Source organism: Mesocricetus auratus, unplaced genomic scaffold (assembly GCF_017639785.1).
Source record: "Mesocricetus auratus isolate SY011 unplaced genomic scaffold, BCM_Maur_2.0 Super-Scaffold_100006, whole genome shotgun sequence".
NCBI classification, from domain to species: domain Eukaryota; kingdom Metazoa; phylum Chordata; class Mammalia; order Rodentia; family Cricetidae; genus Mesocricetus; species Mesocricetus auratus.
Genome location: NW_024429190.1, coordinates 86889508 through 86961596, shown reverse-complemented (window position 1 = coordinate 86961596; position 72089 = coordinate 86889508). Strand labels below are relative to the sequence as shown.

General features: G+C 41.7%; 1 long non-coding RNA gene and 1 pseudogene across 1 annotated transcript; both read left to right on the top strand.

The window, feature by feature from the left end:
• The first annotated feature begins 148 nt into the window (after positions 1-148).
• On the top strand, positions 149-8094 carry LOC110342932. The gene is made up of 4 exons (XR_005877877.1): positions 149-193; positions 593-718; positions 1352-1633; positions 4310-8094. It is a non-coding gene; the product is annotated as an uncharacterized LOC110342932 (long non-coding RNA).
• A 39266-nt stretch (positions 8095-47360) lies between these two features.
• On the top strand, positions 47361-49658 carry LOC121140717 (annotated as a pseudogene).
• The last annotated feature ends 22431 nt before the right edge of the window (positions 49659-72089 follow it).

Sequence of the window (72089 nt, the reverse complement as noted above, 5' to 3'; positions counted from 1 at the left end):
GTACACCCAAAATAAAAAGTTTCTCCTAAGCTCCTTGATGGGGAAGTCCTGTGTATATGTCAATAAAGCACTGTTGGCCAATAGGGAAGCAAGATAGGTGGGACTAGGAGTTGAGGAGGATTCTGGGAAAGAGAGACACAGGCAGACACGCCATGTAGCCACCAGAGGAGGAAGAGGTCCGGACCTTTCTCTGGTAAGAGAAATACTTAGATTAACAATTATGGGGTAAATACTTAAGTCAGAGATAGCCAGTAAGAAACCAAACAAACGGCCAAGAGCTTCATAATTAATACAGTGTCCTGTGTGTTATTTGGGGATGGCAACTGTGGCAGGGCCCAGGCAGCTGGCGGGGGCAAAAAACCAAAGGGGCTGGCAAGGAAGGCTCCGCTCTACAGCTCCTTAGCTTAACCTCTGCCCCTAGTTCATATCTGTGCCAGCAGATTTCTAGTCAGCACTAGCCCTTGGGGGAACCAGACTTGTTGAAGACTGGTGTGAACTGGATATTTCCGATGACTTTCCTACATGCCCAAGCCTCTGTCTTGAACCAGCACTCCAGGCTGATCCAATGTGTCCTGCACTTCTCTGGCCTCAGGTGATCCTACAGAACCCAGGCAGCAATCGAAACAGATGCCTCCAAGCCTGGCCTCCTCTCACCCCTCAGGCTTTTTGACCAGCCTTCCAGGCCTCTTGGGCCCTGAAAATAGTGGCAGAACTTCATGTAAGTATCAGTTACAGAAGAGATGCTGTTGCCTTTCATCACCAACAAATGGATAGAATGTCAAATCCAAATGAAATGCCACTTCCCAAAATAGTGACACCCATTTCCCTCCACCAAAGGAGCCATTCTCCATCACTGTCAGAGGGACAAATGTCTATCTCTCTGTGTTATGTCTATTAGTATACCAAATTGTATGCTTGTTGCGGGATATTTTTTTGTACTCTGTGAAGATGTGTCTCTGTTTTACCTCATCTGCCTAGCACATCTTAATAAAGAGCTGAATGGTCAATAGCTAGGCAGGAGAGGATAGGTAGGACTTCTGTATAGAGATAGGAACTCTGGGAAGGAATTCCAGAGGAAGGGCATTCACCGGCAAGATGCAGAGGAAGTTGGATAGTACTGGGGAAAAGTAATTAATAAAAAGTTTCCATGTCATTATTTGGGATCTGGCAGTACAAAGAAAGTCTGACTACACTTGCTGACCTCCAGATCTCTCAGTATCACAACTGGCTCTTCTCAGCAGTTTTCACTCAGCCCCCTATCCTAAACTTCTCCAGCTCTTTCTCTGCCTCTCTTGCTTCCTCACTCTGCTGGCCATGCTCAGTCTCCTACTTTCTCTCTGCGCTCTTACAGATGCCTCTGGCTGTGATCTTTCTCCTCAACACACCGTGAAGCAGGCATGTCTTCAGTTTTTACATCTACTGTCAAAAACCAGTTGCTGAACATGGCTGTTAACTTATGTGTCAATTTGACTGGGCCAGAGTGCCAAGACACTTTGTGAAGCATTATCCTGGGTGTCCCTGCATGAGATTAACATTTGCAAAACAGGACGGAACAAAGCAGATTGCTCTTTGATGTGAATAGGCCCTATATAATAAGCTGTGATCTGAGAAGGACAGAAAGTTGGACCCGCCTGTGAGTAAGGTCAATGCCTTTGAGCTGGGACATCTGTTCCTTTTTAATATTTAGTGTGTGTGTGTGTGTGTGTGTGTGTGTGTGTGTGTGTGTATCTGTGCACATTAGTGCAGTTGCCACAGAAGCCAGGGGAGGGCATGTGGTCCACTGGTGTTTGTAAGCAATATGATATAGGTGCTGGGAAATAAACTTGGGTCCTCTGCAAGAACACTAACGTCCTCTTAACTGCTGGGAAATCTTTTCAATCCACACAGGTTAATTTAATTAATATATATATATATATATATATATAGTGTGTGTGTGTGTGTGTGTGTGTGTGTATTGAAGTCTGTCTTAGTTAGGGTTTTTATTGCTGTGAAGAGACACCATGACCACGGCAACTCTTACAAAGAAAGCATTTAACTGGCACAGCTCACTTACAGTTTCAGAGGCTTAGTTCATTATCATCATGACTGGGAGCAGGAAGACATGGTGCTGGAGCTGAACAAACTACATCTTAATAGGTAACAAGAAGTTGACTGACAGTCACATGAGGAAAGCTTGAGAAAAGACCTCAAAGCCCGCCCTCACAGTGACACACTTCCTGCAAGACTGCACCTACTCCAACAAGACCACACCTCCTAATAGTGCCACTCCCTTTGGGGGCCACTTCCTTTCAAACCACCACAAGGTCAGAGGACAATATGTGGAGGTCCGTTTTCTTCTGCCACCTCGTGGTTCCCAGAGATTGAAGGGACATCAGTTATTTCCCTAGGACTCAGGATTATCAACCTTCAGAGTAGAACTACATCATTGGGACCTCACCTCATGAGTCCTCAGAGACGTCTCAAACTCTATAGTTATAAAAACAAGTCTTTATCTCTCTCTCTCTCTCTCTCTCTCTCTCACACACACACACACACACACATACACACACACACACACCTGCTTCCATTTAACAAATAATATAGCGTGGGTAACACTGATTTAAGTGTAGCTGTTTAAATTTACAGCAAATGCCACTTGAAGTATTTAGCTAGTGAGCATTGTTTTTACATTAGACTCTGCTAAACAGTATTTTTTTAAAGATCGAGTAGTATTTCCCAGAAAACAGTTAAATTATACTTCTTAATTGAAGCTTTAGGAGCTATGACCCTATTAACTGTAGATTTATTTTGCAGCAAGTACTTAGAATAATCATCCCTACAAATTACAATTTGCATTCATTTCTTAACTTGCAGAAATGCAGCTACCCCAATAGAATTAATCAACAAAAGTTAAGTCTTAAATTATGCCTTAGAGTAGCCAGGCAGTAGTGCCACACACCTTTAATCCCAGCACTCGGGAGGCAGAAGCAGGTGGATCTCTGTGAGTTCAAGGCCAGCCTGGTCTACAGAGCAAGTTCCAGGATAGGCTCCTAAGCTACATAGAGAAACTCTGTCTTGAAACACCAAAAATTATGACCGATAATAAATACTTCAGGATGACATATAAGGTAGACATCAAGTTCATTATCAGGAATGGACATTTAAGGTGGTCTCTCCACTATTGCTTAGGTTGCCAGTTGGTGTCATCCTTTTAGATCACTAGAGGTCTCACTGGTGCCAGATCTCTTTTCCAACTTATGACTCCTTCTATTATGGTATTTCTCATCCTGTTCTCCCCCTATTCTACTCCCCACTCAACCTTCCTGTTCCCCCATGACCTACTCTCTCCTCCTCTTCTACCCCTGTTTTCTTCCCAGCTCCTACCTCCCCCCCCACCTCCCGCCGTGTTCCCAATCTGTTCAGGAGATCTTGCCTTATTCCTCTAGAACCTTCATCCAGTGACTGATGGAAGCAGAGGCAAACACCCACAGTTAAACATTGAACTGAACCCATGGAACCCAGTGACAGAGAGAGAGAGGAGCAATGAGCAAATTGGCAAAGAATGGGCTGGCAAAACCAGCAGAGACAGCTGATCTGAACAAGGGGAAGCTCTTGGACCCCAGACCAATAGCTGGGAGGCCAGCAAGGGAATGATTTAGATCCCCTGAGTGTGAGTCAGTGAAGGAGGCTTGGGCAACCTATGAGACCCTCTATTTATCCCTGGCATACAAACGGACTTTATGTGTCCATAACAAAAAAAGGGATGCTCTCTCAGCCTGGACTCTTAGGGGAGTGCCTAGACTCTGCCCTGAGCGAAATGACAGACTCTGGATATCCCCTATGTGGAAGGAACTGGGGATAGGGTTGGAGGCTGGGGGGATGGTGAGGGGGCGTGGGAGGTGGGGAGGGAGAGGGAACTGGGATTGGCATGTGAAGCAAGCTATTTAAAATTAAACTAATAAAAATAAATAAATACTTCAGATTCATGAACAATTGGGAGGTACAACCCAGCTCATGATCACTCTAAATTATATAGAGAGCCAATTTATCTTCCATCAAAACTCCCATGATACCTGAATATCTTGATCAGGTAGCATCTGTGCATCCTTACCATTTTGGTGTTTGTTTGATTCATGATGGCTGATTGACACATGTGGTTGGATGGGTAGGGTTGTGTGCTGTGAGTTTTCATGTGTTCATCTGTCCACTGTATCATATATGGAAGAGAGGATACTTCCCTGGACTCTAAGTCCATAATACTAAACCATGGGGCTAAACCTTGTTCTGTCTCATTTTTCCTTGGTAAAGCCCACTGTTCTTCCGCCCATAGTCACCTGTCTTCCTGCCTGTGGAACGGAAGCAACACCTTGGACTCCTCCACTTCCTTCTGCTTCCCTGCACAGGTGCTCCAGTTGGTTACTGTCCAACTCATCTATACTGCTGTTGCCGTGTTTTCTCTCCATCATTTTATGGATGTCTAACATCTAGACAGACTGAGGCAAAGATTGCCAGCCAAGATGTCCTTGTCAGAGGTTCTTCTGTCAGCATTTTGGACACTTCCAGGGATTGAAATTGCCTACCATTTCACTCTGAACTCTTTGAAGATGGGATTTCCCATTATCATGCAACGGCCAATGTTTCATTCTTTGTTCCTGTGACTTATCTGCCGAATATGCTCTCCTACTACCTCAGGATGGCCCTTCACCTGGAGTCTCCTGTTATGACTATAGGCTAATTGTCTCTTACTTTGCCTTTTTACTGTAGTCAGTGGGGTCTTGCCAGGACAGCCTTCTATAGACTGTGCCAGAAAAGGCCATGAAAAAAAGAATTACTAATATCTATTATATTTGTGCAGTCAAATGGTCAATGCATGGCTTCTATTTACACCAGACTCTTATTCCTGAAAAGCTAGTAGGAAGTGCCCATGGTGTAGTTGTATGTCAATAGAATTTCTAATGTCACCATTTAACCTATTATTGAATTCAGTGTTGACAGTGACTCCATCTAAATGAATTGTGTATTAGTCTGATAAACTGTTGAAATAAAATCTTGGTGTTATGTTTTAAGTTAGTTCCTAAGTATGTAGACATGGTAGAGAGTAGACAGAAAGTATTTTGCTTTGAAAGTCAATCCAGTAAATATCATCCCCATCCTTGCTTTCTCCTGTTTTCCTCTGTCTCTGTCTCTGTCTCTCCCTCTCTCCTCTCTTCTCCTTTCTTTTTTGAGCAAAGCAATATGACTATAAAAGAATTTGAAGACCACAGGTATTTTTTTTAAATCAGATCTCAAATACAATTTTGAGAAACTTTCCTTTCTAGTGTCACACACTGTACCATTGATAGCAGAGCTGGGTCCAGGTCCCACCCACTCATTGATAATGTACTGCAGACAAATTTCAAATTAGATTAACTTACAGGTCTCTACTGTTTTGCTACACAGAAATGGGTGTGTAATATAACAAAGACACACGTTGCAATGCATTCTAGGTCTGCTGAAGATCCATGCACCTGTGCTAGAACACAAGCACAAATGAATGCAAAGGTGGTGGTGGTGGGGGGCAATCTCATTGCTTGCCAAAACCATCAAGGAAGGTTTCCATGCAGGATGGAAACAAAAATCTGTACCTAATGTCCTGCAGTGAAATTCACTCGGCTAAGTCAATATTTATATTTAAAAATGGAAAATTAAATCACTGTTTTGATTTATTTTCAAGAAGCAAATTAATAACTCACATCATCCCCAACAAAAGACAAGTGACTCGGTGTACTTGTGCCTCTGTCCACCTGCTTACATAAAGGATCATCCACACATGGTCCCACTGCTGCCTGCCCATTAGCACATCATCGCTACATTAAGAGCCTCTCTAAAACCAATCTTTCTAATGCTGGTAGGCAACTTTGACCTTCACTTTCTTGCAGTGTGAATAACATTGCATCGTATCTACACAGAACAATGCAATCATCTTTTCTATTTGCAGCACTAAGACAGTCAACAGTATTTGATACAATCAGCATGTGTCTTGATAGGGAAGGCACATGGTGACAAGCCTAACTGAATGTAGTTATTCGGCTGTCATGAAATGCACCTTATGGTGATAAACTTCCCCCATAAAATTGGAAGACTATCACATAAACATGTTTCACGAAGAAATACACTAACAGAATTCACTGCCGGGTGATTGTTGGAAAACAGTGTTGTATTTATTGTGCCATGGTGTTCACAGTGTGTGTCAGTGTTCCAATGCTCATTACATTTTACAATGAAGTAATTACCGGGTGGTGATTTCTTTATTCTGGCCAACAATTTTATCTAATTAGTGAACAATAAATTGAAACAATTAGATTAAGGAAATTTGGATGGACATAGCAGGCAGACTGACTTTCCAGTTATAGACTCATTGGGGATGTTTATATATTTTTTATCTTCATGGTAAATTGCATTTTCCTACCCCAGCTGTTTTACCTGTCATCTCTCTCTCTCTCTCTCTCTCTCTCTCTCTCTCTCTCTCTGTCTGTCTTTCTCTCTCTCTGTCTCTCTCTCTCTCTCTCTCTCTCTCTCTCTCACACACACACACACACACACACTCTTCCCACTGCCACAATGTTTTTATTAAGTACTAAAATAATGACTGTGTTAATGGAGTTGCTGAAGGATCTATGGCACATTGCTGAGGTTAGGATATAATTGTCTAGTGAAACACTTATATAGCCCCTAAACTGAAAATATAAAACTTACTTCAAGACATCTGCCCTTAAGTTTTATGATCACCCAGGGAATGCTGCACATATCCTGGTGCCTACTCTCTGGCTAGAAGGATGAAGGAGGACCCTCTGGGAATCTGTATGAAAAGTCCAGCCTCTTTGCTTTGCTGAAGGAGGGCTTGAGGATAGGACCAGTCTGAGTTTTCTGTCACAGTTGCAATCACACATCTGGATATTGTCCTTTGTGTTTCAATGAATTTATACGTTAAGAGATAGCTTTTCAGCCCCAGGTACAATCATGACAGATTATACCTTTTAAAGACAGCAATTTCAGGAGAGACTGAAATCTGAGGGGCTGAGGAAACCAACCCAGCCGTTCTAGCATACCTAGCATGTGTTAACTTGTTTTGTAAACTGACAAGGCAGGTTTCAAAACAAAGTCATTGTGAGGAACATGAAGGACACAAATTATACTAAAAGCCAGTATATCACCATAATGAATACGTGTGAATTCAGCACACAGCCTTAAAACACGAAAAGAGTCAGTGACTGCCACTTGGAGGTAATGAACCATGATCACCTGAGTGACTCAGGATATAGACAGATCATGGAGACTTAAAAAAAAACACCTCGTGGTGACCTTTGGTAGGACCTTCTTTGTCTAATATGACATTTTAAGACTCCCATATCATTGTGACAGTGCAGGCTATATGTGTCATGGAGCTCAGGTAAGGTCACTGTGCAGGAGGCACACTTGCCTATGGATATGCATTCCTACTCTTCCATCTATCTGTTCAGCCACAATTCAGTGGCATTTAAGTGTTAAAGGAGAAAAGGGTTAAACTTAATATTGAGTACATGATTATGGTTTAGTCTTACTATACCACACAAATGTATTATTTATATGCATATGATAGAAGTTTCTGGAAGCATTAAGGAGAGCATGTCCCTGGCTTTTCTAAAAGTCTGGTCTGGGTCTTAATGCTTCCTTATACCCCAGTATCTTGCTTATTAGTACATGGGCAACAGATAGGTAAATCAATGATGGCTATTTGTGTGTATAATTTTTTCCTGTCATCGTACTTCAACTGATGAACATTCATACAATGTGTTAGGCATTAGGCTTATGTTTTACACGTTATTTGTTAATCTCTACAACAAATAAAGGTATGTCATATATATATATATACTGGTATCTTAACATATGAGAAATATTAAATAAGTAATTGAGACTTCTATGAGATATGGATGATGAATCTAGGATGATTCTAGTAGAATCTCCATTCTTGACCAGGGGAACCCTGGCTCTCTTTGTAATCATAACTGTTTCCCTGACTTTGCAAATTGAAAATTATTGTTTAAATTATTCTTCAATGATTTTGTGCATGTATACAGTAAATCATGTTTGCACCCACTCCATCCTTTCTCATTACTACCTCTTGTCATTGCCTTCTCCTCTTTATATATAATTTCCCACTTTCATGTCTTCTCTCACATTTTTTAGTGAAAATTGCTCTTAAACTTTGTCAACTGTCCACTGAGTAGGACTGTGAGCTGGTACTATACCAGGCTGAGTATATCCATTCTACTAGGGTCTGGGTATAGGTAAGGGGGCAGCAGAGAGTCCATGCCTCCATTTGGCTTGTGTTCAAAGACAAGAAACAATAATTAATAGTACAAATACAAACATACACCTGCTTCTATGAGACAGCCTTCGTTCTTGTGAATGAACTACTGAGAGCAAGGAATAAGAGTAGGCTGGGCCTGGAGGGTACAGAACATCCAGGGTGCTTCTGCAGTCAGGGTGTTGGGCAGTCTTTTGTGAAGCAGTTAAGGAGGCTGTCATTGGAAAAAGAACTAGGAGGAAACACAAGGGCAGGGCCATAATAGGGAACATTCCTGATTGCTCAAGAGCCACAGCGCTAATTGAATCTGAGCTACAGGGCGGGTGAGAGAAGGTGAAGCAACAGGAAGGGCAAACAAGAGAGTGTCAGTGACACAGGTCTGGGCTTCCTTTAAAAATGATGAAATGAAGTCTGGCATGTTTACTATGGTGTTGGCATGAGTATGAGAGGGCATCAGTTGATATTATATACAGATAAGGGGTCATAGCTTTTCTCATCAAAATTACTGTTACAGACTACATGCATGTGTGCTGTCTTCTTCATGAAGCAATCTCGTCCCCTACTGTACATTCAGAAGGGGTGTTCCGGAGAAGAAATTAGGTCGCGAGGATGGAGACCTCAAGAATGGCATCAGTGACCTCATTACAGGATGCCCGTGAGCTCTCCAGCCTGCCTTCCAGCAAGCAAGGACACTGAAAAGCCATCTACGAACTAAGAAGAAAGCCCCCATCAGAAAACACCTACTGACGCTTTGGACTCTCAATATCCAGCAAGAAATGTGACGAGTTCACGAGCCACCTAGTCTGTGGTAGTTTTGTTCCCATAACCTAAACTGATCAGGACAAAAGTTGGTATGCAAGGAAGCATACGATTTGAAAATATACCGAAGTGTGGATAGAAGCTGGGAGAATTTTCACAAACAAGGTCTTGTAGCAGTTCTTCCTTTATGGTTCTGAAGCAGGGACCATGGGAGCCCAGTGTGGACTCTCCCAGAGAAAGCCACTGCTGTGGAGCTGCCCAGGGACACGGGGCAGTAGAGACAGAAGCAACCAATCAAGTACTTACAGTTGTCATAGCAAATGTGCTTAAAGTCTGACATTAGAGAAGGTTGCTTGGGGCTGCTCTGTATCCATTTAACAGATAAGGAGGAACTATATACATTTGGAAGTGCCAATTCCACCTGCTGATGGTGGAGGATCCCTGTGTGTCCTATGGGAAGGGGTAGAAAGTACCTGGGGATTGAACTAACTTAGGATGAGCTGCTTGGGGTCTGAGTACTGTCTAGTACACTAGAAAATGAAACTGCTAAAAAGAACACAAAGTATCACAAAAATCTCTGCCCACAGTGCACATAAAGGAACATTTTTGTGCATCCATATGGCTCGGTCTACTAGGGCCAACTGCTAATAGAGTAGAAAACACTGCGGTCGTCAAGTGAAATTTGGAGGAAAAAGACAGGCTCATCTGTCGATGCGTCAGCATCACAGGTGCCCCCTCCATTCTCTGACACATTTTAGCCCAAGAACTGTTTCCTGACAGAAACTTACTACAAGGGCCTGTCAACCTAAGGAGGCAGAGTCCTCAAGCTTACAACTACAGCTTCACTTGAGAAATCCAAGACAAATCTCAATCAAAATCCCAAATTAGTTTTGTTAGTTGGTGACCTTAAGTAAATTGTGTAATGTGTTGAGTTCTCAAATTGCATGTATAAAAGGGAGATCATGGTGCCTAGTGGCCCGAGGCTTAACTCAAATTAGTGTCCAGAGCACCAGGCATATCACTATATAACTGACAATGAATGCTATTTTCTTTGGGATGCAAACTTGCCAGTATAAGAGTGGATGGTGGCAGGTGGACACTGAGTTTTAGAACTTTTATGTGAATGTGTCCTAGAGTCATAGGACCAGGGATCACACATCTGTCCTTAATTTCCTCTCTCCTCAGACAGTTCGGATTCACTCTCCTATCCTTGAAATGCCTAGAACTAACGGCTTTCAAAGATCAGAGATTTAGCTATTAAGACTAGAAAGGTTCTTTCTAAAGCCCCGCTGAAATGAAGAAGCTTTTTTGGAAGGCAGACTGCTGTCACTGGCTTAGGAACTGGCTTTCACCCTTATCACAAAGTGTCATGTTTCAGTTATGCTATACTGAGAATTTCTATAAATGATTCAGTCATCTCCAAGAGATCACTTCTTTACTATCTGGTGGGGTAGAAAGCACTTGAGTGACCTGGAAATCTCCCCAGGAAGTGCTCCCGTACATCTACATGATCTCTCAGTGTCTGGTCATCCCAAGTCATTGTTATATTCATACAGGAGCATCCTGGGAAGAGCTCAAACCATCTTGGTTTTTATTTACTTGGGCTGGAAGCAAAGCAGAGCCCAAGGTTCACAGACATTAAATTATGTATATAAATAGAAGACAGGTTCCCCAGAACAAGGTTTGAGGTGGAATTCAGGGCACTTCCCCTGTGAAAGGACAGGAAGAAAGCAAAAAATGCAGAGTGTGGACCTGCAATGCATTCCCAACAGAGACCTGCATTTACATTGGGTTGGCAGAGCGGGGCTCTGGAGGCGAAATGTCTGATTAGAGTCATCTGATTTGGTGCCAGGTCAGGCTTCTTCTCTAGCCAGTCATTGGCTGGAACATCCCTTGATGACGTACCAGGCTTTGAATGAGATGTCTTGTGAATGATGTTGTACTTAACGCAGTCTTCTAGGACTGTCCCTGGCAACTGGGAATAGACTCACTCTATCCTAAGGGAAGACTACACAACATACTGCAGTGGCTCCCACATGAAGTGGCTTATCCAAAATGACAAAATTTTGAGGAAACTCAAGATTCCTGACTCAAGAATCTCTCTTTCCTATTTAGCCTCTTGCCCATTGCTTATATTGTATTCTGTCCCACAATAAATATCCCATAGTCTTTCTTGTACCATCCTCCTTTGGAGCAATTCTTCAGAACATGAGAGATGAGGGTCCCCTGAATGTTATGTAAGGGTTTGTATTGATTGTTAAATAACCAGCTATTCTGTGCAAGACCAAACAGCCCCAATAAATAATAGGACTCAATGTTAAAGTCTTTGTCTCAGCTCTGCAGCATGAGGGAAAGACTGAGGGGAGGCAGTGTGGTGGTTTGAAAGAAAATGACCCCAAAAGTGAGTGGCACTATTAGGAGGTGTGGCTTTGTTAAAGTGGGTGTATTCTTTTGGAGGAAGTGTGTCTCTGTGTAGGTGAGCTTTGAAGTCTCATATATACTGAAGCTATACCCAGTGCCTCAGTTCACATCATGTTGTCTTTGGATCAAGAAGCAGAACTTTCCAGCACCACGTCTGTCTGCATGCTGCCTTGCTTCCCATCATGATGATAATGGACTGAACCTCTGAACTGTAAGGGAGCCACTACAATTAAATGCTTTCCTTTATAAGAGTTGCCATGGTCCTGGTGTCTCTTCAAAGCAATGCAAACTCTGACTAAAACAGGCAGTGAAAAGAAAATTTAGTCACACAGCATACAGGGTAATGAACTTAATTCCCCAAATTATCAATCTCAGATCCCTAGATCCCAGCATGTTTCTTTTGATGTCATTTAGTGATAATTTCAGGGTAAATGCACAGTATATTGACTAAGAAGTAATTAATGTATCTGACTTGCAAATAGCAACTTTTGGATTTTTCTTTTCTTTGAAGTATGACCAAAGTCAAACCATTCTTGAAATAGTGCCCATGGGGATAAGATGCTTGCTGCCACTGGAAGTTCTGCAGGCTTCTGATGGCAGAAGGAACCTTTTTCCTAGCTGTAGTTCACAACAGCCATTCTTCAAAAACAGTTACGCTGTCTACTTGTGATGGCCACTGACCATGCTGTGTCCATGTTCCTTTTTATCACTGTCTACTCTATCATAGCTCCTCGGATTCCTTCCCACTTCAGATGTGGGGTACTTAGGGCCCCCTCACTGCAGGTAGTCTGAGGAGGCTGTACTATTTCAGCTGGCCTCCCTGAATTCTGTTTATACGTCTGTAAATGTTTTCTTAAAGTCTCCTCAATGTACTGAGTGACTCTGCCAGATGCTGCCATTCAATCACCAACCTCTGTCTACTTGGGACCTGGTACAGCTTTGCCCAGAGAAGCATCTCAGAAAGAAATAATCTTTTCATTCTGATATCATGGGCAGACATTCACATTCAAAATGCCCAGAGCAAATAGTCATCTTCCCTTGTCTTATCCCTTGTCCACTATCCCTTCCCACATCCTTCTCTCCTTAAGCAAAGTTATCATCCGTGGGGGGAGCTTTCAGCTTATCCTGGGTACTGGGATGGAGGATGGCTTCCAGAAAGCATGACAAATGCAGAAGAATGTCAAGATGTGACAGTCTCAATGGACCGAGATTTCAAAAACCTTCTGCAAGGGAGACTTTGAAGTGCCTTATTCAAAGGCGGTCAGAGCCTTTATCGTACCAGGAGGACATTCCACACAGGCTGGTAATTAGTGCACAGATAGGCCGTCACTCCTTATGCAGAATAGGGTACCCTGGATGGAATGTGCCCTGAGCCAGATGTGATTGCACAAAAGCCTCAGCCTCATTCCTGGAATTTATAACAACATCAACTGTAGTTTTATGAGATATGCCATCATTTTTAAAAAGGTTTGGACCCTTATAGAGCTATTCAAATAACCGTTGAGTCATTTGAGCTGAAATAGGAGTGGGATCAAAGTGGCAGTTCATAAATTAGAGGTGCTGCTGCTTTAAGGAGAGGGCAGGAATTCTGCAAGCAGCCCAGAGCTCTTGTTTCCTAATAGTTGTGCCCAGAGTCATAGAGAAGCAAGGTGGGAAACAGGCAGGATTTGACCTTCAATTTGACTTTAGAAATTAATTAAAAGCTGAAAGGCACCCAGAAAATACTTGTGTACATCCATCCATCCATCCATCCATACATACATCCATACACAACCCCACCCCTCCCACACGCGCGCGCGCGCGCGCACACACACACACACACACACACACACACACACACACACACACACACACAGAGAGAGATTTATTCTATTCTTTTATTCATTAAACTTTCCTTTTTGACTGAACCTATTTGCAGGAGTTGAGCATGAGGAACTAACAAGGTGGTCCACTAAAGAATGTCTATGGAAACATGGAAACATGGTGCAGCATGCTGAGTTCTCCAGGGAGAACATGTGGGGGGCATGGATCAGAAAGGAAGAGGTCCCAACTAGCACTGGACAGTGCAGCTTGGCCCAAGTCAGGGAAGACTATCAGGGATGTGTTACAGTGACATCCTATAGGACCAGATATCCTGTCACTGGTGGGCAGAGTGTAGGAGCATGATCCCAGCAAAGGGAGAGATAATTTTGCCATGTGAGGAAGCAGAACAATTCAGAGAACTTTGTAGGTTTAGGGTGAGGTTTTCTTGGGAGCTATGACAGGAAGTGATATTTGGTTCTGGTGTGTGGAAAACATTATTATTAAGTCTGAACTTGTTCTCAAAGTCAGAGGGCCTTAATCTTTGCAGGATTTTCTTTCAACTGAAGTGTCGAAAACTCTTATTATTTGGTCATAAAATTTGGCGTTTTTTCAAATAACTTGGTGAAATGAAGACATTTATATTTGTAGAAGAAATTTGGGACCATAGTGCTTTGGTTTAGATATGAAACGTCCTCCAAATGGCCACTGTGCTGAAAGTACCATCTGGGAATGCCATGAGGCAGGCAATTGGATCCTGCATGCGCCAGCTTCATCAATGGATCACTCTGCTGATGAATTAATATCTGAAGGAGTAATAAGTGGTAGGATTGGAGGAAGTAAGATACTGGGAGCAGGGAATGCCTGTGAAGTGTGTGTCTTGTCCTAGGAAACTTCTTACTCTTTCTGCATCCTTAACTATCCTAAGGCAGGCAGCTGCTGCCTTGCTAAGGCCTAAAGAAATTTGGCCAGCCAAATACAGACTGAAATCTGTGAAACATTAAACCAAAATGAGCTTTTCCTCCTTTAAGTTACTTTTCTCTTTTTATGACAGCAACTCTCTCTCTCTCTCTCTCTCTCTCTCTCTCTCTCTCTCTCTCTCTCTATCTCTCTCTCTTTGAGAACTTCTGAAAGTAAGAGAAAGTTTAGGGAGTTGGGAACCATTTAACTGAGAGGCTCTTAACTAGGATATATACATGGATAGCCACTAGATCTTTCTATTTTCCCCTTCCTTTCTTCTGGTTTCCTCTTCCTTACTGAGATCAAGAGAGAGGTCTCCTGCTGAAATGACCCATTGTGACAGCGGATGTGTGACCCTTTCTAGCTGGTATCAGTGTGAAATTTATAGCTGATAAGGACCACCAAGTAGACAACATAATTGGCTAGATCAACAAAATCAATGAGAGTACGCCATGAGACACTAAAATCACTTCACTGTGATTCAAAAGTGTCTGAGAGAGAGAGAGAGAGAACAGCTTCTACCATGGGAGCAGGATTCAAAAGAAAATGAGTAGAGCTATGCTGAGCAACCTCCAAAGTTCTTGATATTAGAGGAGAAAGCAGAAAGCACATTAAAATATAACTGCTTAATGTATGTGTATTTTGTAATTCAAATGTTGTGTGTGTGTGTGTGTGTGTGTGTGTCTGTGCGCGCGCCCACAGGGGATTTCCCTGCATGCATGAATATACACTACGTGTATACTTTGTGCCCAGGGAGGTCAGAAGAGGGCATCAGATCCTCTGGAACTGGATTTACAGATAGCTGTGAGCTGCCATGTGGGTGCTGGGAACTAAACCCAGGTCCTCTAAAAGAGCAGTCAGCAATATTAACCTCTGAACCAGCTCTCCAGCCCCCTCCCCTTTAGTTTTTCATAAAAGGGCATTTATTTGTTAGGCACAAATGGTTTCTGGTGTTTATTTCAAAGGGGGATTTTTGAATGTAATGATTAAGGTCAGTTATATTTTTAGTTTAAAAACTGTATCTTGGTTATAAAAAGGTACATTTTATAACTCACATGCCTGGATGGGATAGGGATCAAGAAATTTGTAATTGGACTTAATAATTTTGGAAGATATTGCAATGGTGTTGAATCTGGTGAACATACAGTATTTTGGTTTTCGTTTAGATTCCACGAACGCAATGCTTCCCATTTGCTTCTCTGTAATGTTGTATTTGTTGTTGTCGTAAATCAGTTTCCCTTGCTCAATACCTTACTTACCTCATGAAGCACAATGGGCATCGGGCAGTCAAATGACACAGATATGTGTCTGTCTATCTGTGGCCTCACAATATTTTGATATCCAGTACAAAAAAACTAGTGACCTACAAAAGCAAGGAACATAATGTACAATCAAAATCATGCTTTTTGAATATGAAAAAAATAAAAAGGGAAAACAAAATGTCCTTTAGAGACATAGAAAAAGAAACCTGGATAATTTTGTTTTAATAAGAGGGAAAACCACTGTAAAGAGCAAGCAAGATGTTTGTGAGCCTTTTTCATCAGAGTGAGGTGAGTGGATGGATGTAGACCTGAGAATGTAGGAACCAGGGTTAGCATTTGGGTACCATTTCATCACTCTAAAGATGATGGGTCAGGACACAGGTCAGGGCCTGGCAGCTACAGCCCAGTGCCAATCCAGCCTACTTCCTGTTTGTGGAGTCACAGACAGCCACTCTTTCAGCACCATACTGTTCACGATGGCTTTCGTGTTACAGTGGTGAAACTGAGTAGTTGCAATGGAGCGTGTGTAGAACGTGGATCCCCTTTGCCAACGACTCAAGCTACCTTACTCTCCTCCAGACAGTTTTCCACTCACAGCTCAAGATCCTCACAGCACCTCTGTCTCCCAGCCATGGAGAAGTAGAAGAGAGAGAAAGAGGGCTTGTACTTCCTCCAAACAATCAGACAGTTGAACATTCACCTCCACCCAGACAATACAAACCTTGACTATATCTGAGCATGAGGCTGAAAAAAAATATTCCTATCTGGGAATGAAACCACTGAATAACAAAAGAATGATCACAGGAGACTGATGGTCTGTAAGTTTCTTTCAGGGTCACACTGTGCTGATCTCAAATTGTCATAGCAGAATATCACAATCAGGGTAGTTTAAAAATGAGAATTTATTTTCTTATATTTAAGGAGCCTTGGAAGTACAAGACCAAGGTGTCAGACTAAATGGTTCCTCATGAGGCGTCTATTCCTGGCTTCTCACTGTGTCCTCTGCAGAACAATGTTGCCTTGCTGCAGTGAGATGAATTCCATCAGATCAGGGCTTGCCCCTTTAACTCCATTTAATCTCAGTTATTTACTAATTCCAATGCAAGCACATTGGCTGTAGGATTTCAACATGTAAATTTGGGAAGTATAATCAAGTCCTGGTATTTTCTGATATGAAACTGGGAGCTTTAGAGAAGCCGTGAGCTCACCAAAATACAAGGAAGGGCTTGAGGCTCTGACCCACAAATCTGATTCTGGAAAAATTAGAACGTCTTGCCAAGACAGAGGGAAACAATAAAGGTTACACTGATAACTCCATAGCAGAATTGCTGGCTTTGACATCAGCGAGTCTGGGTTTCAGTCCCCAGTGGCACTTTAGCAAGTTATTGGACCAATTTCACCCCAGCCTTTTCATCTATAAGATGGGGTGGGAATGGTTTTGACGATTAATGAGGTAATGTAACCAAGGCACTTAGCAAAGAATCAGACACATGCTAAGCACACAATTAAGGTAGCTCTTGCTATCTTTATTCACTGAAGAATTATAGCTCCAGTTGAAGGAGCAAGCCCATAAGCCCAGAGCCCCATAGTTCACAGCTATCTTAAAGTGTAGTTTTCATTGCCTAGTAGCCCCACATCTCATATCAGTCAAATAATGATAATAAAGGTAAACACTATGACTGTCACATTCCCCTGAGAGTCAGGACACTGTGTGGAATAGATAGACACAGGTGAATGATTCTTAGGCAGGGATCCCAGACTAATATTTCTCAACTCTTTTCCCCAATTAGTATCCCCTTAAAAAACTTTTACACTTTTAAATAATTTCTTACCCTTGATATTTTAACATCCCAGATATGCTAAATGTCTGACTATGTGTAGTATGGATACCCATGTCATATTCTAAAGGGGCAACTTAGTTCTCATAGACACTACCCAGGTTGGACTACACAGCCTAAGGAAATGCCCAAGGTTCATCTTACCAAGTGACCAACAGCATAGCTCATTTGTTTGTTTTTGTTTTTTTGCAAGGGGTTGCTTCACTGTTTATATAAGAAAAATGGGTATGGTGAATTTACTAGACAATATATAAATTAAAAAGAAAATTGTTACCTTTGAAATAAAAGTGATAAAACTGATTATATACTATTGCTTAAAAGATTATCTTAAACTAATACATACTGCATTTGTTTATCTTGTGTGGAGGTGGGTGGGCATGTGTTGTTGAGTGGACATGTGTTGTTGACATGAGAGTGAAGGCAGAGGACAACTTGCAGGAGTCAGTGGGTCCTAAGGATTGAGCTCAGTTCACAAGCCTTGGCAACGAGCACCTTCACCCACGGAACTGCCTCAGGGGCATTTAGTATCTTCCTAGATTGCAGCATCATTGGCTTTCATGGACTCGATTTCAATGCAGTGTGCATACTCAGTGCTGATGAGTTGGTGAGTGTGAATGTTAACCCTAAGAAGGAAAGACAGGTGGAATCAGTCTCTGTGAGTCTTTCCTGAGTTGTGCAGGAGCTGACTGACACCAGACCCACTTTCCTTTGCTCAGAGCATCCTCTCCCTTTCTGAAAGAGTGGTCAGACCAAAGCTTTTCCTGCCACAGCGGTCTTGGCGCAGCTTCTAACTGGTGGTTGAGCATCGTGTGAGCTCTGAATTCCTAATTGTTTAAAATACAAAGCTGTTAATAGGAGAAAGATGTGTTTTGCTTATTCTTTTCTTCATTTATTTAAAACGTATGAAGAACTGTCCACATTTAGATTCTTTAAGAAAAACCACTCTCAAGAAACATTTTACACTCTAGGAAAAGGTATGTTTAACATTAATAGACTCTTGTGCTTTAAAGGTAAGTTCCTCTTCTCAGTTCATCTGAAAATTCCAATTCTTTTCCCTTTTTAGCATTTTTACTTTACAGAACACACTCTACAAACCCAATTATAACCGCTTGGAAACTAATTGCACCACAGGGAGACAAGAACAAGAATGAGTTGTATATATCTGTTCTATGTTTTGTTATGTTTTTGTGGCTATCGTGGGAAGACTATAAAAGCTTCAAGCCTGATTTTGGTGAGTAAATTCCCTACAAGCTTTCTCTTCAAGAAATGGCCACTATTATGGACAGAAGGGGAGTATTTCTTCAATATGTCCATTTGATTTTATTTTCTGTAGCAACCACCTTAGTAACCCACACTAACATGTTAGAAATATGAAACTGCCTTCAGTTCACTGCCCTGTAAAAGATGAGTGGTAAAAAATAAAATAAATAAATAAATCTAGGAATGTCTGAGTAAGTAATTTTATTTTTTATGATTCAAGCTCCAAAAGGTCTTGAACCGTCAGATTTATCGTCTTTCCGATTTTATGACTTTTAGTTGTATTTATTCTTAGATGTTTACCATCAGCGGAGCCAGTGCGTGCTGGAGTCTGTGGGCTTTCCGATTGCTAAATCATCTTTTAAGCTTCAGTTGTAGCTTCTATTTAGCATCAATCCCCGGAGACATGCCATTAACATGAATCACGTTTGAAAGTGTGTGGTGCAATATGAAGCCTTGTTGAGTCCATCACTCACGGTGATGGAAAGAAATGATGACCTTCTTGGAAGTATCAATAGGGAGGAAAGAGCCAAGGACTCGACTGCAGTCAGAGGCTTCTGATTGAGGTGTTCCCATTGACTTCTCTTTGCCTCTGTGAGGAGGCCAGAGGCCAGTAGAGCTCTGGAAGAGAAAGGGAAACCAGAAACTGGGGGGAGGTGGGGGAGAAGAGAAATGTGGCCCCAGATCTCTATCACCTCCCCAGAGGTTATATGCACAGCAGGGCTTTCTTAGCTCTGTGAGCATGAGCACTGAAAGGCTACTCAAAATCTCCAGCCATGTCCTTTCTTTGCCAAAGAGCAGTCTATGCTCCTGTTGCTGTTTTTTTTTTTTCCTACACTGTTTTAAAAATACCGTTTCAGTTCCATATCTGGGTGCTTACTGATGGAGACTTGGGAGTTCTTGGGTTCAGTTACAAAGTTCCTGAAAGACGTGAATGCTATCCCCCCAGCTACCACGTAGGTTTTATCTCTTCCAAAATGAGGGTATTTTTCAAGTTCACAGTCCAGTGGAACCTCTCTGCATAATCCGAGTTATTAATGACACAAACATTACTGTCTCTGCTTGTTTTGTTCAATTTTGCTCCTCAATGCTCTTCTTCTAAGGGTGGCCAGGCAGATGACTTGGGCTGTAAATCACTTCCCGGCAATCCTGACACCCTGAGTTCAATGCCCGGAGCTGATATGAAGGTGGAATGAAGGAATCATGTGTATAGGGTTGTCCTCCTCTGACTTCCATATGCCATCGTGGTACCTGTGGACCTCCACACATCCCATACATAAGCGATCCTAAGACTAAAGTTTGAATGTGTAACTTATAAAGCAGCAGACTGAAATTTAGATAAATTATATAGAAGTTAATAAAGTTGATAGAAAAAGTAAGACGAGAAAAGTTTAGGCAGAATGTCAAAATTAAGTCTTCGTGAGTATAATGATGTATCATGAGTATTTAGCGAACCATTTGAAAAGAAAACTTTTTAGGATAGTTCATGTCCCCCAGTAAATGCCTACACCACAGGTCTGGACTTAGCATCATCATCTTTCCAGCTGCTTAGTTGAAAGCAGCACACACAGACTGCTCTGCCCCCACCCCATCCCAGCTGTATCTCTCAGGCGCTAACTTCAAGTCACCAGCATGGCGCTGCACCGTGACAACCAGAGTGGCTTCTTATAAACATGCCTTATCTACATGGTGAAATTGTTCTAGTAATGATCATGAAGCAAGACAGGAATAATGACACCCTCAGTAGAGTGATTTTTCCCTTCGTTATTGTTAGTTTCTGCTGTGGCAGCCCCCTGCCTCTGCCACCAAGGCAGTTACCCGTCACCAGGTGCCTTCCTGCAGTCAGCTATGCAATGTACCTACCCCTTAGAAGTGTCATCCAGGAACAACGTGCTCTCTTTCTGCCTCTTCTTTCCTCTCCTGCCTACCTTTTCCTCTTGTCTCTTCCCTGTCTGTCTGTCTCTGTCTGCCTATCTGCCTCTCTCATGACCCAACTCTTCCTCCCCAAATAAACCTCTTGCACCAACTCTGTTTGCTTAGTAGCATAGATTGGCAGGTATCCAAAAGGTATCCGCTTAGCCTTTCTTTTTTATCATTACAATTATTATCACAGAAAAAACAGATACAATAAGTGAAATATAAAAATTTATTATTTTACAAGAGTAACGGAAAATTCTTAGACACTAGTCATTTTTGTTATTTTCAGGAAAGGAGACCAAGAACTCACACTATAATCCCTTGTGTATTAATGAAGTTATTGAGCTGTAATTTCTTCAAGTTTGTCAATACCTGACAAAATTGACTTGAAAAAATCTTCATCTTACTAGAATACAGCTTGCCAGTCTGCCTTCATATTGATCAAGGAACACGTTTCATAAATTTAAATTACATAAATTAGTAAGTATACAAAACAGTCATAAAATTCTTACTAATGAAGTTCCAGGATATTTAAAATGCATATAAAAGCTCCTAGAAAGCTAGTCATGATGGCACAAACCTTTAATCTCTGCATACTGGAGGTCAGCCATCTCTGTGAATTCAAGTCCAGCCTGGTTTACACAGGGAGTTCCAGGCCAGCCAGGGCTACACAGGCAGTCTCTGTCTCAAAAAGCAAACAAACAAAAGAAAACCCAAATGAAAACATCCAAGTGGGCACATCAGGTGCCAAGCCTAAAGTAATTAAATTTTGTTTCTTTATATTCAGAATCACCCTGGAGTTGTTTATCTTGAATTAGCTGTTTAGTTACAAAATAGCTGGTACCACAGGTACCACATGGGCAGTATCTGAAGTGACCACCAGTGATTTCCATACCCTTTAATACTGGATTCCCTGATTAAGCTATTTCCCTCCCTGCCTCCCTCGTCTTCCATCCCTCTCTCCCAGGGCAATGACTACAGGTAAAACCATATATTCTTATATATGGAGTGATCTTTTAATTGGAACTCACAGAGATCCACCTGCCTCTGCATTCCCAGTGCTGGGATTAAAGATGTGCACCACCACTACCTGTCTAACAGTTCAGATTTTTTTTTATTTTTCTGAGACAGGGTTTCTCTATGGTTTTGGAAACTGTGCAGGAACTAGCTCTTGTAGACCAGGCTGGTCTCCAACTCACAGAGATTCGCTTGCCTCTGCTTCCCAAGTGCTGGGATTAAAGGCAGACTATGAACAGTCTGATGGACGTACATGTGCACCACCATGCCTAGCTCAGTTCAGAATTCTTAATCCATATGACTGTCATGAAAAAAACGTGTACACACACAAAAAAATTAGTTGTTGCATTTAAGTTTATAATGACACATCTGCCTTTCTTCCTTGAAAAATAAAAAAAACATGTGTCAGAGTCATCTAGGTCGTGGCAGATATTAACTAATGATTCATTACGTGTATTGGTGAGTAGTGTTTTATTGTCTAGAAGTTTATGTAATATACACACTCACTGAAGGATCTATGAGTTGTTTCTCAGATCAATTATAAACAAAGCAGCTATTCACATTTGAAGGTTCAGTTTTATGTGAACATTTTTTGTCTTTTGAGTCAAAACTAGGAGTAGGTGTGCTAAACCACGTACTACTTGTTTTTTTAATTTGACACAGAATTTTCCGGAACTATTGTGCCCCCAGTTTGCTGGTCAGCAAGCTATTCTGTATAGGAGCACTTTGTATCTTCCCTTTCCAATTCTAGCTACAGCATTCTGAAACATGTTTGTTTCATTGTGTTTCCTACTTTTCACTAATAATTAATGACTTTGAGTATTTTCTCAGGTGCCATTAATGTACCCTACCTAGCAAAGTCTGTCCAAATACCTTTTAGTGTTTTATAAAATTAGTTATTTGTTCACTGAGTTTTGGAGGTTATAAATAATAAAACCAAAAAACTTCCTAGTTGGAGGTTCTTTGTCTAACATGTACATGGTTTTGTTTGTACCTTTGGGCAAGTGATCTGCTTCCCCATCAGCATCCTTTTTTTTTTTTTTTTTTTTTTTGAGACAGGCTTTCTCCATGTAGTTTTGGAGCCTGTCCTGGAACTAGGTCTTGTAGACCAGGCTAGTCTCAAACTCACAGAGGTCTGCCTGCTTCTGCCTCCCAAGTGCTGGAATTAAAGGTATATGCCACCGGCCTAGAGAAATGGCTCAGTGGTTAAGAGCACTGACTGCTGTTCCAGAGGTCCAGGGTTCAATTCCCAGCACCCACGTGGCAGCTCACAACTTTCTGTAACTCCAAGATCTGACACCGTCACACAGACATACATGCAGGCAAAATACCAATATATGTAAAATAAAAATAAATAATTAAAAAAGGTATATGCCACCACCACTCAGCTAGTATCCACTCTTAATATAATAATTTGATCAATTTCTTTCCCAGATGTATATGTGCAACAAATTTTGAAATGCTTAATTCTTATTCTCGTTGAGTTAAAATGCTTTCAAATTTCCTCAAAATATCCTCTCTGAACTCTGGGGGTATTTAGAACTGTCTTGAGTAAATGTATAATATTCAGAAAATTTCCAGGTATGTTTTTCATTTTTGGATCCTACTTTAATTTTGTTATTGCTCAAGAATTTAATTTTGTGTGATCTGTGTTGCTTTTAGTTTGTTGCTTTAAGACAGACTATGAACAGTTTGATAGACGTACATGTGCGCTCGAAATGAATGTGTGTGCTGGCATCTGTGGCCCTGTCGGTAGATCTAATTGATGCACAGTTTTATTTAACATCTCCACATCCTTATTGATTTTCTGTCAACTTGTTCTACCAATTAGTAAAAGATGGAAATCCGGCTATTAATTACTATTGTGAGTTGCTGCTTCCAATTATATCGTTTTATGATTTGCACACTTTGGACCTCTCTTTGGATACACATGTGCAAGGCTGCCAGTTCCCAGGCTTCCTACAGAATTGACCTAGCCACCATTCTCTCGTGTGTCTGGCTGTGACTTCTCCCTCCCCGGGGCCCCAGTGTCTGGTAGTAATAGGGCAGCCCCACTTTTGTTTAGCTTAGTGCTTGAATGCTTCATCTTTTCCACCCACTGCCTTTCACCTATCTACATCTTCATGCCGGCAGTGGATTTCTTGTGGACAGCAAATAGTTGGAACATGGCAACCTCTTTCATTTAGCCTTGTTTAGACCTTCCACACTGAATGTAATGATCAGATACTTTAAGTCCATCCTGGTGATATCTGTTACCGACATGTTCCAACTGTTTCTTCTTTCTGCCTTCTTTTAGAAATATAGTTTAGGATTTGTTATTTGTCTAAACTCTTAGCTGCTTATTAGTTGTTTTTCTTGTTAAATAATTTTAGGAGTTTCTATATATAACTTAAACCCCAAATCTCTGTGCTAAACTAAGTAGTCTGATAATACTACATAACACTTAGCTTACAAAATTTGGCAGTTATCCTGAGGATTCCTTGTTTCCCCTTCTAAACTTAGTACATTTTACATTTTCCTTTGTTGTCAATACACAGCACAATGCTGAACTTTTTCGCAGCCATTGTCTGTAATATGGAGCTACCTGGGATGAGTGAAGACGGTTTTATTTATTCTATGTCTAGTGCTACTCTTTCTGTTTGTGTAGATATGGGTTCCTCTTTGCTGTTGTATGACTTCTTCCTGAGAATTCCCTTGATCATTTTTTGCACTTTTCTCATAAGTCATGTGGAAATGACTTCCTTTTCTTTATTCCTCTCTTACGCAACACCTCCCTACCGTGTTCCCCTCTGCCCACTTCCTCTTAGCCTCCCTACACTTCCCTTCTCCCCCAGATTCACTGCTCCTTTGTTTCCTTTCAGAAAAGAGCGGGCCACCCAGTGATATCCACTGAACATGGCATAAGATGCAGTAAGTCTAAGCATAAACCCTCATATCGATTTGGTTTTTCTGTGAAAGTCTTTCTTCCTCAGTTTTGAAGACAATATTTTTATTGGGTACTTCTCCTAGGTAACCATTTCTGACCACAGATATTCATTCAGCACTATAAAAATGTTAGTGCTGTGTGTCTGGCTGTGTGGTTTTAGGAGAGCATGTTTCTAGCTGTCATCTCTATCTGCATATGTGACCAGGTTTCTCTTCTGGTGGCTTCAGTCCCTTTCACTTGTTTTTTGTTTTGTTTTGTTTTGGTTTTTTGTTTTTTTTTTTACACTAACCAAGGCATAGGCTTCTCAGATTTTTATACGTACTTGGCATTTTTTGATTTGATCTGTGTTTGGGTGTTAGTACCTAATTCTGGAAAACTCTTGACACTATTTTTTTCAACTATTTCTTTTGGCCTGTTTCTCTATTTCTCCTAGTGAGGATATTGAATACAATCATTCCAAGCCTTGCTGGACTCCTGTCCATTGTTAAGTTTCACGTATTTTCCTTTCCAGCTTCACTTTCCCTGCCCACGCCCTTCACATCAAGTGTCCTTGGGGCTCAGGGTGGCTCCTCCACAGGTGCCCATCTCATTTCTAGCATTTCTGTCTCACTAATTCTGTGGTTTTTCCGTCTCTGCTGACAATTCCCATATGGCCATTTATTTGATCTTTTAAATAAACTTGATCTTTATTTAAATCACCCTCTTGCCTTTTCTCATGTGCCCTGGAGCTGGACAGCAGTCTAAGGTAAGTAGATTTTATGTCTACAAATGTGTACACATTGCCTTTTACAAGACCATTGCCTCTTCTGTGTTTTTCCTTCAGCGTGCATCATTAAGTTGGTCTAGCCAAGGTGTTGGAATCTCTCTCAGGTTTGTTATGACTAGTGTTATCCTTAGTGTTCCAGAATCTTCTCGGATGCCTTGTGCTTGGGAGCAGGACAGGGAGGGGCCCTGAGTGCTTAGTGCTACTTAATGGATTTTTAGGTCTTTGCTTTGCATATACTTCCTTCAGACCATGTCTTTCTCTACATACATGTAATTATTCCAGCAGTACCCATAGTGACTCCTTTATGCTTGCTGTCTGGGTGTCTGGTTCTTGTTGTCTTAAACACGTGTTGTATCTTTTGGTCCCTTGAACTCTTACCCCCTCCTTCAGCTATAGTTCTAGGTCTGACACCTATCCCCAATCTATCCTTAGGGGAATACAGTTTGGTTTTCTCTTCACTCCTAGACTGCAGTGGGTTCTCATCATTGTCCTTAGGTTGACAGTGCAGGCTATCCTTCCCTTCCTAGACCTTAGCTTTCACATTCGCAGTGGAAATGAGAGATCTGTGATGATATGAGTTTCTCCCAAATGGCTGTTGCTTCTTTGTTCAGTTCTACACCAGTAAGCATACCTTCCTGGATGCTTACTGGCCTTTTAGGGGTGTAGGGGTGTTAAGAGAAGCTTTTTCTTTGCTAGCCGCTTTGGTTTATCCCCCGCCAGCTGCCTGGGCTCTGCCGCATTGTAGTCCCTAAATAAACACACAGGAGGCTATATTAATTATGAAGCTGTTGGCCTTGCTTGTTTCTTACTGGCTAGCTCTGACTTAAGTAATTACCCCATAATTGTTAATCTAAGTTTGTCTCTTACTGGAGAATAGTTCTGGGCTCCTACCCCATGGCGTTACATCTCGAAACTCTCCTGTGTTTCTCCTTCCCAGAATCCTCCTGGACTCCTAGCCCCACCTATCTAGATTCCTATTAGCCAGCAGTAATTTATTGACATATACACAGGACTTCCCCAACATCTCCTCTTTTCTGTTTAAACAAAAAGAAAGGTCTTAACTTTAACATAGTCAAATTGTATATGACAGAACAGTTATCAAGTAAGAACACAGTTACAACATTTTGTCTATTAACATTTAGCAAGATCTAAAGAAAATATCATCCATCCCATCCTTGTGAGTCCAAAGTCCTATATGTAGCTTTTCTTTTATCATAACTAAGGAAAACTATAATTATAACTATCTGTCTTCAACTCCATCAAAGACCACAGAAGGATAATATATAAACACTAGGATTGACAGAGGTATCTTACTGCCTGGACAGTCACCCGAAGTTCCTCTGTAACGTTGTGGCATCCATCTTCAGCCCATAGGCCACAATGTGTCTGGAACACTTCTCAGCAAAGCAGGAAATTTCAAACTGTCTATCTGCGCTGGCAGTCTGTCAGTCATTTTTCTTTGTCCTGTAGAAAGTCTGGTAGACACTTCCATGAAGCAGGAACCCTGAAAGACTGAGTTCAGCAGTCACTTTTCTGTGGGTCCTGCATGTCCAGATTATACAACAACAGTCAAGCAGTACAGGCAAGACCAGTTTCTTGCCCAAATGGCTAATCTTGCCATGTTGAAAGCAAACTCCATAACAAGTTTCTTCCATGCCCATCTTCCTCTCAGACGTAATTGGTGCTGCCAGGAGCAGACATTTCTCATTGTCAAGAAAAACCCTAAACCATTTAAAATGCCATTTTCTGAAGGTCTTTGAAAGGTTTGAAGACTATCTATCTCAAATACATCTCTATATATCTAGAAAACCTAACTTACCTAACTATAAATTCTATTATAAGTAACTATCTATAGTCTATATTCAATTATGTATTATGTTTTAAAAGAACAGTATAAGCACAATACTTAATCAAGAGGGGAAATATAAGCATCACAAAATTGACCTTGATTTTGTATCAATAAATGAAAAACAATACCCATACCATAATTCCCCTTTTTACTATTAAAAAGAGATTGGCTGTGATCATTAACCAATTATAAACAATCCCATTTAAATGAAAACAAAGATTTATAAACAAGATGGGAATTAGGACGTTGCTCATTCCAAACTGCTTTGTGCTGGAAGGGGGCGCTGTTCATACCATGGGGATCATGACAAAACTCAGAAACCTGTATAAGTCCTTATTTTCGGGATCTGTAAGGCTGCATCATCTTAGCTGTCTCAGTCGTTGGAACACCTGGTCCACTTCTTCCGGGGGTCTTGGTGAGTCAAACCACAGAAGCCTGGAAGGAATCCTCAGCTTTTCATTTTCTGTGGAAACATAAGTAAAATCTCCTTTCCCAAGTAACATATCCTTATACTTAAATTTTGAAGTCAAGGCATTTTTAAAAGATATAAGTTGAATTAATTCAGTAGCATTTATAATCAAGTGTACTTTAGTTGTCCCTTCCTTAGTAATGAAAGAACTGAAAAACACAATAGCGTACAGTGTTCAGACTCTCTGTGGATTTTCCATCTTTGCGTGGCTTATTTATTTATCTATTGTTACTTTATTTCTTTCATTTTTATTTATTTTTCTCTGAGACAGGGTTTCTCTTTGGAAACCTGCCTGCCTCTGCCTCTGGAGCAATTCCTACCGGCGTGTGCCACCACAGCCAGCTTCTTTATTTTCTCTCTCAATCTTACGTATATTTTTAAACACACTGTAAACCTTTAGATGTTTTGTTCATCCAAGTCTGACTTTACTGTAAAGCTTTACATTTTTCTGGCCACGTGTCTTATCTGTAAAACCGCGGCAGTTTAAACTGCCGGTTTTTCATCAAGATGGCGGGCGTAAGCGTGATTGCAGCTTACCGCCTCAGTCCATGCTGACATCCAGCAAAAGTTGCCACTTCCAGCTATACGTACACACCTTTCAATCGTTAGCAGAATCTCTTAAAACAACTTTGCTGGGTTTTTTTTTTGTTTTTTGTTTTTTTTATGCCGAGTCAGGAAGACTCTGGTAAGCCAGCCACGTGAATCTCGGCTTGTCGCTAGCAAAACAGAGCACACCTGAGAAAAATGCTGCTACCAAATCTGTGCTTCTCTCCGTGCTTCTGTTTCTAAAATTCCTTTAAAGCTTTTGTTGTTTTGCGTGGAAATTCAGTCCCACTCCTGACAACCATTCTGTTATGAGAAGTTTTTTCTTTGCTAGCTGCTTTGGTTTATCCCCCGCCAGCCGCCTGGGCTCTGCCGCATTGTAGTCCCTAAATAAACACACAGGAGGCTATATTAATTATGAAGCTGTTGGCCTTGCTTGTTTCTTACTGGCTAGCTCTGACTTAAGTAATTACCCCATAATTGTTAATCTAAGTATGTCTCTTACCGGAGAATAGTTCCGGGCTCCTACCCCATGGCGTTACATCTCGAAACTCTCCTGTGTTTCTCCTTCCCAGAATCCTCCTGGAATCCTAGCCCCATCTATCTAGATTCCTATTGGCCAGCAGTAATTTATTAACATATACACAGGACTTCCCCAACATAGGGGGATCTGTGGAGAAGAGCAATTTGCAGTAGAGATAAACTCTCCTTAGCATCTACTCTTCCCAGTCCTCACGAAACTGCAGGCATCTGTTACCTGCTCTGAATGTATTCTTTTTCCAGTATCCAGCCACATTTATATCACAGTCCTGCTGTTCTAGAAGGGCATTTATGTCTCTACTGATTTCTATATGGTTTGTCCAATGGCATCGGCTTTCTGATCCATTCCAGAAGTTTCCTAAGTTTGCAGGAAACTGGGTCTTGGATCAAGATCAATATCATAATCGGGATCCCATCTCTTCCTCCATCTCTGATTCCCTTGTGGAGTTTTAAGAACTCTCTAATTTTCATATGGGATCAGAGATGCAGGAAGAAATGTGACTCCAAGATCATGATACCAGGTTCACACTGGAATTTACAGGGAGCTGCAAGTGTACTTGTCTTACTCTTGAAGAGGAACACTTAGGGCCTGAACACTTCTTCAATACCTCATCCCATCCTCCCAACTCTTGGTGAAACATAAATTTTGAAGAGAATGCATTCAAGCCACAGAAAATGTTTTTCTTATTAATTGAACTTTTTTAATCTGCTCCAATATGAATTCTTCTCAGCACAACTCAAAGTTCAGTAATCAGTTTATCCTTTCATCCTAACACTCCCTCTCCCACCTCTGTCTCTGTCTCCATCTCTGTTTCTTTCTCTTATATGTTGTGTGTGTGTGTGTGTGTGTGTTAGGTGTATATACATACCTATGTGGAAAACAAAATCAATGTTGGTGTCTTTCTCTATCATTGTCTAACTTATTTCTAAGAGAAGATCTCTCACTGAACCTGTAGTGCACCAACTCTGCAAGGGTACTGCTGGCCCCAAGCACCAGACAGTAATCCACCCCCTCCCATCTCTACCTTCTCAATGCTAAGACTGCAGGCACCCTCCAACTGAGGCCCTCCTGCTTGAAAAGCTGGTATTTTAGGCAGAACTGTAGCTGAGGGAAGGAGACAAGAGTTGCAGAAGTTATACCTGAATACATCTTTTGACCAGCAATTGCCCCCAATTGCCTTCTGGGGGCTTCACAATCTTAAATGATTTAAGAAAAAGATGTTTTGCAGGTATACAAAGTATTTCCTTATATTATTACAGGCAAATGACATGAGATAATGATTTTAAAAGAGAGAATGTCGGCCTTCTTATTATTCCATTGCACAATTGAAGAGGAAAAAGTGTCCATTTCTTATGGTATGTTCCTTAACAATTGGTGGGTATCAGTCTTGTTAGGAGTGCAAGTCTTTGGACCTTTTGTAGTTTGATGGATTCACAGATACATTCATGAAGTAAGGTACTTGGCAGATGAGGTAGTATTGTTTAAAGTTTATCATAATTGCTGTCATCATGGGCTACCCTTCAGAACTTTCCCATTAACATGCATCTTCTCCCTGAGCATCCCAACCTCTCCAGACTGTTTAGAATATGGATGGGAGTTATTTGTGTTCTTTTGCACCAGATCTTTTGTGCTCTGCGGATGAATATGTCACAAATAAACATGTTAAAAATAGCTTCAATATCAACAGACATTCAAAGTCTAACAGCTTTTCTTTCTCCTAACATCTTGCAAAAGATATAATACTCCATAGTTGGCTCAATGACATGGCCCAGAACATCTGAATTTTTAAAATATGGTCTTTGGATAAAAAAGAGTCATTTTGGGAGTGTGGTATTTAAAGGTCATCAGGGAAACATCTCCCTGACACATCGTGTCAATGGCAACTTCTCAGAATACCAGCCGATGGCAATGCATTCTTAGAAGCTCTGTGTGACAAATGGAAATAAGGATGTTTGTCATCAAATATTTTCTGCTGCTTGTACAAATACAGGAGATAAGGCTAGTGGTATTTATTCTTCTGATTGCTGGTACATGCGAATGTTTCTATCAGAGCCTCATCTTTACAAGGTTTCTCCTGTGGGGATGTGGCAACCTCACATGTCATTTTTAGGCACCGTGAAGGTAAATGTGAATTTTTGATGATAACATCAATAATATTATTGAAATATTCTTATAGTACTGAGTTAAGAGTGACAAAGAAAAAAATTGAAAAAAAAATGAAGTAGTTGCATGGTTGGTTCATATGTGATTATGTTTTTCTCTGGGCCTCTAGATGACATGGCTTAGCTTTTACAAAGTCATCTGTAGTTATCTAGGAATTCTAGACATATCTCAAAAGAAAGGGTCATTCCCACATGGAGTTAGGGTACATTAAAAGGTAATCATTTAAAATGTGTAAGTTCTATTTTACAAATAATACATTTATTTTTCTAAATAAAATTAGGTCTGAACAGGAAGGAGGTAAGATTTCTCATTTCAGAAAGGCAGCCAAAACAGTCAAAGGAATAATGTTGTCTCCATGATGCAAAATGACCTGTCAATTTCTCTGCATTAAAACAGGACCATGTGTAATATGAATCATTTAAAATGGATTTCAACTGTTGAGAATGGTTTCAATTCTGAAAACTCTGCTGTTCAATTACAATTCAAATTTTGTTTATTATCTCATGATTTAGTACTATTCCATATTTCAAATTTGACATTTATCCTAATACACATTTCTGTTCTTAACTTGTAAATATACTTAGAGAAACTGAGTGAAATATTTGGGGTCCTGGCTATCTTTGCAGAAGACTGGTAGCAAACACACAGTTTAACTGACTAAGTTAAATGAAAGGAATTATCTTGGTTTATTTGCTGGGACTACTAAAACAATCTGAAACTTGGTAATTTACAAAGAGTGTACATTCCTATGGCTCTGGAGACTGGAAAGTTCAAGGGAACTATGACGGATTCTGGTGAGGACTTTGTGTTGTATAGTTCAATGATAGATGTGTAAAGAGCAGATAATTGAACAGTTAGGAAAGGAGGGGTCATCTTGATATCCTTGTATCCGGGGCTACCCCCATGCCAAGTAACATGATCCCTCTGCAATGGCATGAATCCATGCACATGCACGATCTGTGTCTGCCCTTGTCATCTAATCACATCTTAGAGATGCTGCCACTTGCCACCATCACAGCTGACTTCAATGTAGAGCAGACAATCAAACATGAACAGGAAGGTAATATTTTAAGAGGACATATGGAGTCAATGGGATTGACGAATTACCTTGCATGAATCCATTGTCACTTACAGGAAGGTACAATGATGGGGCTGGACTGTTCTGGGAATCTGGGGGTATTTGGGAGCTGATGTCTATCAGGATTTCAACCTGGTACTCATCATTGGCAGAAACATGGACAGGCAGTGCTGGCTGGATGCTTAGTGTTTCACATATGGCTGCAGGATGAGGCAGCTCTGAGGAAACAGCAGTATCACAGAGAGAATGTGAAAGGTTCTGCTGTAGAAAGCATCCTTCCTCTCACTGTCCCTTTTTTCTTTTTTGGAGAGAGAAATGTTTCTTTTAAAGATACATTGTGCAAAACTGGGCTTGTGTCAATGCTAGACCTGAGTCTACCCCTTCTAAAATAAGATCTCTGCCAACTTGAGATATAAAAGAGTGGTCAGTTAGTGAGGACATATGATTAGCACATAGTCAGGGAAGACAAATGTCTGGTGGAAAGACATTATGCTACTTCCATGCATCCACAGCTACACATGCACTGTGACTGAATTCAGGGACAATGTTACTAGAGGCTGTAACAGCTACATCAAGGGGACAAAAGTTAGGGATTTGGGGAACCATGATGGAGCATTATCCTAGGAGCTATAAAAAGTAAGGAGAAATGCCATCATAGACTCTAACTCTAGAGAGTTAGCTATCTTTGCAGGAATGTCAGTTACAAATCCATTTATTTCCTGTGATTTTGTTCTCCATTACTGGCCTTTTCTTCATCTCTCCCTCCCTCCCTCCCTCCCTCTCCCTCTCTCCCTCCCTCTCCCTCTCTCCCTCCCTCTCCCTCTCTCCCTCTCTCTCTCTTAGATGGTGATTGGATCCACGACATCATCACATAGGCTGAACAAGCCCTCTACTACTGACGTATACCTCCAGCTCCATGTTATTGTTCATAGAGTTTGGCTGGTTCATTTAAAGTAAACTTAGCATACACAAGTAGAAGTTCCAAACTGAGAATCTGTGAAAGCATTTGTTGATTTTTACTGTTTGTTACATAAGGCAGAGAACATGTTACAGTTTATTATAATATATGTATTATTTCCTTTAGTACACCATTAAGAGTGTAAAATAGCCTGTTAAAATCAATGACATTGAGAAAAAGTAGCAGAATCTATTTAAATGCTAGGCTGAGACTCATCCATTTCTAGTGACATGTGCACTATCACTGCCACCCCCTCTGTCCTAAATGTTTCCCAAACTACAATTCTTATTGAGCTAAAGATGAGGCTAAAAGAAAGGCTATTGTCCCCAGAGGCCCCTCAAGTGAGGGAGTGGATCATATCAGAGTGTGTCATCAAAGAGAAGACTTGTCATTTCTTGCAAGAAGTGAATATCAAGTAAAAGTTGCTTCCTCTCCTGGCAAAGATTTGTAACCCAGAATTACATTGATCCATGTGCTGTGTCAGTGGCAGCAGTGAAATTCATGGTATTTTTATGTGAAATACACTGTTTTATTGCATTAATTCACATTTAATGTGTACACAGTAATAACCATAAAGTATGATAACCAAAGTTATATATTTTCTTCAGAGCATTCATTTACAAAGCTTTCAAAAGAGTCTGAAGAAATTAAAATATCAGTCAGTTTACCTGCAGGATACAGAGCAAAAGCAGAAAGCAATATAATATCTTTTACAAGCCACCCATTCCTCCCCACATAATGCCCTTACTTCTGGCTGATAAAATACAATAGTCATAACAGTGTACATATTTTTTAACTATGATACACAAAACAAAGGTTTCTGAAGGGAAGGAAAATATACCTCCATCAGTAAAATTGTATTACACACATGATTACAAGCAGGAGGATTGAGGCGAGGAGCAGCGAAGGCTGCAGTCCCCAGGCCCCTTTCCTGGTAACGGTCCACAGAAAGATGGCGCCCATAAAAGCTGAAAGTCTCGTATAAGAGGCAATGGAGGCCCAAGGGATGGTAGGAAATAACAAATGAACAATTGCCCCGAAAACAGAACAGGAATGAAAAATCTTGGTCATATTGAGGGCCGAGAAAATAAACAACTGAGTGGACTATAATGTTCTAAAAGCTGTGACAGGGAAACCAAGAAATGGCTGATTTAAAGTCAGTGAACACAAAATGGGTCTGGTAATACAGAACATTACCATCCTTTTTATAGGTATTTTTTTTAAAGATTTATCTGTGTGTGTGTGTGTGTGTGTGTGTGTGAGTGAGTGAAAGAGAGAGAGAGACAGACAGACAGACAGAGACAGAGACAGAGAGAGTTGGATATATCGTGTATGAACTGGTGCCTGTAGAGGCCAGAAGAGGGTGGATTGCTGATGCTGGAGCTACAGGAGGTTGTTAGTCATCTGATATGGGTGCTTAGAACTGAACTCTGGTCCTCTGCAAGAGCAGCAAGTGCTCTTAACCAGAGAGCCATCTCTCCTGCCTCTCTTGTAAATCATCTGGCTGCCAAATATTCTGCTCTAGTATGCAAACAAAATTAGTATCAATTAAGGCATACTTTGAGACCAGATTCATAATCGTGCCCTTCAGGAAGGCTCACTGAACCCTTCGCATTGCAGATTTTCCCTCCATTGACTCCCATTTGGCTTCACCTCACTTATATAGTGTATTAATTGATTCATATTTTTGTGTATTTAGTTTTTATGAGAAATTTTCTACATAAATAGGTGGACAATAGATATGTCGAGTTAATCAACAAATCCTGTTCTAATAGAAACATGAACAGCAGCAATGTGCCTACAATTTGGTGTCTTTGTCATTGCTTAAATACATTTTAGAGAATACAAATCATATGCATGTGGCTTTATACATTTCTGTACAAACAGGTGCATGATCCTGGATTAAGGCTCTCCCTTAAAACAGTTGTAGATTGTGGTTAAGGATGTGTTTCCATTAGCCTGAGTCTTCATTTTTTCTGTTTTATCTTTTTATTCATTCTTCTGTCAATACATCCTGACCATAGCCTCCCCTCCCTCGGCTCCTCCAAGTCCCTTCCCATTTCCCCTCCCCTTGCATCCACTACTCCTCTGTTTCCCTTCAGAAAAGAGCATGCCACCCATTGATATCAAACAAACAAGCATAACAATATGTGAAAAAACTAGGTTCAAGACTGCACCAGGCAACCCAGTTTGGAGAAAAAGGGTCCCAAGAGCAGGCAAAAGAGTCAGGGACATCCCCACTCCCACTGTTAGAAGTCCCACAAGAACACCAAGCTAAAAATCCACAGCATGCATGCAGGGGACCAAGTGTAGACCCATTCAGACTCTGTGATTGTTGCTGCAGTCTCTGTGAGCCTCAATGAGCCCTGCTTAATTAATACATGTATGTGTACACATATGCTTATGTGGTTCAGTTCATTGCATTTTCCTTTTTTCTAATTTGAATGTGGACTGGCCTTAAGACATTTATCATCATAGAGGTGGGGAGCTGTCTTCATCACCAAATCCATCTCCCCTTCTGCATTCACAACAGACTACATTTTCAGTGTTGCCTAGCACTTTGATGTGGCTGTTCCAGTTAGTTATAGCCAGTAGAGGAGATGAGAATTACATCGGCTCCTTCCAGGACAAGTCCTGAAAACTCTTATACACAATCCCCTTCTCATGCCCTACTGGTCAGGGACATGTTGGTGATCACAGTGACTGTGTAATTGGGTGTGGAAGGTGCCCTTGGTATCTGAAGGTCTTTGAGAAGCACAGGAGCTAAATACCCACCATGCCATTAACCAGCCTACCTACCAATGTGGGCCATGTGTAAGGAAACAGTTTTCTGTATTAAGACACTGGAATTCTAGTTTGTTGTCAGCAGTTGTTACTTCAAACCCACACAACTCTGTAGAGATAACAATGACAAGGTTTGCATTATTGTTGGCCAGAGCCATTACTTCAGTTAACATGCATGACAGGCAGTTTTTGTTAATACTATCAGTGTCTCTAGGGGCTCAACCCTATCAAGTAGAAGGGCAGGACTGAGGTCACAATTTCCAATGTGGCTGCTTGGCAATTATGCTAACATCCTCAAATCTTTTGTATTGACTTGGTTATCTCTGGTAATGTTTGAGAAGGCCAACTTTTACACATCTTGTCACTTAAGTATAGAATTGCAATTTCCCACAATTTGTTGGAAATAATCACTTTTTGTTGGAATTTGTATTCTCAGAATTTTGAAGGAGATGATGTGCCTTTGTGTGTGGTTTTGACCATTTTTATGTCTTTTTCTGTGCCATTTGGGGATGCCCCCTAAAGGTTTTTCTGGGGTTGGTGTACAACAGAGCAATGAAGTGCTTATGAGAGGTTATGTCAGCCAGTCCTCAGTGTAACTCCCAGCATGGGAGAACATTGGTGAGTTTTTGCAAAGTTCAGCAATATTAACAGTTTTTTTGACTTTTACTACAATGGAATAAACTGTTATTCTTAGAATTTTGTGAAAGAGGAAAGCAGAAATGGTACTGAAGGGAATGGGGGGGTTAATTGCCAGCATTAAATCACTACTTAATGGTAGAGCTGGGTAAGGTTCCATAAATCTTACCAGTAAGTCCCTTTCGCTGGGGGGTGACTTTTCTATTCACATTGCTGTAGTATTGACCCCAGAATTCTTGATATTATCATGACCATTGCCCTCACAACCACCATCACTATCATCACCATAGCCACCATCATAATTGTTCACTATTCATCATTGGTTATTAGCAAAAAGAAAAGCAAAACATCTTACAAAGAGCAATGCTTTTTAAGATTTATTTTTGTTTTTCACATGTGTATATGTCTCTGTGTGTATGTCATGAGTGCAAGTGCCTGTGGAAGCCAATAGAGGCACTGGATCCCTCGTACTGGTGTTACAAGTGGTGGTAAAATGAACTCAAGTTCTCTGAATAGTAGCAAGTGCTTTCCCCTCTCTTCAGCTCCAAAGAACTTTTTTTTTATCAGACACCTGTAGAAGACTTAAAATGCAGCAATTCCTATGAGAACTCCCAGTACTAAGGTGTAGGGAGAGATCTTACTAGGTACCTGTGGTGAGCGGGAGCCGGACATGCCAGCAGGATGCAGGGACTCAGGGACTCACAGACTCTGGGGAGTGGGGCTGGAACTGTCAGTGGCTGCAGCAGTGAGCGGCTATGAGGCCTTTTCCACATCTTCTACATAATGCAGAAGGTTGAGGCCTTCTGTTTGAGTCATTCTAAGCAGGAGCATTATTTCTAGGAATCGCTTCTTAGATGTCCTATTCTACTGAAGTTAAAACATATGGTACCTTGGTGTCTTTTCAAACCTTTGGAGATCGCTTCTCCTACCCAAGCTCCAGTGTCATAATCATTATACTCAATGCTGGCTGTATACAGGACCCATTTCCATACATGGTATTATGGATGCTGTATGTTATTTTATTAGGGAAAAATCACTTAAATGAGAAACTGATAACCCAGGGACAGCGCTTGGACGGTCTCTGCTGCTCTCCGAGACCCAACCAGAGCATCAAGAGAGTGAGACCTGCCTCTCCCCAGGTCTTATCTTATCCCACACCCCAGGTACACACCTGTAGCCATGCCCAAATTGGCGTGGTCAGGGTCACAGGTGCCTAGTAAGATCTCTCTCTACACTTAGGCTGACGTTAGTTTCCAACAGTGGTCATTGATTCACTGACTATGGTTGTGTACCTTCAAGAACTAGTGAGTTTTCCCTTTTTCATATCTGGTCCATAAAGGAAAATACTTGATGAACACTAAGTCATGCTAGTTCTAGGAATATGTCACAGAATGCATCAGTACCTGTCCTAGAGGAACTTCAAGTTTTCTGGAGAAAAACATGAAGCAAAAAATGTAACCAAAATACAACCCAAGGTTGTATTTTGATGTTTTTTCACACTGCCAGGGATACCTAGAGAGAAACCAATTACTGAGGTTAGAATTTCTGGGAATAGCTTGCCTAAGAGATGGCATCTGTTCTGGGTAATGTCTGATAAGTATTTCTAACACTGGATGTTCTAGATTTTGTACTCCATCATATTCATACATATAATATCCTGTTTTGACCAGTAGTATTCAGCTATGTTATCTTGGGTTACATGAAACTATATGCAAACAAACTCCAGTATCAGATATCCCTTGACATTAATGGGCACCAGCATTCAGAATTCAGAAGGGACAACATTTATCATTATAATTTCAGCACAGAGGAAAATCAATAATTTTTAAATTATGTATACAAATAATTTAAAAATAAGTATGTATACACACATATATAGAGTGTGTGTTTGTGTGTGGTATATGCACATACACACACGCATGCTTTTGCAAGCCACGGTACATATGTGGAGGTCAGAGGACAACTTGCTGCTGTCAGTTTTCTCCTTCCAACATGTATGTCCCAAGGATCTCATTCAGGTCATCAGGCTTGGCAGCAACTGTCCTTACTGACTGTGCCATCTCACAAGCCCAGAATCTCAAAATTATTTTTTAAGTTAAGTTAAATCCAGTGGAGTCTGAATTCATATCATTGTTGTCAAGGTTAACTTAAATTATCAATGATAATGATGTCATTAGTTATGTATTTTCAAGGATCATATTTAAAAGGCAGGATAAATTTAAGAGGCAGCAGTTGGAGCTGGAGAATTGCTCAACAGTGAAGGGCACTGGCTGGAGGACAGCTCATCAGTGAGGAGCACTGGATGGAGGATGGCTCAGCAGTGAGGAGCACTGGATGGAGGACGGCTCAGCAGTGAGGAGCACTGGATGGAGGACGGCTCAGCAGTGAGGAGCACTGGATGGAGGATGGCTCAGCAGTGAGGAGCACTGGATGGAGGACAGCTCATCAGTGAGGATCACTGGCTGGAGGATGGCTCAGCAGTGAGGAGCACTGGATGGAGGACAGCTCACAGTGAGGAGCACTGGCTGGAGGACAGCTCAGCAGTGAGGAGCACTGGATGGAGGACGGCTCAGCAGTGAGGAGCACTGGATGGAGGACGGCTCAGCAGTGAGGAGCACTGGATGGAGGATGGCTCAGAAGTTCTTACAGAGGACTTCGGTTTGGTTCACAGCACCAGCATGGTGGCTCATAGTTATCTGTAGCTATAGTTCCAGGGAGTCCATTACCTACCACCTCCTCGCCTCTGAGGGCACCGAGCATGCATGTGGAGCACATTTATACTCACAGATAAAACACTCATGCACATAAGATAAACTTAAGAAGTCTTTAAAAGGCAACAGCTGAGAGTAAAAAGGGCATCCAGGGCATCACGAAGCCTGTCTGCGGTATTTGTCCATTCCACGTGCTCTTAGTAGTGTGAAGACTACACCATTCAGGACAGCAGACAGCCTTTGCATCTGGGTGGCTAGTGCATGGCTCTCACAGTGGGAAGCAGGACAGGACTTTCTGGGTTCTATGGTGAATATCCAGCTCCCACAGTCAGCCCCTGCCCTGTTCTCCTAGAGGACTTTGCAGTCCAGAGCCTGCCGTTCTACTCATACAATCAGCTTGGCAACGCCTTGAAACTTGCACCCCTGGAAACAACTCTAAGGAAATGATGAGCCAGGTAGGTATCAGCTTGTCTCCCTCATCTTCCAATAGGATGCCACTTAGTCATGTGCCTCCATGGCTGTCCTGCCAGAGGTACCTTCCTGGTCTGTTTCTTCCCCTTCACACTTTCTCCCTGTTTCAGAGTCAGCTTCTGGCCCCTCTAAACCCAGGCAACACATTTCTCTCTCAATACCACCTTTCCTTCTCTTTCTTTACTCTAGGCTTGGGGCACAGCCTCTGGCCACTTGCTAGAAAAGGTGAATGGAAGGAAAAGTTTTAAAATCTTGCATATCAAAAGCCAGATGCCACACTGGGGTTACAACTCTTCTATAGACATGCTTGCATATAATCAGGCTATAATTAATAATTACATAAAATTACAATAATTTTCAAAAATCCCTTCCCTCTAGTTGCCAAGTCCTTACCACATTGCTGTCTAGCTTCTTGGGACTGTGTCCAAGAATCTGGATGTTATTGTAATGGCTCATGTGTCCTGGTGATGTTCAATAGCTCAGACTGAACTAGAGCTTCTTATGTAACCCTGACTGGTCTCAGACTTGCAGTCACCCTCCTGCCTCAGCCTCTTAAGTAATGGAAGCGTATATATGAAGCCCATGCCTGGCTGCTTGTTTTTTCCCCTCTGGCTAAAACCCTCGTTTTTTGGACATTTGAAGACCTTGCTGGGTCTCACATTTTCTATTTGTTTTTCATTCTCCTCTTTTACTTCCACTAAATCTTAGGAGATAGTTCTGGAGCTCTGTTTGCCAAATTCAACTATTGTGTTTTAAATGTGGTATCACATATCTGATTAAGTCTTGCAGTCAGAATTCCTACTGTTCAACATCTAAATAAATGTGCTTTGTGTGGAGAGAGTGAAGGATGGATGTGTGACCCTGAGTACATCCCCACTGGGGGCTTGAGCCAACACTGCTGCTTCCTGGCCGGTCTTGTCCCAGCCCAATAAACTGTTACCCTCAGCGATAATCATGGAACCTGCCAGTGCATTTCTGGAAAATTGGAATCAACCTAGTTATTTTTTTAAGATTTACTTTTGATTATGTATATGTCTGTGAGTTTCTGTGTGCAGTCTTGAGTGCAGAGGTCTGCAGAGACCAGAGATGATGGGTCCCCTGGAACCAGAGTTACAGGCAGCTGTGTGTTTCCTGACACAGATGTTGCAAATGAACTCAGGTCCTCTGCAAGAAAAGTACGCTCTTTACTGTTGAGACATCTCTCCAGCTCCTCTCGAGTTATTACAAACAGAGGGCATACCTTAGAGAAGTGTGATAAGGACTGGAGAATGGAGAAGACATTGCTCAGAGATTATAAAGGGGAAGACTCTGTGTCCTCATAACTGGAGGGAGAAAGGAAGTCATCTTCAGTAGTTCACCATCATCTTTGTGGCTGCAGCTGCTGCACCTGGAGGTCACCTGCAGTAGTGTGAGCCATTGCAGCTTTACTTATTCTGCTGCCCACATTTCCAGAGCTAGAAAGACGAGAAAAAGGAAAAATGGATTTTACTCCTGTTACTCAACAACTTGAAATATTTATTGGAGATTCCGCAGAGTCTTGTGGTCAAGAAAGTTGTTGTTATCCTGCTTCAGGCACAGGCATAGAGCTGAGTCATGGGCAAATTGCACTACCTCCATATATTGGCACTGAGGGGTACTAGGACTATTCCTACATAATCTCAGTCTCCACTACAGCCTAGCAGAGTAGGCACGATGAGCCGATTTGCAAAGAGAATAGGTAGATGCAGTATTGGCCCGTGTATCCAAGACTGCATGACTTGGGGTGAATGCATTTGGGGTCATTCTGATTCTAAATCTTTGGCTCATAAGGATTGTGTTTGAATTTGTTTATTATTATTTTAGGCTAATCTCTTTTGTGTATGCATCTTCATATGTTGGAGCATGAAACATACCATGCATAGAAGAGGAGACATAAGACAACTCTCAGGAGTCAGCAGGCCTGGTAGCAAGTTCCTTTACCTGCTGCATCTTCCCACTGGCATTTATTTATTCATTTATTTATTTATTTATTTATTTATTTATTTATTTGTCTGCTCACTTAAAGACAATGCTCCTTGTGGCTCATGTGGGCCTCCCTGTCACTATGTAGGTGACACTGACCTTTAAGTCCTGCCCTTCTCTCCTTCACCTCCCAAGTGCTAGGTTTACAGGCATATACCACCATGCCCAACTGGAGCTATTCTTTCTGCTCCCAGCTGTCCTTGGCAGGCACATTCATCCTTCTCCTACATTGGTCATCACTGTTATTCTTCTCCCTGCCACCCCAAGTGACCTACAGACTCTCTTGATTTTGCAACCCTGTGACCTAATAGCAATAGCATCACCTGGGAATTTGTAAAAAGTGACAGCCTCTCTATGTCCTTTCCATGCCCTACAGAATGGCAATCTTCTTGTTTAACAAGAGCTCTGGCAGATGCTCATGCTCAGTAAAACTTGAGAATGATCACCATGTAGCCACACCTCTGATCTTCTGTCTGGGAGATGGGAGAAAGACACCAGGCTGGCAGTCAGTGCTGCCCTGTACTTGGAATCCTGCTTGTTAGCTGTGCTTTCTCTCTTAGACTAGTGCATGATAGCCCACCTGCTCCTTGTTTACCTGATGTTCATTCAGGACTGTGGTGGTTTGAAAGAAAATTTCCCCCAAAGGGAGTGACACTGTTTTGAGGTATGGCCTTGTTGGAGTAGGTTTGGTCTTGTGGGAGGAAGTGCGTCACTGTGGATGCAGGCTGTGAGATCTCACATATGCTCAAGATACTGCCCAGCATCTCAGACAACTTCTTACTGCCTGCAAGATGTAGGACTCTCAGCTACTTCTCCAGCACCATGTCTGTCTGCATGCCACCGTGTCCTTCCATGATGATAATGGATTGAACCTCTGAACTGTAAGCCACCCCAATTAAATGTTTTCCTTTATAAGAGTTACTGTGGTTATGTTGTCTCTTCATAGCAACAGAAACCCCAACTAAGACGTGGAGCCACCCAGTCTGTCCTCAATATGGCCTGTTTGAAGAATGCCTTTTCACAAATGAGCTCATCTGAAGTTTCTTTCACAAGTCCCATGCCTCCTGTAGACCTGTCCAGGATTTTGGGAAGATGCTCCAATTGTGAGTGGATAGTGGAGGATTCTTCCATCTACCAGCAGTGTTCTGATCACATCAGAACACACAACCATTCCCTTTATCAACCTGCACTGCCATTCTGATTGTTCTCTCCATCCCTGTAGATGGGAAACAGATGGCTGTGTACTAGGAAGCAGAGAGAGAACAAGTTCCCCGTATGCTCTAATTTCCTTTATGTCTTGTTCTTTCTCCTGATACACATGTAATACTGCCATCACCCCTTTCTTACCCCTTTACCACAGGGGATAAGAAATAATACATTTTGCCCAAAGGGTCAGCTTCACTCAGTTTCTAAGAGCCATTGCTAACATCCAAACATCTAAAGAATATACTATGAATAGAGTGTTCAAAGAAACAATCTTATTTTCAAGTAGTACATCAATGTCCATTCTGCTTTTTGAATGGCTCCTTAATTCTCACTGGAGTTTATTAGTCATACTTGTTCTCCCTTGATTGAATTTATTTGTAGCTGCCTCCAAGATTATATTGACAGATATTCCTCCTTACAATTTACTAGCAACATTTTTTGTAGTGCCTGAGCTGACGCTTTAAGAAAAATGGAGTGAGTGGATGCATGCGCTCTACTCCACAGATCTAATTCATGCTTCCCTCATCTCCTTATTCATTTTTTCTATTGTTAGGAGCCCGACAAAGAAGATAACATTTGGATTTAGTGAGATATGTCTATTATCTGTGATTTATAGTTTCATAGTTTTGAAAATAGAGCTAATAAAAATAGAGATAAGACTTAGTTGATGTCATTTGCAGAGCACCTACATTTTATGAGTCAATTGCTATGGCATATATTTTGATTTAGGACAAATTAAAAGGGCATAGAAAGAAAAATAAAAGATCACTGGATCATCATAACACTCCATAAGGTTGCAAAGACAGGACTAGACAAAGTAACCTTTAGTTGGATACAAACACATTGGGGCTGATTTTTGGAGTCTGTCCCTTTGAGTCACAGTACTTCAATCATGGGTTGCATGTGAGGTTGTATGTAGTCAGAACTACCAAGTAATTGCCCTCTTTTTGTTGACATTATAAAATATATTTAAGCGTGTTGACTTGTTTTTAAATACCGCAGGTACCCTGTGAGGATGGGGCGTACAGCTCTGTAGCTGCCATCAGTATCCTGCCTTTCTTTGGCAACCTATTAGTTGCATGCAAGAAGTGCTATGTCTTTAGTTGCTTAATCATTCCCTTGTCCACAGTGCTCAGAAAGTGCCACAATTTGTAACCATGTATAAGAAGCAGTCTCAGCTTTGTATTTCTCTTAGAATCAACAAATCCATTTCCCTCCAAAGTATAAAGAGAAATTATTTGACTTTTTAAGGCTAGAATTTTTTGGTGTTGCCTAGATCATCTAGCTCAAATGCAATGGTAATTTTGCAGCAAAGGGATTTTCTTTGTTCTATTCACTGTGTGTTCCCAGAGCTAGATGAGTGATCACTTACAGTTGGTACTCCATGAATACATGTTGCAGAAACTAATCAAAATGGAGAAATGGCTACATTGAACATTATTGGCTAGGGAGAGCATGAGACTGTGTAAAATTGAGCTGTGTAAATAACCTGGGCAAATTGGAGTCTGTGCATCTTCCTGTCCATGGAATTTAAGATGAGAGCATTCATAATTTCCTGCCTTGTGGGTGAGCTGAGGTTATCTAAGTTGGTGCTTTTAAGTGCTTCGGGGTAAACAAAATGCTGTACTCAACTGAATTCTGCTTAATTAATGCTTATTGGCTTTTCCAAGTCCTTAAGGCAAAAAGAAACACAAGATCTTCTTTCTGTCCTTGAGATGAAGATCACATCATGACTTTGGTACGCTTACCTCAGCTGTTCCTTCCTCCATCTCAGCGGCTCCTTCCTCCACTCTCTCAGGATGTGTCAAGATGGGTTTGAGTGTATCTTAGCTGAAGTGTGGGAGAAAGTGATGGAGAAGGCAGAGGGGCTGCCAAGTGGCTTTTTCTACTGAATCAAATAGAACCATGATTCTGATTACTTTGCCCACATGATGGGCCAAATAAAAACAAGAAAGTAAGCCTCAGACCAGTGTGTCTGGAAGTCTCAGAAAGGGCAGGGACTACCATTTAAAGGTGTTCCTTACCATGTAAGCTTCTTACACCCAATGTCAGGTAATACTTAGGGATGAGGTGAAATATTGAAATTGGCACTTATGAATGGACATTTTTAACTTCTTCTGTTCATGTCTTTTACTCCCACACTCAAACATACTTTTCTCTCACGGGCTTCCAGTGACAGACCCAATGTGGGGACAGTTATTTTTCTTTGATGTTCCAGGTTTTCATTTCAAAATTCCTTCTTGGCACTTTATCCTGACCTCCACATAGTGGCCACGCCTAAAGTGACAGCCAATTGCTTGTTCTAAGATCAGTTCTCAAGCTTACAGGCAAAAGGTGTTTGTTGGGATGGTAGGCCTCCTCCTGTCTCTTCAGGTGAAGGTTTCACTGAAGGTGTGTGGCTGGGTTGAATTCAGGAAATCACACAAACAGACATGCTGCAGCAGTAAACATATCTATATGTTTCTACAACTTGCAAACACGTACAATGATTGCAACTGAAGCTGAGTGGAGGAAACTGACAGAATGGATTACTGTCTGAGCAGTTCCACAATGACTGAGAGTCCATCTTCTGATGGAATCCCAGAGAGGACTCCCAGTACGGAGTAGCAGGGAGATGTGCAGCTAGCTAAGCACAAAGAGAGTCATGGAATGTTCAAGTAGGCACCTCCCTCCCTCTGCAACTTCCAGCGCTGGAAGAAACACATCCTCGTAAAATTTCCTTCTCAAGAGAAAAGAAATGTTTTGGTGAAAATATCAGAATGGGCCCTGAACATACACAGGGAGGGAATGATGCAAGCATCAGGATGAAGCCCTTCCCACACAGAGGTTATGGGATGGTTACCAGGTTGGTAAACTATGACTCTGCTTGTCACCTCTGAGCAGCCTGACACAAACAAGCTGCATCCATGTCAGCCAGTCACCATCTAGGTATCAACACCCTTGGAGCCTGAGAACCACCAGATGCATGAGAAAACTGTGTCCTTAAAGAGAAAAGATGAAAAATGAAAGGCTTGGCCATGAAAACATTGCTAAGTCTAGTAAGGCTGTGGGTCCTGGAAATGCAGAATAGCCTTTAATATTATCTTTGCAAAGCAGAAAACAGTCACCTGCAGAATCCATATGCATACGGAGTCTATATAATTCATATTATATTATACTATAATCATGTTATAGCATAATATAATTTATATTAAGTATTGGGGGAAGAAGGGAACCAGTGGAAGGGAGGAATGGGGTAAGAGAAGGTAGAGAGAAAAATACAATTATATAAATGTATGAAACTATTACAGCAAAACCCATTATTATGGATGATAACTGAAAAACACTAAATAAATCACAAAATACAAAAACCAAAGACACAGGCAATCATGGCAGCACTTACTCTAGTCCCACAAATAAGTCTGGGGAAGGGATTGCTCAAACCCAGGATTTCAAAATCTTGGAATACATATTCAAAGTCTTCCCAAACCAAACAACAAATCAAGAAAAAGAACTAGATACAAAAAATAGATTCAGCAATTTTTATAAAATTAAATGTTAGTGGTAGATTTGTGTGACAAGCTATTCCTGAATATAATTGTCCACATAGAACAGAATCACATTTTCCTAGTATAGGTAATAATAAAATACACATAAAGACTTAAAATCAGGGGCTGGAGAGATAGCTCATTTGTTAAGGCACTATCTTATAGACAAGAGTTTCTGTCCCACCTGGTCCCACAGCTGCTTTTCCCCAAATAAACACACAGAGATATATTAATTATAAACTGTTTGGTCAATGGCTTAGGTTTCTTACTGGATAGCTCTCTCTTAATTATTAACCCATTTCTATTACACTATGTATTGCCACAAGGCTGTGGCTTACCCATAAATTGGCAAGTTATTCCTTCAGAAGGTACGTAGTGTCTCCTCTTCCCAAAAACTATATGGCACCCCTCTCATGACTTCTCCTGTGTCCTTTCCCCAGAATTCTCCTTATCTGGTAGCCCCGCCTATACTTCCTACCTGGGTACTGACAAGTCAGTGTTTTATTCATCAACCAATAAGAGAAATGTATATACAGAAGGACATCCCCCAGCACTGGCTGCCCTTCTAGAAAAGCCAGGTTAAAACCCACTACCCATACATGTCTCATGATTGTTTGTAACTCCAGTTCTCAGAGATCCAATGCTTTCCTCTGGTCTTTGCAGGCACTAGATGCACTAATATTGTACATATATACATGGAGGTAAAATACCCATGCACATAAAAAAAGTAAATGTTTAAGAAGATGAATGAAAATAAAAATGTTGTGGGATATTTGTATACTATGTGAAGCTACATTGCTATGATTGGTTTAATAAAGAACTGAACTGCCATGAATTAGACAGCAGATATAGGCAGGATTTCTGGACAGAGAGAGCAAGTAGGAGGGGTTATATATTATGGAAATGATTGGATAAAAGGATGGAGTGTTGAGCCTACATTTAAAAAACCATAAGTCTCAGATATTTACATTGCTATGAATTTGTGTGTATCCACACAAATTTAAAGTTATTTTTGTTAGAACATGTGCTGTATATGTTTCTACTTTTGTTTAAGGTATTTTTGTATATTGATATAAATTTATTTTATTACACTGTATATATGTTTATACTTTTGTGTAAGGTATTATACCCATGAAGTTCATTTAAAACTGTAACATAAGCCTCTCTGCTCCTACCTGTTCTAGAGACAGCCACATCTCTTCCTGAAGTGCCCACCTTGTTCCTGAGATGCAATGGTGAAAGTTGAAGTGAACAGATTTGGCTGTATCAGACTCCTGGTTACCAGGGCTGCCGTCACTTCTGGCAAAGTGGACATTGCTGCCATCAATGCCTGCTTCATTGACCTCAACTACATGATCTACATGTTTCAGTATGACTCTACCCATTGTGCAGTTCAAAGGCACCACTCAAGACTGAAAATGGGAAGCTCGTCATCAATGGGAAGGCCATCACCATCTTCCAGGAGTAAAATTCTGCCAACATCAAATGGGGTGATGCTGGCATCGAGTATGTTGTGGTGTCTACTGTTGTCTTCACCACCATGGAAAAGGCTGGGGCCCACTTGAAGGGTGGAGCCAAGAGGGCCATTATCTCCACCCCTTCTGATGATGCCATGTTTGTGATGGGTGTGAACCACAACAAGTATGACAACTCCTTCAAGACTGTCAGCAATGTGTCTTGCATCACCAATTGCTTAGCCCCTTTGGCCAAGGTCATCCATGACAACTTTAGCGATGTGGAAGGACTCATGACCATAGGCCATGCCATCACTGCCACCCAAAAAACTGTGGATGGCCCCTCTGGGAAGCTGTAACATAATGGTCGTGGGGCTACCCAGAATATCATCCCTGCATCCATTGTTGCTGCCAAGGTTGTGGGCAAGGTCATCCCAGAGCTGAACAACGGGAAGCTCACAGGCATGGCCTTCCATGTTCCTACCCCCAATGTGTCCATCGTGGATCTGACATGTCACCTGGAGAAAGCTGCCAAGTATGAAGACATCAAGAAGGTGGTGAAGCAGGCATCTGAGAGTCCACTGAAGGGCATCCTGGGGTACACCAAGGACCAGGTTGTCTCCTGCAACTTCAACAGTGACTCCCACTCTTCCACTTTTGATGCTGGGGCTGACATTTCTCTCAATGACCATTTCGTAAAGCTCATTTCCTGGTATGGCAATGAATTCAGCTATAGCAACAGGGTGATGGACCTCATGGCCTACATGGCCTCCAAGGAGTAAGAAGCCCACCCTGGACCATCTATCCCCCAGAAAAGACTTGAGCAAGAGAGAGACCCTGGCTGCTGAGAAGTCCCTGGCCAACGCCACACTGATCATCTCCCTCACAGTTTCCATCCCAGATCCCAGGATAAAATAAGGAGGGGCTTGGGGAGCCCTACTCTCTTGCATACCATCAATAAAATTCACTCACTTCACCCCCAAAAATGTAAAACAAATTTCTAGTCTCTGAACACTATCTAGGATAATAAAGAAAAATGGGTTAATAGTCATCTATAACAATCAAACTTATAGTCATGGTATTCAAAGTCAATCAGACACATGTGTTAAACAGGTAGATGGTCTTCAAATGCTTCAGAGACCTACATAACATGACATTTTAACTTTTTAATAACAAAGAACTTTTCATGACAGTGAGACACATCTGCTCCTGGCACAACAATCTACTTCTTTAAAAGGATAATGGGCATTGAAGAACCTTCATAGGGAGTCTGCTTTCTTTATGGCAAAAGCTGGACATTTGGGTAGGAAATTGTTCTTGCCTCAACTGCTGATAATATGCTGTCTCAACCCAGACAAGCAGGACACAAAAGAGGGCAAATGCCAACTTTGCCAAGACAGAGTAAGACAGTCTTTCAAAAATTTCTGCTTTGTAGGAAAGTCTGTCAGATATTCTAGGTCTGGAGGTCACATTACAGAGGAACCCTGGGTTGACTATCTAGGCAGCCATATGTCTCTGCCATTTCATAGTTTTGGAAGTTTTTTTCCTTGCACTTCCTGTTTACTCAGGTACCATTATAGTCTTCTTGATTCTCTGATAGAGTTAAAGATGAGATAGTTTTAGTTAAAGTTTTCATTGTTACAAAGCTCAAAAAAGAAGCTTACAAAAGAGGTATTACATGTATAAGGTTGAGAGACATAAAAGCTTACATTGTTTATCTAAGAAAATGATTTGGGGTCTAAAAAAGATAGATTTAGGATGGTAGTACAAGTTATGATAGAAAAGGATTTAGGTATAAAACTTTAGATTCATCAAGATAGGATGGATAATAGAGTATCTTCTCCAAATACTCTAAATACAAATGGCTGGACATTGAGAATGTAATTCTTACTTAAATTGTTCTTTTTGGATATAGTTTTACTATGTTAGAATTAAAACCTTTCCTTTTATTTAGAAAAGAGGGAAATGTTGTGGTATTGTTGTACAATGTGTGAAGATAGATTTCTGTGATTGGTGTCTCCCTTGTGCCTCTACCTCCTGCCTAGCTAATAGCCAATAAACTCTTTATTTGTTTATTTATCTATTTATTTATTATATACTTTTTTAAAATTTAAATAAGAAACAAGGTTGCTTCACATGTCAATTCCAAGTCCCTCTCCCTTTCCCTCCCCTACTCCCACTCCCATGCCCTCCATGAACCCCCCAATATCCCCACATTTCCCCGGGGAGAGTGAGGCCCTCCATAGGGGTGTGGGGGTGTCCATAGTCTGTCATTTCATCCAGGGCAGGGCCTAGACCCTCCCCCAAGAGTTCAAGGTGAGAGTGCATCTCTCAATGTTGGATGGGAGTTCAAAGTCCATTTGTATATCCGGGATAAATACTGATCTACTGCCCAAGGCTCAATAGAATACCTAGGCCTCCTCACTGACACCCACATTCAGGGGTCTTGATCAGTCCCATGCTGGATTCCCAGGCGTCAGCCTGGGATTCAAGAGTTAACCCTGTCAGGTCAGCTGTTTCTGGGGGTTAAACCAACCCAGTCTTAATCCCTTTGGTCATCAGTCCTCCCTCTCTGTTACTGGATTTCTTGATTTCAGCTCAGTACTTAACCGAGGGAGTCTGCCTCTTCTTCCATCAGCCACTGAATGAAGGTTCTGTTTCCCAGACTCTTTGACCATGGGATTATAGGCTGGCACTCTCAAGATCTATGTCTAAAATCCATTTATGAGAGAGTACATGCCATGTTTCTCTTTTTGTGAATGGGTTACCTCGCTCAGGATGGTTTCGTCTAGTGCCATCCATTTGCCTGCAAATTTCAAGATTCCATTGTCTTTTTTCGGCTGAATAGTACTCCATTGTGTAAAAGTACCACGTTTTCTCTATCCACTCTTCAGTTGAGGGCCTTCTAGGTTGCGTCCAAGTTCTGGCTATTACAAGTAATGCTGCCATAAACATAGTGGAACAGACATCCTTGTTGTATGAATGGGCATCTTTTGGATATATGCATAAGAGTGGGGTTGCTGGGTCCTTTGGTAGGTTTATTCCCATTTTTCTGAGGAATCTCCATACTGATTTCCAAAGTGACTGTATGAGTTGGCACTCCTACCAGCAGTGGAGGAGTGTTCCCCTTTCTCCACATCCTCTCCAGCATAAATTGTCATTGGTGTTTTTGATTTTAGCCATTCTGACAGGAGTGAGATGGTATCTCAGAGTTGTTTTAATTTGAATTTCCCGGATGGCTAAGGATGTTGAGCACTTTCTCAAGGGCCTCTCAGCCATTTTAGATTCCTCTATTGAAAACTCTCTATTTAGTTCTGTACCCCACCTTTTAATTGGATCTTTTGGTGTTTTGGAGACTTGCTTCTTGGTTCTTTGTAAATTTTTGAGATCAGCCCTCTGTCAGATGTGTAGTTAGTGAATATTTTTCCCATTCTGTGGGTTGCCTTTTTGTCGTGCTGTCCTTTGCCTTACAGAAGCTTCTGAGTTTCAGGAGGTCCCATTTATTAATTGTTGATTTCACTGTCTGTGCTATTGGTGTTATGTTCAGGAAGCTGTCTCCTGTACCAATTAGTTCAAGGGTACCACCCACTTTCTCTTCTAAGAGGTTCAGTGTGACTGGATTTATGTTGAGGTCTTTGATTCAATTGGACTTAAGTTTTGTGCATGGCTATAGTCATGGGTCCATCTGCATTCTTCTACCTGCCAGCCTCCAGTTATGCCAGCACCATTTGTTGATGCTTTCTTTATTCCATTGTATATTTTTAGCTTCTTTGTCAAAGATCAGATGTTCATATATGGTTTAATGTCAGGGTTTTCAATTTGATTCCATTGGTCTACCTGTCTATTTTTGTGCCAATACCAAGCTGTTTTCAGGACTATAGCTCTATTATAGAGCTTAAAGTCAGGGATGGTGATGCCTCTGGACGTTGCCTTGTTGAACAAGGTTGTTTTGGCTATCCTGGGTCTTTTGTTTTGCCATAGAAAATTGATTATTGATCTTTTAAGGTCTGTGAAGAATTGTGCTGGTATTTTAATTGGGGATTGCATTGAGTGTGTAGATTGCTTTTGGCAGGATTGTCATTTTTACTACATTGCTCCTACCTATCCAAGAGCATGGAAGATCTTTCCATTTTCTGGTGTCTTCTTTAATTTCTTTCTTTAAAGACTCAAAGTTCTTGCTGTACAGGTCTTTCACTTGTTTGGTTACTGTTACCCCAAGGTATTTTATGTTGTTTGTGGCAATTGTAAAGGGTGATGTTTCTCTGATTTCTTTCTCAGCCCTTTTATCATCTGTTTATAGTAGGGCTACTGATTTCCTTGAGTTGATCTTGTAGCCTGCTACTTTGCTGAAGGTGTTAAACAGCTGTAAGAGTTCTCTGGTTGAGTTCTTTGGGTCACTTATGTAAACTATCATATCATCTGCAAATAGCGACAGTTTTACCTCTTCCTTTCCAATTTGTATCCCCTTGATCTCCTTTTGGTGTTGTATGGCTTTGGCTAGAACTCAAAGGACAACATTGAAAAGGTATGGAGAGAGTGGACAGCCTTGTCTTGTTCCTGATTTTAACAGAATTGTGTTGAGTTTCTCTCCATTTAGTTTGAGGTTGGCTGTAGGTTTGATGTATATAGCTTTTATTATGTCTAAGTATGTTCCTGTTATCCCAGATGTCTCCAAGACCTTTATCATGAAGGGGTGTTGGATATTGTCAAAGGCTTTTTCAGCGTCTAGTGAGATGATCATGTGATTTTTGTATTTCACCTTGCTTATATGGTGGATTACATTGATGAATTTTTGTATGCTGAACCATCCCTGCATCCCTGGAATGAAGCCTACTTGATCATGGTGGATGAGTTTTCTGATGTGTTCTTGGATCTGATTTGCCAGTATTTCATTGAGTATTTTTGCATCAATGTTCATGAGGGAAATTGGTCTGAAGTTCTCCTTCTTAGTTGTGTCTTTGTGTGGCTTGGGTATAAAGGTTATTGAAGCCTCATAAAAAGAGTTTGGCAAAGACCCTTTCTCAGATCCTCTTATGCAGTCTTAACTGAGGTGACACCTTGTCAATGGATTTCTTAAGGTAGAACCCCATGCTCAGTTTCTGGGGCAAAGTTCACAGTCACATTCTCCACAAACTCTTCCTGTCAGTGCGATGTTTACATACACTCACAGACCTCCCCAACTCTTCCATGTGTATGTGTTTTGGCTTACACAAATTGTAACAGATGACATGTATTCTATGGTCTGGTTTTGCTTTCTGTTGTTTTTGTTTTGGTTCACATAATAACATAGTTTAGTGATTTCCCCCCCACACACACAAACACACATACTACACACACACACACTACAAAAATACATATGCACACCACACACACACACTCACACAGACAGACAGACAGAGATCCTTCCTCTAAGAGAAAATGTATAATATTTGTCTTTCTGATACCTATTTATTCTTCACATACTAATTGTCACCTAGTGGCAGTTTTTCTAAAGGAGATTTCTGTCTCTCTCCATACATATTCTTGGCTGTGGTTTGTCCTCAGGGAAACATGCAAAAATAGAAAATTTATATGTGGACAGATTGTCTGTCCCGCCAGGACCCTCAGCCCTTTAGTCCCAAATAAATACACAGAGGCATCTATGAATTATAAGTTGTTTGGCCAATGAATCAGGCTTCTTGTTGACTAGCTCTCTCTTAATTATTAACCCATTTCTATTAAACTATCTATTTCCATGAGACTGTGGCTTACCAATAATGTTCCAGCAGGTTACTCTTCCAGTGTCTACATGGCATCTCAGAAGACAAGAGAGCGAGTACCTGTTTCTCCCTGTTTATATCCTGTTTCTGCCCACCTGCCTCACTTCCTGTCTGTCTGTAGAGACCTCCACACCTCTGTGGTTAGCTAGTGGTAAGCTCCATTCTCTTACCTTCAGACAGGCTTTATGTTTACAAAAAAGATATCACAACATTTATCCCTACAAGTTTCCATTTGTCTCCTTTAAGTCCAAATTGCAGTACTGTGCTTCCAGGCATTTATTCTTTCTTTTTAACTTTTTAACTGTAATCTAAAATTTGTTCAGTATTTACAGTCATTAACTATAACAAAATCAGTCTTCAAAACCTGTGTGTGAGACTCTCCTAATTACATGATTTGTTAAATTCAGTCTGAGAATTAAAGAGACAGTTGTCACCCGTTGTCTCTGTGTGAGTGAGTATTAATTAAAGAGGCAGTCACCTCTGTGTGTGTGTGTGTGTGTGTGTGTGTGTGAGAGAGAGAGAGAGAGAGAGAGAGAGAGAGAGAGAGAGAGAGAGAGAGAGAGAGAGGAGTCTCCAAACATTCTTCTTCCAACAAGAAGTGGTCCACCTAGAAGCCAGTAATGTGTTAGGTTGCTGAGTAGATAGTTGGATTTCTTTTAAGTGGCATATTAGGTGACATAACAGCATCAGGGCACCATCTTCTGGTAATCTTTTTATTGCTGACAGTGCACAGTGGAGATACGTTCTCAGAACCTCCTAATCCACATGGAAACACAAGTGTGCTGCTCAAACTCTAACGGTGGCTAAAAACAATGGCTGATTAAACACATACTTTTAAATTACATACAAAATTGATATGTGAGAAATCTGTGTAAAATCGTTTTGCTTCAGCATCTCGTTCAACAGGAAAAACAAATGGTTGAAATCAGGTTGAAGTCACACATGACACAAAGTCTATTTAAGTCAGCTTTTAATCACTGGATAGGATAATGTGTTTTCAGGCCCCTGTTTTCAATATGTCAGGAAGTCTGTAATGACTGACCATGTTATTCTTCCTCTGTACCTACAGCTCATGTTGGATTGGAGTAAATGATTCAAATGATCTTTCTTTCTTTCTTTTTTTTTAAAATTCTTCTCTCAGACAATATACCCTGACACGGTTTCCCCTCCCTCCTCTCCTCATCCCCACTCCCAGATCTACTTATTTTTCATTTCCCTTCAGAAAAGAGCAGGGCCTCCCAGAGATATTAACCAAACACAACATAACGAGTGAAAGTACGACTAGGCAACAACACTCTCATGTCGAGCATGGGGAGAAATCAATCTAGAAGGAAGAAAAGGGTCTCAAGAGCAGGCAAAAAGTCAGATGTCCCGTGCTACCGTCTCGCCAGCAAGAACGACGCAGGACACTCGGATCCTTCTGCAGTAAAGCTTTAATACATCTTGAGAGATAGATGATCAGCTTCTGAGAGGGAGACCCCAAGCTAAGAAACCCAGCCCCTTATATAAGCCTAGGAGCTCCGAGTGAGACGTGTAGAGCCGGGATTGGTGGTTTGCTCATCACCCCAGATGACGGGTGAGGCACAGCTTAAACGGTAAACTCCAACTGACAGCAGATGTCAGCGCCATCTTCTAATGGCGATAGCGATAGCGAGGGCGGCTCCTCACATCTCCCCCTATTCATTTATTTTTGAAGCCATAGGACACCCACAACTTTGGAGTGGAGATAGAGGTCAAATCCCCATGTGCAAATTTGGAACATGTACAAAGCTCCTCTCCAGGGTCTTATCCCCAGAGGGAGCCCTGACCAGTCCCGATGTCATTTTTCTGGGGGAAGGAGATCATGACATAGAACCTTCATGCAAGATGACTTATCTCCCAGGAGAAAGTCGTTATACCGCAGACCTCTCCTGTGCAGTGCTTAGCCTTGCAACTCCTTGGGCTGCTGAAGCCTACCCACTCTATCCCGTGCAATGAGACTAGCCTCGTGGGGTGCAAGAGCCGGGAGGCCAGCGACCTATTGCTTTAACATGGTTAACCAAATGTCAGGGAGGCTCCGTGTTCTAAGGCAGCAAGTGCTTGTGCCACCATCACTTTGTCTCTTTTGTTTGGGCTCTGAGCTTACACACCATCCAAAGCATCAACACTATTCCACAGCAGAGAACTAGGCTAAATGATCCCACCCCCACCCATTCCTTAAAATAAGAAAATGCAGATGAAATCCAGGAGGAGAGGCCTTCCATCAGAGAAAGATCCAGACGCGTCGAATTCACTTGCAGGATCGCCACTCTCAACTCACGGAGTGTCTGCTCAAACTCAAAAGTCCAATTCTGTAATAAATGTTGAGACAGAGCTTTTGACAGGTTAGCTGCTCTTGTAAAATTCTCATATTGTACTGAAGTGACACAAAGGCCAGGCAACTTTTGTTCACATCCCAATTGGGCCATCTGCCACAATATATCCAATTGTTCCTGAACCAAATTAATCTGTTGGTTTACCAACATCAGGCCTCCTTGTATCTGAGAATTGGCAGTGGCCTGTTTATCTAGGGCCATGGTCACAGTGGCCAATAGTTCATTAATGGTTTGAGTTGTCTGCACAGTGGCAGAAAGTGCAAGGGCCGAGGCGGTAACCGAAGCAGTAACCGCGGCGGCGGCTATCAGGCCCACAATAATAGCAGAGATCCCAAAAATCTCGCTTTTCCCTAAACAAACTCAAACTACTTGGCACCTCAACAGGAACTGGAACAAATCGAGGCATGCGCATTACCAAAGCAAAAGGGTGCTTAATAGCATCCCAGCATAATGCATAAAAACAATTCTAAGCAGAGCAATTTATTTCTTTCTGATTCTTACCTAAGGTATCATTACTCACAACCCAAATAAAGGGCAGCCAAACACAAATTGGAGCAGCTGAATAATTAGTTCTCTTAAAATGGGTATACTTAACATTGGAGGAGGACCAATCAGATGATCCAGAGCTCTGTCCCTCACTCAGACTGTTGCCTAATGCCCCTTTCCAATCAAAAGTAATCTGTCCCTTCTCACTATATCCTCCAGCAATCATTGCCATAGGAGAAAGATCAGTACAGCTTCCATTAATTCAAAAGGATTAGCATTAGATCTTTCTGGATCCATATGAATAAAATTATCCTTTAATGAAGAAATCACAGTAAAGCACAAGCTTCCTACCAATGACAAGGTTCTCTCATCCTGAAAACTCTGTATCTGAGGATCTAAAGGCAAAAAGGCAAGCCCCAACTCTCTATTAGTTGTGAAAAATCTAGGGAACACTTGGGCATTATGCATCACTGGCATCGGTAGGGGAAGGTAGACATGATGGCCCACCGTAACTCTCCCATCATACTAGGAACCATCATCCCGAGTAGGAGAGTCTTCATCACCCACTTGGCCTCCATCCTTCTTATTCTGGAGTTGTGAAGGAGCTCTTCGAGTGAGTCTTTCAGGGATCCACAGGGGGTTTTCTTCCTCCTGTGGAAAAACACACACAGCTCCCCTGGATCTTATTAGAATAGGATCCGGGCCTTTCCAGAGATCAGTCAAGACATCTTTCCATTTTACCATTTCTTTTGGCCTATCAGGCTCTAAACTGTGGCGATCGGCCGCAGTGTGGCCTTGGGCATCAGAGTTCAAGAAATTAAGGGTAAAAAGTGCCATGGACACAGCAACTCTTGGTACCGAGGGTAGAACATCCTCAATACTCCCCTTTTGTTTAATCAGATATGATTTGAGTGTACGATGGGCACGTTCCACAATGCCCTGTCCTTGAGGGTTATAAGGTAGGCCAGTTAGATGGGTAACATCCATTTGCCGACAAAACTGTCAGAATTTTTGAGAGGTATGTGCTGGTCCATTGTCTGTTTTTAAAATTCTGGGTTTTCCCCAAGCACTCCAGGCCTCAAGGCAATGTTGAATCACATATGAGGTCTTTTCCCCTGTTAGGGGCGTGGCAAACATTACGCCAGAACAGGTGTCAACAGAAACATGAACATATTGAAGCCTTCCAAAAGAGGAATATGAGTAACATCCATCTGCCACATCTACAATGGTCTAATGCCACGTGGGGAGCAGGTAAGAATTCACAGCAATTCTGGCATTGAGTAACAATTTCCCTAGCCTCTTTCCTGGATAGAGCAAAACCACATAAGAGGAATCTGATACAATATTGAGGGGTCCTGGAAAAGCCTCAAGAACCTCCAGTACTATCAGACATTCTACAACTTGAGGTGAAGTTTCATTATATTGTTTAGATATAACCCTATCCTTGACCACATAAGCTCCCATACCAGTTTTCGATCCATCAGTGTACACCACAGTCCCATCTGGGAGTGGGTCTTTAGCTGTCACTTGTGGAAACACTATAGCCTGGTTTAGGGCAAACTGTAAAATTGGATGCTTTGGAAAATGATTATCAATTTGTCCTGAAAAGGAAGTAACTAAAACTGCCCAATCACTAGATGTGGCTGCCAAGGTCTGAACTTGTGCAGCAGTATAAGGCACAATCAAGGAATCAGGATCCCTGCCAAAATGCGTAACAGCTGCTTTTATTCCGCGAAGCGCGAGCTGTGCAACAGCATCAGGGTACCAGTCAATAATCTTAGCAGGGGAAGCATTTGGATGAATCCAAAGTAATGGTCCATGTTGCCACAGGACTGCAGTTGGCAATTGAGCTGTCTTAAAAACACACAGATTAAAAGGTAGTGACTCCTCAATACGTTGTAATTGTGCTTCCTGTAAGGCCTCTTCTACCATCTGTAAGGCTCGGTGGGTGGCAGGGGTAAATTTTTTGGGTGAGGAGATATGAGGCTCACCCTCCAGGAGATCGAAGAGGGGTTTTAGATCAGCAGATGGAATTTTTAAAAAGGGCCTCAACCAATTTATATCTCCCAGAAGTTTCTGAAAATCATTTAATGTTTGTAAGTGGTCTTTGCGAATTTCTATTTTCTGAGGAACTATATTTTTGGGAGTAATCATTGAGCCCAAAAAGAGGCCTGTATCTGCAATTTGAACCTTTTCTGAGGCAATCTCTAATCCCCACTGTTTTAATTCAGCCACCAGCATGGGAAAAGCCTTTTGTAAAACATCTAACTCTTTGTGACAAATAAGAATATCGTCCATATAATGGATCATGATTAAAGATGTAAATTGCTTCCTAATTGGCTCCAAAGCCTCCTGCACATACAGCTGACATATTGTTGGGCTACTGGACATGCCTTGCGGCAGTACCTTCCACTGAAATCTCTTGTCTGGTTCCATATGATTAAGAGAAGGGATAGTGAAGGCAAACCTTGGTCTATCCCGTGGGTAAAGTGGAATAGAGAAGAAACAATCCTTAATATCTATAATAATAAGCTTCCAATCTTGAGGAAGTGCAGAAAGCAAAGGAAGTCCTCTTTGAACAGGGCCAAAAAGATGCATCTGATTGTTAATGGCCCGCAGGTCATGGAGTAATCTCCACTTCCCAGATTTCTTCTTAATAACAAAAATTGGTGTATTCCATGGGGAGGTAGAAGGCTCTAGATGTCCCAGCCGTTCCTGTTCTTGCACTAATCTTGTGACAGCCTGTAATTTTTCAGAGGATAGAGGCCATTGAGAGACCCATAATGGCTCCTCTGTTTTCCACGGTATGGGTCGTGAAGCCTCAACGGCCCCTAAATAAAACCCAGTCCTTTTCTACCCCGATTTCCATGTTGTGTAATGGGTTTTATTCTGCCTTGTTCTTGCCTACCCAAGCCTCTACCCTTTGTATACCCCATCTTTGCCATAATGGCTGATGCCTGGGGGAGTATTCATTAGTTAGGGTCATGCCCATGGCTTGTAACACATCCCGCCCCCATAAATTTACAGGGAGTGGCAACACATAGGGGGTAAAACATCCCTGTTTGCCCTCAGCGTTCCGCCAGGTTAAGGCTGAGGCACTGATGGCAGGAGAGGACTGGTATCCAAGACCTTGTAGAGAATGAGATGAAACAACAGTGGGCCAAGACTTCGGCCACCAATGGAGTGAAATAATGCTTTTGTCTGCTCCCGTATCCATTATCCCTTCAAATTCTTTTCCATTAATTAACAATTTTATTGTAGGTCTCTCATTTAGGGGTATAGCCAGATAGGCTGAATCACTTCCAGAAGATCCCATAGCCCTTTTTTGTAAAGTGTAGGTTTCTCCATCCCCGAGGGAGGGCAGCAACACCAGTTGTGCAATTCTATCTCCCTGCTTTATAGAAAATACACCCCGAGGGCTAGAACAGAGAACTTGAATCTCCTCTTTATGATACGGGTCAACAATCCCAGGATATATAATGAGTCCCTGTAAAGTTAAGGAGCCACGGCCCAGAATAAGCCCAATGGTGGCAGGGGGCAAAGGTCCAGGGGAATGGACTGGGACCGGTTGAACATTCATTTGGGGCATGAGTAAGAAGTCAGAGGCGGCACGCAAGTCCATTCCGGGGGTTCCTTGGAAGCCTCTACTTCCTCTTGATTGCTTTTCTGAAATCGGTTCCCATATTTCTGAGGGCCCTGGGACCATGGGCCCCGTGACCCGTTTTTTGATTGGGGTACCTTGGGTTCTTCAATAGGGGGCAGAAGCCTCCCTTTCATATCCCGGACTGACCTGCACTCACTAGCCCTATGATAACCTTTACCACAACGATGGCAAAGCTCCAGTTCTCTTGTTCTTTCAGGGGATTGACAATCTTTCTTAAGGTGCCCCATTTTCCCACAATTAAAACAAGCTTTTCGACTAGATAAATCTCTACGCCTGTGCGTTTGTAAAATGGCGGCAGCTAGTCCTGCATTGGTTAGGGGTCCCCCCAGCTCCCTGCACACTCTGAGCCAATCTTGTAAACCTTTGCTTTTGCGAGGGGCGATAGCCGCTCGACATTCCTGGGTTGCTTGTTCATAGACAAGTTGCTCAATTAGGGGCATAGCTTGTTCTGAATCACCAAAGATGCGACCGGCGGCCTCGGTCATTCTGGCCACAAAGTCTGAAAATGGCTCTTGGGGTCCTTGGACAATCTTTGTAAGGTGTCCACTGGATTCTCCCCTTTTGTGAGGGCCTTCCATGCTTTAATAGCGGCGGCCGACACCTGACCATAGACGCCCCAGATGTAGTTGGTTTGATTAAGGGCATGTTGACCCTGACCTGTCAGCATTTCAAATGTCCACTGCCTCTGATTCTCATCTTCAGCTGTGGCATTAACTCTAGCTTGCGCCTGGGCTGCATCATACCAGAGAGCCTTCCATTCCATGTATTGTCCCATGTTGGGAAGCACTGCTTTCACTGTTGTCTGCCAGTCAGTGGGAGTCATGGCAAAATTAGCAAGCCTTTCCACCTGTATTGTGGTAAAGTTAGCATTGACCCCATAATTACGAATGGATTCGGCCAATTCTTTGATTTGATTGTAATCTACGGGGGTATGTACTCTTCCGCCTTCCACATTCTCGAATACTGGAAAAGCCATTTGTATTTTTCTCCGTTCCTCTAAAGGTAAAAAGGAGTCAGTACCAGTATTCAGCCGAAGCTCATACTGCGGAGGCGCCGAGGGGCGTGAGCCCGCCGGATTTATAGGTGGTGGCCTCACATTCATTTTTGTTTTCAGCAGCCGGTGTCTATCAGGGTGATATCTTTCTTCCTCATACCGTGCCACCTCCTCCTCTAGACCACCTTCTTCGCTAGAATCCAGAGTGTCAGAATCGGAATTATCTAGCTCCAAGGCTTCTAGCTCTACCGTAGGGTATAGCCTAGATTCTGGCTTTTTCTTTTTCTTAGATTTGTTAGGGGGTGAATGATCACTCCCTTCTTTCTCTCCCCTTTCTTAACTTCTTGGGGAGGGCCTTTTTTCTTAGACATGTCTTTCCTTTTGCGAGCTCCCATTCTCTCACTCCGTTCAGTTTCTGACATGCTATCCTGAACTTCCTCTAAGGTTCCCTGACTTTCTATTATAGCAGGGTGACAGGCCTCATCCTCCAAGCAGTTTTTAACTAGCTTCCAAATGGCTTTGGTACCTAAGCAGAGATCTCCTTCTGCATGCTTCCTGTCTAGTTCTTTACCTAGCTTGTTCCATGAGGGCACAGTGAGGGACCCGGAACAAGCATACCATGGTGCCACTCTATCTACCTCCTTCACAAAATTTTGAAGTGTTCGTGGTGCAATTTTGAGATCTCTTTGTTTTAGCACAGTCTGTAGGGCAGTAACCACTGACTGTGACAACCCCATCGCGCTAGCGGCTTGTCTAAAAAACGGCGCTCGACTTACCAGACTGACAGCACCGTTCTGTCAGTACCAGCCACGATGAAGAAGGACAAACAGGACTAGCACCAAAGCCTCCACTGACCCGTCCCACGGTGATGACAAACTAAGGCCAAAGTCGAGAAAAGGGGTGTTCAGGATAAAGCATACCTCTCTGAACTTACGTCCCTGCAGTTCTGAATCCGCCCCGTCTTCTGAGGGGTCTCCTGCAGCACCGGCGATGTTGAAGAGTTCCCGGGTTTCGGCACCAGATGTCCCGCGCTACCGTCTCGCCAGCAAGAACGACGCAGGACACTCGGATCCTTCTGCAGTAAAGCTTTAATACATCTTGAGAGATAGATGATCAGCTTCTGAGAGGGAGACCCCAAGCTAAGAAACCAAGCCCCTTATATAAGCCTAGGAGCTCCGAGTGAGACGGGTAGAGCCGGGATTGGTGGTTTGCTCATCACCCCAGATGACGGGTGAGGCACAGCTTAAACGGTAAACTCCAACTGACAGCAGATGTCAGCGCCATCTTCTAATGGCGATAGCGATAGCGAGGGCGGCTCCTCACAGTCAGAGATGCCATACCCCCACTGTTAGGAGTCCCACAAGAATAAGATACACAACCATGACAGGTTTGTAGATAACCTAGCACAGACAAGTGCAGGCTCTGTGATTGCTGCGTCAGTCTCTGTGAGCCCTTGCTTAGTTGATTCTATGAGCTGTATTCTCCTATAACTCTTCCTCCCTCTCTTTTTTGGGCTTTGCTAAGCTCTGAGGAAAAGAACTTGATAGAGATCTCTAATTTGGGCTGTCTCAGTGCATATTGTTTGCCTGTAGGTCTGTGTGTGTGTGCGTGTGTGTGTGCGTGCGTGTGTGTGTGTGTGTGTGTGTGTATGTGTTTCCCTTCTTTGGGTGTGGCTGGTTTGGTATTATCTATTGCCCATGCATTTATGGAAGTAAACAACTTCCTTGGGTTGAAGTTTTCCTTCTAATACCTTCTTTAATACATTCTTTAGGGCTTCATGTCATGGATTCATGGATAGATATTGATTAACTTTGGCTTTGTCATAGAATATCTTGTTTTATATCTATGTTGATTGAAACTTTTGCTGGGTATAGTAATCTTGGTTGGAATCTGTGGTCTCTTAGATCATGAAGAACCTTTCAGTGTCTCCATTGAGAAGTCAGAAGTAATGTTACATGGTCTTTTTTTCCTTAAACTTTTTAATAGTCTTTCTTTGTTATGTCTGTTTTGATTATTATGCAATCCAGGGACTTTCTTTCTGGTCTAGTCTGTTTGGTGTTCTGTAAGTTTCTTGTATTTTTATATCCATGTTTTTAGTTAGGTTAGAAAAATTTTCTTGTATAATTTTGTTGAATATATTTTCTGGGTCTTTGAGCTTCTATTCCTATCACTCATAGGTTTGGTCTGTTCATAGTATCCTGGATTTCCTGGATGTTTTGTGTTGGGAATTTTTTTAGATTCATTATTTTTTGAGTAATACATCTGTTTCTTCTATCATATCTTCAATGCCTCAGATTCTCTCTTCTATCTCTTGTATTCTGTTGGTGGTGCTTGCATCTGTAGTTCCTGTTCTCTTACCTATATTTTTCATTTCCAAAATTCCCTCAATTTGTGTTTTCTTTATTAATTATGTTTCCATTTTCAGATTTGAGCAGCTTTATACATTTCCAACAACTTATTTTTTGACTTCCTGTAAGGAATTTATTAATTTCCTCTTTAAGAACCTCTATCCTGCAGGAAACCTACAAACTCATGGAAATTGAATAATGCTCTATTGCACCATGCCTGAGTCAAAGAATAAATAAAAAGAGAAATTAAAGACTTCCTAGAATTCAATGAGAATGAAGACAAAACATATCAAAACTTATGGGACACTTTGAAAGTAGTGCTAAGAGGAAAGTTCATAGCACTAAGTGCCCACATGAAGAAACTGGAGAATAGTTACACTAGAGAACTAACAGCACAGCTGAAAGCTCTAGAACACAAAGAAGCAAACTCACCCAAGAGGAGGAGACACCAGGAAATAATCAAATTGAGGGCTGAAATCAATAAAGTAGAAACCAGGAAAACAATACAAAAAATCAATGTAACAAAAAGTTGGTTCTTTGAGAAAATCAACAAGATAGACAAACCTTTATCCAAACTCACCAAACGGCAGAATGGGAACATGTAAATTAACAAAATCAGAAATGAAAAGGGGGACATAACAACGGACACTGAGGAAATTCAGAGAATCATCAGGTCATACTTTGAAAACCTGTACTCCACAAAATTCAAAAATTTAAAGGAAATGGATGATTTCCTTGATAGATATCACCTGACAAAATTAAATCAAGAACAGATAAGCAATTTAAAAAGACCTATAACTCCTATGGAAATAGAAGCAGTCATCAAAAGTCTCCCAAACCTCCCTCCCCCCCCCCCGCAAAAATAAGCCAAGGGCCAGATGACTTCAGTGCAGAATTCTACCAGAAATTCAAAGAACATCTTAAACCAATTCTCCTCAAAGTATTCCATGCAATAGAAGCAGAAGGGTCTTTGCCAAACTCCTTTTATGAGGCTTAAATAACCTTGATATCCAAGCCACACAAAGACACAACTAAGAAGGAGAACTTCAGACCAATTTCCCTCATGAACATTGATGCAAAAATACTCAATGAAATACTGGCAAATCAGATCCAAGAACACATCAGAAAACTCATCCACCATGATCAAGTAGGCTTCATTCCAGGGATGCAGGGATGGTTCAGCATACAAAAATTCATCAATGTAATCCACCATATAAACAGGCTGAGGAACAAAAATCACATGATAATCTCACTAGATGCTTAAAAAGCCTTTGACAAAATCCAACTTCCCGGAAGAGGTCAAACTTTCACTGTTTGCAGACGATATGATAGTTTACATCAATGACCCAAAGAACTCTACCAGGGAACTCTTACAGCTGATTAACACCTTCAGCAAAGTGGCAGGCTACAAGATCAACTCAAGAAAATCAGTAGCCCTACTATATACAGATGATAAAAGGCTGAAAGAGAAATCAGAGAAACATCACCCTTTACAATTGCCATAAACAACATAAAATACCTTGGGGTAACGCTAACCAAACAAGTGAAAGACCTGTATCATAAGAACTTTGAATCTTCAAAGAAAGAAATTAAAGAAGCCCTCAGAAAATGGAAAGATCTCCCATGCTCTTGGATAGGTAGGATCAATGTAGTAAAAATGGCAATCCTGCCAAAAGCAATCTACAGATTCAATGCAATCCCCATTAAAATCCCAGCACAATTCTTCACAGACCTTGAAAGAACAATAATCAATTTTGTATGGAAAAACAAAAGACCCAGGATAGCCAAAACAACCCTGTTCAACAAGGCAACGTCCGGAGGCATCACCATCCCTGACCTCAAGCTCTATTACAGAGCTATAGTCCTGAAAACAGCTTGGTATTGGCACAAAAATAGACAGGTAGACCAATGGAATCGAATTGAAAACCGGGTATTAACCCACACACGTACGAACATCTGATCTTTGACAAAGAAGCTAAAAATATACAATGGAATAAAGAAAGCATCTTCAACAAATGGTGCTGGCATAATTGGAGACTGGCATGTAGAAGAATGCGGATCGATCCATGTTTATCGCCATGCACAAAACTTAAGTCCAAATGGATCAAAGACCTCAACATAAATCCAGCCACACTGAACCTCTTAGAAGAGGTTGTACCCTTGAACTAATTGGTACAGGAGACAGCTTCCTGAACATAACACCAGTAGCACAGACAGTGAGATCAAGAATTAATAAATGGGACCTCCTGAAACTGAGAAGCTTCTGTAAGGCAAAGGACACTGTTGGGGAAGTCCTGTTATTTGCCTGTGTATTTGTCAATAAAGTACTGTCTGGCCAATAGGGAATCTAGATAGGAGGGATGAGGAGTCCAGGAGGACTCTGGGTAGGAGAAACGCAAGAGAGTCGAGATGTAATGCCATTGGGGTAGGAGCCCGGACCTATTCTCCGGTAAGAGACATACTTAGATTAACAATTATGGGGTAATTACTTAAAGCAGAGCTAGCCAGTAAGAGACAAGCAAGGCCAACAACGTCATAATTAATACAGCGTCTTGTGTGTTATTTGGGGACTACAAGGTGGCAGAGCCCAGGCGACTGGCGGGGGATATCCCAAAGCGGTTAGCAAAGAAAAAGCTTCTCTTAACAGGACACAGTCAGCAAGACAAAAAGGCAGCTCACAGAATGGGAAAAAATATTCACTAATCCCACATCTGACAGAGGGTTGATCTCCAAAATTTACAAAGAACTCAAGAAGCAAGTCTCCAAAACACCAAAGGACCCTATTAAAAAGTGGGCTGCAGAACTAAATAGAGAGTTTTCAACAGAGGAGTCTAAAATGGCTGAGAGGCACTTGAGAAAGTGCTCAACATCCTTAGCCATCGGGGAAATGCAAATCAAAACAACTCTGAGATACCATCTCACTCCTGTCAGAATGGCTAAAATCAAAAACACCAACGACAATGTATGCTGGAGAGGATGTGGTGAAAGGGGGACACTCCTCCATTGCTGGTGGGAGTGCCAACTGGTTCAGCCACTTTGGAAATCAGTATGGAGATTCCTCAGAAAAATGGGAATAAACCTACCACAAGACCCAGCAACTCCACTCTTAGGCATATATCCAAAAGATGCCCATTCATACAACAAAGATGTCTGTTCCACTATGTTCATAGCAGCTTTATTTGTAATAGCCAGAACTTGGAAGCAACCTAGATGTCCCTCACCCGAAGAGTGGATAGAGAAAATGTGGTACATCTACACAATGGAGTACTATTCAGCAGAAAAAAATAATGGAATCATGTCAAATGGATGACACTAGAAGAAACCATCCTGAGTGAGGTAACCCAGTCACAAAAAGAGAAACATGGCATGTACTCTCTCATATATGGATTTTAGACATAGATCTGGGGAGTGCCAGCCTACAATCCTATGGCCAGAGAGTCTGGGAAACAGAAACTTGATTTAGTGGCTGATCGAGGAAGAGGCAGACTCCCTTGGTTAAGTACTGAGCTGAACTCAAGAAAGCCAGTAACAGAGAGGGAGGACTGATGACCAAAGGGATTAAGACTGGGCTGGTTTAACCCCCAGAAACAGCTGACCAGACAAAGGTTAACTCTTGAATCCCAGGCGTCAGCCTGGGAATCCAGCATGGGACTGATCAAGACCCCCTGAATCTGGGTGTCAGTGAGGAGGCCTAGGGAATCTATTGAGCCTTGGGCAGCAGATCAGTACCCATCCCAAGTATACACACGGACTTTGGACTCCCATAGAACAATGTGAGGTGCACTCGTACCCTGAACTCTTGGGGAAGGGTCTAGGCCCTGCCCTATATGAAATGACAGACTGTGGACACCCCAATGGAGGGCCTCACCCTCCCTGGGGGAATGAGGGGATAACGTGGGGGGTTGGGGGAGGGCACGGGAGGAGGGGAGGGAATGGGAGAGGGACCTGGAACTGACTTGTGAAGCAACCTCGTTTCTTAGCTAAATTTAAACTAGAAAATAAAATATAAAAAAAAGAAAGATCAGGTCAAACTCTGAAGAATGTGCTAAATAAACAGATAGAGGTAATAAAGACCCTATTGATTACATAATGCTTTATTGAATTTTCTTAAATGCTAATGAGGAAGAAACAACAGCTGCAGAGAGACATTGTTTAATAGAAAAACTACAGAATTAAATCAGCTTGTATATTTAAAGATGGAATGGAAACCAGGATACATGTTATGATGGGGAAGGGATTTTATTTTTGTTTCCATAAGAGAAGAAAAGCTATGGATACCATCAAAATTGATAAAGATTTGATTTGAACATGAGACACATCTTGATTAGAAATGTGATAATTTATCAAAGAGCAAGGATGTTCAATCTAAACTAACTGTAAAAATAACAAATGCTTTTCATGGGATCAGATGTAACTTGCCATAAGGGAACCTCCCCCAAAATCAGGGTTGGGGAAGGGTTTTGTTTTTGTTTTTCCGGGAGAAGGAAGGCATCCAGCTAAGGAATCTGAAGGTCACTGGACAAATAAGACATCTGAAGAAAAAGGAGAAATTATCCAGGAAAAAATGTCCCAAGAAAAAGAGTAATTTGGTCTATTAGTATATCATATCTCCAACATGATACAATTTTATAAATCTTCCCAAATGTTTGTTTCTGCTTTGCTCTACAGACATATAATGCAAATGGTCTTTTTTGTAGTTACAGTCCAATTAAAAATTAAAGTTGGCTTTGGAGTTGGAATATGGCTGTCTCCTTCTCTAAACCCAAACACGTTTGTTAAAGTAAAATGCAAAATCTTTGTCTCATGTCAGAAGAGCCACCTGATATGGGACATAAGACAAACAAAAATTAAAGAACTATTTTACTGCCATGAAAAAAAACCCAACTTCCCTTCAATGGTACAGGTCTTGAAGAGATGTGGGATAACAGGAACATACCTAAACATAATAAAAGCTATATACATCAAACCACAGCCAACATCAAACTAAATGGACAGAAACTCAACGCAATTCCACTAAAATCAGGAACAAGGCAAGGCTGTCCTCTCTCCCCATGCCTCTTCAATATTGTACTCAAAGTTCTAGCTAAAGCAATCAGACACCAAAAGGAGATCTAGTAGATACAATTTGGAAAGGAAGAGGTAAAACTTTCACTATTTGCAGATGATATGATAGTTTTCATAAGTGACCCAAAGGACTCGACCAGGGAAATCTTACAGCTGTTTAGCACTATCAGAAAAGTGGCAGGCTACAAGATCAACTCAAGAAAATCAGTAGCCCTACTATATACAGATGATAAAAGGGCTGAGAAAGAAACATCAGAGAAACATCACCCTTTAAAATTGCCACAAACAACATAAAATATCTTGGGGTAATGCTAACCAAACAAGTAAAAGACCTGTATTGCAAGAACTTTGAGTCTTTAAAGAAAGAAATTAAAGAAGCCCTCAGAAAATGGAAAGATCTCCCATGCTCTTGGATAGGTGGGATCAATGTAGTAAAAATGGCAATCTTGCCAAAAGCAATCTACACACTCAATGCAATTCCCATCAAAATCCCAGCACAATTCTTCACAGACTGTGAAAGAATAAGTCTCAACTTTATATGGCAAAACAAAAGATCCAGGATATCCAACCTATCCTGCTCAACAAAGCAACATCCGGAGGCATCACCATCCCTGACCTCAAGCTCTATTATAGAGCTATAGTTCTGAAAAATAGCTTAGTATTGGCACAAAAATAGACAGGTAGACCAGTGGAATCGAATTGAACACTCTGAGATTAATCCACAAACCAATGAACAGCTGATTTTTGACAATGAAGCTAAAATCATACAATGGAAAAAAGATAGCATCTTCAACAAATGGTGCTGGGATAACTGGATATTGGCATGTAGAAGAATGCGGATCGATCCATGACTATCGTCATGCACAAAACTTAAGTCCAAATTGATCAAAGACCTCAACATAAATCCAGCCACACTGAACCTGTTTGAAGAGAAATTGGAAGGTACCCTTGAAAGAATTGGTACAGGAGACAGCTTCCTGAACATAACACCTGTAGCACAGACAGTGAGATCAAGAATTAATAAATGGGACCTCCTGAAACTGAGAAGCTTCTGTAAGGCAAAGGACACAGTCAGCAAGACAAAAAGGCAACCCACAGAATGGGAAAAGATATTCACTGACCCCACATTTGATAGAGGGCTCATTTCCAAAATTTACAAAGAACTTAAGAAGCTATTCTCCAAAACACCATGGATACATGGGGAAGGGCCTAGGTCCTACCCTGGATGAAATGACAGACTCTGGAGATTCCTCCATGGAGGGCCTTACCCTCTCTGGGGAATGATGTGGGGATTGGGCTGGGGGTGAGGGGGTGGGAGTGGGGCTGCTGGAGGGAGAAGGAGGGGAGCTGGGCTTGACATTTGAAGCATGCATGTTTCTAATTTAAATTAAAAACATACATAACATTAAAAAATAAAAAAGAACGTCTATTACATTCATAAAGTTGGTTTTAATGTCATTCTCTTGTGCTTTAGCAATGTTGGAGTATTCAAGACTTGTTGTAGTAGGATAACTGGGCTCTCATGGTAGCATATTGCATTGGTTTTTGTTTCTTGTGTAACTATGCTGGTGTCTAGGCATCTGAGTTTGGGGTGACTATAGGAGTAGGTGCTACTCTCTGAATTTGTCTTTGTTGGATGAGTGCTTTGCTCCTTGGTATAACCTGTGGCTGATCAGAGGATCTCCACTCAAGTTGGAGGCTGGAATTCTGGTGACAAGGATGGCCTCTGGTTGAACAGGGAGGTCTCCACCTGATTTGGAGGCTAGGACATGGTGAGGAATGGGGAGGGAAACCAGGGGTAAGGTAGGGGACACTGAGAGAGTTGAGGGGGCCCTTTGGTGGGTGGTTTACCTGGAGCTCTGGTTGCTGGCCTGATGCCTGGTCATGGAGGGTGCTGCTGCTGGAGTTGGGGGCCAGGATATGGTGATGAGGTGGGGAGGGATAATTGGCAATAGGGTGGGCAGGAACTGACAGTGGGGAGATCTGTGGGCAGGCAGCCTACTGAGTTCTGGCCTACCTGGATTTCTGAGAGCTGGTTGGCCATTGGTTGAACAGGGAACATTCACTAGTGGCCTTGCTTTCTTAATTACTATCTTTATGCTTTATTGCTTTAAAACTGAGGAAAATTTGGGGGCAGAGAACAGTTTGGTCTTTGGGAGTGGGGATAAGATGAGAAGGAGTGAATTTTTTCTGTCTGTCAATGCAACAGGCTATTATAGAAGTAACTTTAAAAAGTGTGCATGTGGATCCAGGGATAGGTGATCCATACCTGATCCCAGCACCTATCTACGTGAGACAGGAGGCTCAACCTGGGCTATATAGTGAATTGAGGCTGTCTTGGCCTACAAAAATGGAACTCTGTACCCCAAAATAAGACATAACAAACACTAAATTAAGCAAACAAGAAAGTACACCCCCATGCCGACCCCCCACATGCATTTTCTGTTATGTTCTGTGCTGGCTAGTTTTATGGAAACTTGATACAAGCCAGAGTAATTTTGAAAAAGAGAACCTCAAATGAGAACCTGACATATTGGCCTGTTGACAGTCTTGTGGTATATTGTCTTGCTTAATGTTTTATGTAGCAGGGTTCAGCATGCTCTGGGCTTGTGATCCTGGGTGATATAAGAAGGAAAGCCTGAGCAATCAAGTAAGCAGCACTCCTCCAAGTATCATCTCTTGCTTTCCAGGTTCCTGAGTTGTTCGAGTTCCTTCACTGAATTCTCTCGGGAATTAGAGTGTGACCAGAGTTTTATACATGAAACAAACCCTCTCTTCCCCATGTTTCCTTCAATCATGTTACTTGTTACAGTATAGGAAACCTTAACTCAGACAGGTTTTGTGACTCTGCTACTGCCATGAACCGCTCAGAGCATGCAGTGGCTCCCATGTCTGCTGCACCTGTGTGTAAGTGCCTCCATCTCTGTGTGAAGAGCGAAAGCTGCTGCTTCTCTTCAAGTCCTTGCAGCAGGGACTCATACTCTACAGTGGCAGAGCAGCTAGAAAGGGGGAGACAGAGCAAGTAACAATTCTCTGCATTTTCAGTTGACCTGGGAGTCCACAGATAGCCAGCTGTTTACATATTTGGAAACCTAGTAAAAATCCTCATAATTTTATCTTAAAAGATGTCTACTTGGCCTAGATGAGTATCTTAGTTACTGTTCCCACTGCTGTGAAAAGACACCATGACCATGGCAAATTTATAAAGGAAAACATTTAATTGAGGCTTGCTTAGAGGTTAAGGGGTTTAAATCATTATCATCATGGTGAGAAGCATGGTAGCATGCAGGCAGACATGGTGCTGGAGAAGAAGCTGAGAGTTCTACATCTTGATCCACAGGCAGCAGAAAGCGAACTGTCTCACATTGGGCATAGCTTGAACATACATGAGACTTCAAAGCCACCCCACCTCCACATAGTGACACACTTCCTCCAACAGGGCCACACATAAAATAACAAGACCACATCTCCTAATAGTATCACTCCCTATAGGATAAGAATTCAAACACATGTGTTTGTGGAGGCCATACCTATTCAAACCACCACAAAGTGTATGTCTTCCTTAAGAGCAAAGCATGCCTGATGGCTCAACTTAGGAGCAAAGAAGCTGATGAAGGTTGGGACATCATCAGTGTCATTTTTCTGGGAAGGGATTCTGGAAGCTGACATCTGGTCATGGAAAATGTGTCACAGAAAGGGAACTGTGTAGAAGATGCTCAGTAGACGTAGATTGGACATAAGATGCCCTTAAGACATGTGAGCTTGATGGAAAATGCTTTGCAGACATGTGGGTTCAAACTT